General features: G+C 35.7%; 2 protein-coding genes and 1 long non-coding RNA gene across 3 annotated transcripts; 2 read left to right on the top strand and 1 right to left on the bottom strand.

Annotated features, from left to right (window-relative positions):
- The first annotated feature begins 12,113 nt into the window (after nt 1-12,113).
- On the top strand, nt 12,114-13,096 carry LOC149532937 (protein NBR1 homolog). The gene is made up of 2 exons (XM_089806497.1): nt 12,114-12,283; nt 12,391-13,096. The coding sequence occupies exons 1-2, from the start codon at nt 12,227-12,229 to the stop codon at nt 12,928-12,930; spliced, it is 597 nt and encodes a 198-aa protein (XP_089662623.1). The 5' UTR covers nt 12,114-12,226; the 3' UTR covers nt 12,931-13,096.
- Nucleotides 13,097-19,260: 6,164 nt separating this feature from the next.
- On the top strand, nt 19,261-29,671 carry LOC149532936 (uncharacterized). The gene is made up of 3 exons (XR_016358006.1): nt 19,261-19,403; nt 19,650-19,711; nt 29,376-29,671. It is a non-coding gene; the product is annotated as an uncharacterized LOC149532936 (long non-coding RNA).
- A 36,286-nt stretch (nt 29,672-65,957) lies between these two features.
- On the bottom strand, nt 65,958-71,261 carry PIRL1 (plant intracellular ras group-related LRR 1). Its single transcript, XM_089806644.1, has 4 exons — nt 70,766-71,261; nt 68,296-68,676; nt 67,061-67,227; nt 65,958-66,941 (listed from the first exon to the last, which is right to left on the bottom strand). The coding sequence occupies exons 1-4, from the start codon at nt 71,162-71,164 to the stop codon at nt 66,296-66,298; spliced, it is 1,593 nt and encodes a 530-aa protein (XP_089662770.1). The 5' UTR covers nt 71,165-71,261; the 3' UTR covers nt 65,958-66,295.
- Between the last annotated feature and the right edge of the window lie 828 nt (nt 71,262-72,089).

Raw genomic sequence — 72,089 nt, 5'->3', positions numbered from 1 at the left:
AACCTCAATTACTACCTTCATTTCAAAGAAAAAGTTCTAATTCAATCAGATCTAGGAGATATCATCATTTTCCTCGGACATCAATTTTTGAATAGTTTTGACGAAAATGTGTGGAGTTTTTGTCTTGCACAGTTTCGTATGAGAAAATAGGATGTTTTTAAGATAGTGCCATGTTCTTGGATCATGTGTGAACCTAACTATGACTTGGTATTAAGTTTCATTCATATTTTCTATAGTTTTGGTTTACTCTTCCAAGGAGGACCCATAATGTAATTAAATACCTGACTAGTCAACTTATGGCTTAGCTAGCTATATAAGGAGCTTGGATTGTTGTAGAAAATCATTATGTAGAAGATAGATCATGAGAAGATCCTAGAGAAGAAGGCAAGATGCAATCTTGGACTTGAATTCATAATCCTTTGTATATGGCTGTAACCTGGAAGGCCTCATAGTCGGGCATGTTTGGATTCATTTTCTGATTATATCAATACGGTTGTGCAGAATCTGATCTTTGTTTCTATGTTGTTTATTTAATTTTTATGTTTCTTTCATGTGTAACTCTAAGCAGGGGATGTTCGCTGGTTTGAGTTCGATTAATTCCTCTTGAATATGCATGTCCCTATGTCAGGTGGTATCAGAGCAGAGTTCTTTCTTATGGATTGGATTGTGGAGAACCTTATTGGATTGGTTGTAGGGTGGAAAATCTACAATATGACCTATAACTCATAGAAGGTTATGATCTTGAAGGAACTTGATTGTAAAGATGGTTCATGGTAGAGAAAATGTTGATAATTCTATAATGGATATGTTTAGACAGATTTCAACCAGACTTGAAGCTATGGAGACAATGCAAAGAAGAGATGTACATCTTGAATATGTTAGTGATGAAGAAGAGGCAACACCTAATCCTGAACCTATTTTTGAAGCTGAATAAGATGAGGAAAGACTTTTGAGAGTTTTGTCTAAAGCTAATTCCAGACCTTCTGGTTGAAGTTTGTCACTATGATGAAAGACTTGAGACTAATGGATTGGATCTCTAAGATGGAAAAAAAAATTTGAGTAAGAAGGTACTCCTGATAATAAGAAGGTTAAGATTGCACTCACAAAGTTGAAAGGTCATGAATCTCTTTGGTGAGATCATTTCCAAACTGAAAAACAAAAGAGAGGAAAAGAAAAGATCAAGAGATGGATGAAGATGCTTGAAAAGATGAAGAAGAAGTTTCTCCCAGAAGACTACCAAGTTAGTTTGTTGAGAAAATTGCAAAATTTGAGACAAAAGGACATGAGTGTGAAAGAATATACTACATAATTCTACAAGTTGGATATTAGATCTAGACATGTTGATGAAAAAGTTGAGAAAGTGGCTAGATACCTGAATGGTTTGAGAGTATCAATTCAAGATGAGATCAACCATGTTAAGATGGATAGCATGGAAGAGGCATATCAATTTTCTTTGAAAGATAAAGAAGGATTGTAAAAGAGACATGATCAAAGGCAACAAGGAAGAGGTGGTAGATTTTAGAGAAGTAGAGGTAGAACCTATGGAGAAAGAAGCAGATTTGAGGGCACAATGCAAAATAAAGGATGTAAAGATGAACCTACTAAAAGAGGTAATTACTCTAGAGGTAGCTATATTGGTTACTCTAGGAATAATAATAGTGGAAAAAGAGGAGAGATTTTGATTTAAAGGTACTTGTTACAAATGTGGTGAAGAAGGACAAAGGGCATTTAAATGTACTAACTCTCGAAAGAAGATTGGAAGTAATAGAAAAAATACTTTAGCTTGTGAAGAAGCTGTTGAAATACCTAATGAACCTAAAAATGGTGAGAACCTAATGCTAAGAAGGATTTTTGGAATGAAGAAGCTGATGAGGAACCTATTTTGAGAAGAAGTTTGTTCAAAACCATATGTAAGATCACTAGAAAATGTTGCAAGGTAATCATTGATAGTGGAAGTTCATATAATTTGGCATCTGAAGAGCTAGTTAACAAATTGTAGTTATAGAGATTGAGACATCCTAAGCCTTATCATGTTGCTTGGATCTAGAAGGAGCATAATTTACTTGTAAGTGAACAATGCCTTGTCAAATTCAAAATTAGGAATTATCACGATGAAGTCTTGTGTACTATTATGTCTATGGATCATTGTCATATTCTTTTGGGTAGACCTTGGTAGTATGATAGAAAAGCTTTGCATGATGGTAGATTGAATCAGTACACCATATGGGTGGAAGGAAAGAAACAAATATTGTTGCCTTTGGTGGAAAAGCTTGATGAAAGTCACTATACTACAGTTAGAGTATGTTTGGTAGAAGGTAAGAAGTTTGCAAAGGAAATGAAAGAACAAAATGTTTGTTATGCTTTGATTCCTAGAAAGATTGAGAAACAAGATGAATTGGAACATGTAACTGAGATTGAACCTGTTTTGATTGAATTTTGTGACATCATTTCTGATAATGTACTTGATGGTTTGCCTCCTATGAGAAGTATAAGTCATTGTATGGATTTGATACCTAGAGTTAGTTTGCTTAATAAAGCAACACATAGGTTGACACCTAATGAAAAGATTGAGCTAAATAGACAAGTGCAAGAATTGTTGGAGAGAGGTCTGATTAGAGAAAGGTTAAGCCCTTGTGCAGTACCTGTTATGTTAGCAACTAAAAAGAATAAAGAATGGAGAATGTGCATTGATTCCAGAGCTATAAAAAAGATAACAGTGAAGTACAAATTTCCATTGCCTAGGATGGGTGACATAATGGATAGTTTGAGTGGAGCAAATTATTTTACAAAGATTGATTTAAAAATTGGTTTCATCATATTCGAATTAGAGAAGGAGATGAAACGAAAACTGCTTTTAAGACTAATGAAGAATTGTATGAATGGTTGGTTATGCCTTTTGGTTTGACTAATGCACCTAGTACTTTCATGAGATTAATGAATGAGGTTTTGAAGAAATTTTTGGATAAATATGTGATTGTATATCTTGATGACATTTTGATATTCAGTAAGAGTAAGGAATAACATCTTGAGCATATCAGACAAGTATTGTAGAAATTGAAGGAAGAAAAGTTGTTGATTAATTTGAAGAAATGTTCATTCATGAAGGAAGAAATTGAATACCTTGGTTTTGTACTTTCAAAAAATGGACTAAAGATGGACTCTAAAAAGGTGAGAGTTATTCTTGATTGGCCTACACTAGAGAATATTGGAGAGGTAAGATCATTTCATGGATTGGCAAGTTTTATAGGAAATTTATCAGAAATTTTAGTTTTATTTGTAATGCTATGACTGAAACTATGAGAGGAGATAAAAATGATTTCAAATGGACACATGGAGCACAAAGAAGTTTTGAAACATTGAAACAAAAGATTGTAGAATTTCCTACACTTGCTTTGCTTGATTTTAGTAAAGTTTTTCAAGTTGAATGTGATGCTCGTGGAAGTGCCATTGGAGCTATTTTGACTCAAGAAGGAAGACCTATAGCTTTCTTTAGTGAGAAGTTGAATAATGCTAAGAGGAAATATTCAATTTATGATAAGGAATTCTATGCTATTGTTCAAGCTTTGAAGAAATGGAGACATTATTTGATTCCTAAAGATTTTGTGTTGTATACTGACCATAAAGTCTTGCAGTATTTAGGAAGTCAGCATAAGTTGAATCAGAGACATATAAAGTGGGTTGAGTTTTAGCAGAGTTTTCCTCTTCATTGAAGCATAAAAGTGGAAAGTTGAATAAAGTTGTTGATTGAGATGAGAGTTGAGGTACTTGGTTTTGATGATTTGAAGAATTTATATGAGACTGATCTTGATTTTTCACAACCTTGGAAAGCTTGTAAAGAACAAACAATGGGTGATAAGTGGGCTAATTATTTCATTCAAGAAGACATGTTGTTTAAAGGAATTCAGCTATGCATACCTAGAGGATCTATGAGGGAAAACATAATGAGAAGAAACATAGTGGTGGACTTGTTGGATATTTGGGATTAATAAGACAGTGAAACTAATTTCAAAGAGATACTTTTGGCCACATATTTAGAAGGATGTGTAGAGAATGGTAAGAAGTTGCAGAATTTGTCAAATAATGAAATGAACTAGTCACAATTTGGGATTGTATTCACCTTTGCCTGTACCTGATAAGCCTTGGAAAGATATTAGTATGGGCTTTGTTCTTGGATTACCTAGAACTCAGAGAACATCTAATGCTTTACATGTTGTTGAATTATTCTTCAAGGAAGTGGTAAGATTGCATGGTTTGCCTAAATATATTGTTTCAGACAGAGATACTAAGTTTATTGGTTATTTTTTTAACACTTTGGAAGAAGCTAAATATAGAGTTGAAGTTTAGTTCTACATTTCACCCTTAGACAGATGGACAAATTGAAGTTGTGAATAGAAGTTTGGGTAACTTATTGAGATGTTTGGTTGGGGATAAGCCTTCTAATTGAGATTTGGTTTGGTACAAGCAGAGTTTGCATATAATAATTTTGTGAATAGAAGTACTAAGAAAACACCATTTGAGATTTTTACCAGATTTGATACTAAGGGAACTACATAATTGAGAGACTTGAGCATGGAAACAAATAGGAGTTTTGAGGCTAAAGAATTTGCTGATTTTATGAAGAAACTACATCAAGAAGTCAAAGCTAACTTGAATAACAGTAATATGATATATAAGGAAAGAATGGATTAGAAAAGCAGACATAAATCTTTTGAAGTTGGTGATGAAGTAATGGTTTACTTGAAGAAGAAAAAATTTGTAGTTGGAACTTACAACAACTAAAAATGAAGAAGTTTGGGCCTTGTGAAATTTTGAAGAAGTTTGGAAGTGGTAATGCTTTTGAGATTGAATTACTAGAGGATATGGATATTTCACCTATATTTAACATTGCAGACATATATGAGTACCATGAATCAGATCATGAAGTAGTTGATAAACCAGATTATCCTAAGAAGCAAGTCAATTGAATTGAAAGAGTTTTGGATACTAGGATAAGAAAAAGCACCAAAGGAAAAAATTATTTGGAATACCTAGTTCAGTGGAAAGACAAGCTAATTGAAGATAGTTCTTGGATTACAAGTTGAGTTAGGTCTTTATGATTTAGGTTAGAATATGAGTAGTGCCTGATGTGGACATTAGTTCTTTATTAACCCCAGGTGGCTGATGTAGGAGCATCTTGGGTCTTGGAGCAATCTTGCATCAACCAAAAACATTTCTCTATTTGTAAAGTAGCATTGTTGCTAGAATTGTATTTTTCTGTATTTTGCCTGCTTGTTGCGGGTTTTGTAACTAATTTTGTGTAATGAATCAGAGGGTACAAATTTTAGGGATTGGAGAGGGCCTAGGGTACTATCAATGATCCAAGATTCAAGTCCTAATTCATCATGGTTTGAGAGATATAGTTGTTTTTCTAACACATCGATTTTTTGCTAGTTTCGTGATAGGTTTCTGTGCATGACTTTCAAGATGGATGCACAGTTCTCCTTGTGGAATAAGCCTTTGTGCACTTAAAGGGTTGTATGGGACCTAAAGTAATACCTTCCATTCAAAGCACAAGCTCTAATTCAATCAGAGCTAGGAGATATTATCATTTTCCTCATACATCGATTTTCAGATAGTTTTCATAGAAATGTGTGGAGTTTTCATCTTGTGCAGTTTTTTATGAGGAAATGGGATCTTTTTGAGATAATGCCATGTTCTTGGATCATGTGTGGTAAATATGACTTGGTATTAAGTTTCATTCATATTTGCTATAGTTTTGGTTTACTCTTCCAAGGAGGACCTATAATGTAATTAAATGCCTGACTAGCCAACTTGTGGCTTAGCTGGCTATTAAAGAGCTTGGATTGATGTAGAAAATCATTATGTAGAAGAGAGATCATGAGAAGATCCTAGAGAAGAAGGCAATATGAAATCTTGGACTTGAATTCTTAATTCTTTGTATATGGCCGTAAATCGGAAGGCCTCATAGTCGGGCATGTTTGGATTCATTTTCTAATTATATCAATATAGTTGTGCATAATCTTGTCTCTATTTCTCTATTGTTTATTTAATTTGTATGTTGCTTCTGTGTGTAACTCTAAGCAGGGGATGTTCACTGGTTTGAGTTGGATTAATTCCTCTTGAATATGCCTTTCCCTATGTCAGAGAGGGAGAGGGAGAGGGGGGGGGGCGGGGGCGGGGGGAGAGAGAGAGAGAGAGAGAGAGAGAGAGAATTGTATATTAACTAAAAAATTGAACAATTGAACTTACAAATGCTTAGTAAGTTTTGAGTAAAATTGAGAATAAAACTTTGAATTTAATGGGGTTGATATTTTTTGCCCTGGTGATACATGCACAACTACAATTCATTAACATTTAGTATAGCCCATTGAGCTAACAATACAAAATTATAAAAATTCTTATTATGATATTGTTGATACCAATCCAATTTTGCATTTTTTAGATTTATTGATAGTACAATGATATTTATATAGTTACGAAAGGTTGCAAATTCATTTTCACTTTGCAATTGACTATACAGTGATTTTTACTCCATTAAATGTTGTTTCTCTCGTTTAGATGTGTTTGATCTTGTGAGATTAATCAGTTCCTTTGGTTAAAACTATTGTTGGTATTATTAATATGGATTCTAATATTAAGGTGTCACTTTGTAGGTGTACTTCTTTGTCAACCACTCTTATGCTTCTAGCCAAAGGAGAACATTGCCAAAAATTATCAGGTAAGAAAAGGAAACATAGAAAGTTTCAAAATAGTAATAGACTAATAAAATTCAAAGTTGTGGTATATTGATCTTTTCAAGACTTGATGCAAGTTCACCACTCTTTAAATTTTCCATTTTACTTGCATAATTATGGTGTTGTCAGTGCTATGAGAAGCAATGCATTTTAAGGTATGCATGCTCAATAGGTGCTAGGTGTCAATCACCAGCTACAATGTAAAACTGTACCAACATATCATTTACCCAACCCTTCACAATTTTGCCCCCATTTTCACAAGCAACTAATTTATACATCTAAGGAGAATGCAACAAGTTAGTAAACTTAATAACCCACTCCCAAATGATAAATGCATCTAGAAATTTCAATGTAGTTTCATGTTTCTTTGTTAAACCAAAAAGACATTATGGTTGTTGAAACACTAGCTCCAAATATGCAGACCAATATGAAATTGAAAGATTCATACTATCCATTTATACTTTTGGGATCAAAGTTTTTTAATTTATTATTACGAACGATACATCCTTACCACTTTTTAGCGCATTCTAAGTTAAAATTTTACTATTGAAAACATGGATTGCATCTGCTTATATTTCAATGAAACACAGTTGTTTGGATGAAATAATCCAAGTGGATATCTTTATTGAAATCTTGCATCCTTACATGTTTTTCATTGTTTAGTTTTGATCATATGACCTTCAAAGATGTTACAATTTTAATGATTCACATGGGGTGCCAACTAGAAAGACGTGTTGTTCCATGACAAATTTGTGAAATATATATTTCCAACAATAACCATGTCATAATCAACTACTACTACGCTTCTTGAAATCTAAAATTGAAACTTTGTCTCATGAATTGTAGCTACTACCCAATTATTTTTCCGCACACCATGTGATTGTCTACGGCAATTTAATGACTTATTTATTGATTGCAATTGAAAGCAATCAATGTTTTCAAAATAAAAGTTGTTATATTATATCTCATTGCTTACCCATCACTTTGAAGCTTATAATATGAATTCAAAAATTAATATATGTTTCATTGTTTTGTGGATAATAATTATTGATCAATATGTTTTGAGTATGGATTACAAGACATTAATTTTTTTTTTTTTTTTGTAGTTAATAGCAATTGTGTTCCCCAATAATGATTTCATAAAATCTGCTTTATGTATTCTTTGGCATATATGGTGTTGGTGTAATTTAGAGCAAATGACTATTAGGGCATTTTTTAGTGTGCACCAGTGTGCTTTCCATTGTGGAAATGTTTGTAGCTAGGCTTGCCATTGTTCAAATATTTAGCAACATGTTCGCTTCACTTAACCATATTTCAACATATTTTCAAACCTTTTCTTATGCATATATTTATATAATGTGTACATGTGGAGTTGTAAAATTAAAGGAAAGCTTCTAAAATAAAGAACCAATGATTTACCTAGGAGTCAAAATTTTGTTAAATGTTACAAACAAAAAATTGCTTACAAATCTTACATATTTGAAATTTTAGTTTTAAACAACTTATCGAAATTGATAACAATTTTAAAAGTTAATGCCTTCATTTTATTTGTCAATTTTGAAGTTCTATTATTAGGAATTGTTTATCTATTAAATTAATAATTTGTCTATTCAATAGAATTGCAATATAAAATTGACAACAAAAGCTTTTAAAATCAAATAGCATCCTAACCATATGCAGTTATAGACAAATTAAAAATATTTATATAGCACAACACAAATGGCAAGAGTTCAAGAACTATTTCGGTGGGAACTAGACACTATGCGTCATTGTTTTGACAAACATTCTTACTTATTTTTTCACAAATTAAAAAGCGAAAAATAATTGTCACATGTCTGCCCTATGTTTGAGAGGAAAATGGCCACAACTAGCAACAACACTAAATGCCAAAAGAATGTGACCTTTTCTCAACAACAATTTGAGTTTCATTCACCCATAATTAATCAACACTTCTTATCAACTCAATTGTCTTCCAAGACCTTTTGAGTATTGTACACTGTTGATTCAAAATGAAGTTTTTGCAACTTCAGTAAGGGTATGCCTCCAACGTAATTATCCTGCCAAATATTTTACGATATAAAAAAAATGTTATGAACAATCTTTCTACATCAACAATAAGTAACATATATAATAAAACTATCGACATAATCCCTACACCCTTCAAAGAAGCAAGTGCTAGATACAAATAAATAGTTAAGATTTATTTTATCATTTTGTCCACTTCTCCTCATACTTGAATTGTGAATTTCAAAAACAATTTTGGGGCTCATTTGGTTGCCAAAATTGGATAGGAATAGGCATTTTACAATTTTGAATTCTTTTTCTAATTTAGTGTTTGGGTGTGCAAAATCGAAATTGAAATTGGAAAAATTTATAATTTGGTATCCCCATTTACTGCCTAAAACCAAAATTTGATCCTCCATCTAAATAGGTGGAATTGATCAAATTCCCTTTCTAATTCCAATTTGAAAAAAATGAGCAAATTACATAATCAATTGAAAAAAAAACATTGAGGTCCGCTTAAAATAATTTGATCATGTTTTCCTCTGCTTGCCCGCCGATACAACAAGTATGCAATTCTTGGTGAAGGTTTTACAAATGGGCTTGCAAGGAGAGTGGGTTCAACCATGGAGGGAACTCTGTAGTTAAGTGTGCTCAAGTTGGAGTAGTACTGGGATGGGTGACCTCGCGGGAAGTCTCGATGCTTCACCTTTGTGAGCATCACCTAGATCCAATGAGTGCTAAGTGTTCCATTTATTCTCATGAGACATGGATTCATGTGTGAATCACTACTCATGATATATGGGTCAATAAGTTTGACTAAAAATCTACATGTTAATTCTAATAGCAATATCACAATTTGACTTGTGGAAAATATCTCCTACTTAGGCATTTCTTACTCTAGTTTTGTTGAAGATTTTATTCATTCGTTTCTTACTCTTGTCACTGTGAGTGTGGTTAGGGGTGTTCTGTTAAATAACTTCATAAACATTGCAATATTTATGAACTACAATAATTGCACAATTTTCAAATTTTATGAGCCATTTGAAGATGTAACATAGGTTGAGGAGAATGCAATGCACAACATGAACACTATAATTGTCCAACCAACTATAAAATGGTTATCAAAACTGTAATGCCCAGAAGACACATAAAAAATGGTTATCAAATAGAACTAGCATTCTAAACAGTTTCACATAATGACTCAAGGAAATTTTGATATTTCATACAAAAAGTTCAAATCGTCTTCCAAAGGGATCTTAATTAGTTTTTGCTTCATCGACCCAACATATAGCATCCAACCAAAAAAGTACAATGCACAAGCAAAAACGTTTGAGGTATTGTGAAATGCAAACACAAATGTATGCAACATGGACATTACACATTAATTGTGAAGTTTGTAGTCATATCAGACAACATTATCTAAAGTGTGACAAGATATTTGAAAGAAATGTCATCTTAAGGAATGTGATGATTTCTAGATCTACACAAAGCGAATTTGTTCAGAAGATTTTAAAAACTGTCAAACCATGCAGTTAGCAAACAATAAACTAAAATGATATTGTGTGCCATTCAAATGCATGAGACGTATTATCTTCCACCAAATAAAAGTAAAATCATATCAATAAAATCACAAATATGGTGCTCCATCACAAATGTGGATGAAGAAAAATGGAAGTATTCCTGCTAAATAGAAAAAATCACAATGATACACCTATTCCTATAATAACAAAAATAAAACAATTGCATTTTAACAAGATTTGTATTCCATTGTCTTCCTATTCCTTAAGATCTCGTGAGAGAATTTTATTTGCTCTCTCTATTTAACTATGGACCTATATATCTATATTTGAGCTTCTATTTGAATGCTACCAGGGGAAGAGATTGTGTGAAAACACCAATCCACAACCATTTCCCACTCACAACATTCATGTTATGTGTATGAATTTGGGAAACTAACAATGGTGTGCATGGATAACTTTAAGAAACTTCTCCCAAGGAAAATATGTAAAATGGTGATGAATTCAATATTAAACATGCAAGAAAAATTTCTAATTGAGGGCAATTTTTTTGTTCGAAGCAAGGGAGAAAATTATTTTCTATTGGCAAAATTTTCCTTTTTATATCAAAATTTAATAATAATTGTGGTGAACTATTTTTTTTGGTATGCAAATAAATATAGCCAATTTTTTTGGTTTGTCATAAACATTTTTCTAATCGAAGAGGCGAATTAGTTTTTTCATATAATGCAACATATTAATATAGTTGGCTAATATGTTGGTTGCTACAGAGAGATTATTTAATTTTTTGGTGAGAGTCATAGGTGGTCCATGGCCTACATGACAAGTGTACACTGTAGAGTGTACTTGTAGTCTACGAATCCATTAAGATTCAATTAATAATGTGTCATTTTTTATTGCCAACTTTGTCGTCATCACTTTTTATGTTATCATTTTTATGGTGAAAGGAACTAATTTGGACCGTCGATGTAAGATAGATCAATGGCTTTGGCTCTATTTCGAGCCTAATTTTAAATGTTATAACATAAAAGTCTAATTCTTCCCAAAATCAAGACACTGTCCCAAAGCCCAAAACATAAAATAGTTGGCTAAATGAGGGTAGTCGGAGACACGCATTGGTAAAATGGTAGGCGATGCTCAACCCCAGGAAAAATATTATTTTATTCTAAGGGAAAAATAACATTGTCCAATAAGAAAACATTAGGGAAAGGCTGGCAATTTTTTTAAAAATAACTGTGTCCTAAATTTGTAGATTACATTAGCGATTGGACCGAGATTTGGGACCAATTATGTATAAACTAATGAGTGATTAACTTGGGATTTGGATCCAAATTATTTAATATCTCGGTGATGTGGTTGACCTCATATTTAGGTTTTATTTGCCAAAATATGATTTTCCAAAGAGACAGAATTGCCAATTGACAAAGATTCACCACTAAAAAAATCACTGACGATGTCATTAGAAAATGAATTTATTATAAAACACAACATAGTCGCCTCGTTGGAAGAAATCTATTCTCATTATTTTTGTTGGTATTCCAATTCTAGAAATGTGCAACTAAACTTGGTGAACTAAATAGTTCCAAACCAAATTTTGAACACTGCAATCTGAATTTCAAATTCCCGAATATCAAATTCCAATTCCTAAATCTAATTCCGACAACCAAATGAACCCTCAAGATAAATATATTCTCGTACATAATAATTATCTATTTATACTATTAAAATTACCTTAAAATAAAATAAAATATTGTCATCAATCATTTTTATTATTTTTTAAATTGCGATTTAAAATAACAACTAAATTCGACGTAAAGGCAGTCTCCTTTGAGCCGGTGGACAAAATAAATGCCACACACCTCCATTCGGCACGAATAATAATGACGTGGGATGTCTGCGCGCAATAAATAGCTCTATAAATACTAGCGTGCGCTTAAAGCAATTTGGTAGTTTGCTTACAGGAATTTCGTTATGTCTGCTCGTTCGACTTCATTTTCTCCCTGCTTTCGAATGCAACTCGTATTGAAGGTAATCAAGCGCGTTGTAAACGTTAAAGTGTATTTTTAGCAAAATCTAATTTTTTTTGTGGAGTTTTCCATGTTTCTGAGTAAGGGTTTTGTATTTTTGATTTGCAGGTAAAGTACAATGATACGCTTAGGCGTTTACCAATACAGCTGAAGGAAGATGGTAGCCCAGAAATATCTCTGGAGGCATTGAAGTCCAAGATTTGCCAACTCTTCAAATTCAATCCTAATACTCAGATACTGATTACATATACAGACGAGGATGCTGACGTGGTTACCATGGCAGATGACGTGGACTTCCTGGACGCAGTTCGTCAGGGGCTAAATCCTCTTCGTCTGGATGTCTCCGTAGCTGCTAACCAAAGGCCGAATCTCAGCATTCCTTCTGCCCCGGGGGAAGAGAGGAACGGAGGATTGGATGCCACGCTGGATGCTCTGAGGAGGCTGTCAGATCCCACGTGGCATTTGAGGAGATTAGCAGAGATCCCTGCTGTAATGTCTGTGTTGTCATGCCCAGAGGTGTCTGGCTTGGTGGAGGGTTTGCTCAGTGTCGGGACATCTCAGCTGGGCCCGCTATTTGAGAACCTCTCTGCTTCAAACCCTAATAACAGCAGAACCTCGGGGAATAACATCAATGCACCATCTAACTGATCAGGAATTGATTGTCTTTCTGTAAATATTTAGGTTCTTATGAAACAATAGAGGATCCTTGCTTGAAGTTTGGAGATGTTTCCATGGTGATAATTTCATAATATGTAAGTTGGTTTCAGTTGTGAACTTGACAAATTATGTTCATATTTACTAGAGGTTGTTCTTACCTGTGGCTTCTAAATCCTGTTTCCTTCTCTACATCATTTGTTTCCTGAAGTAGATATGATTTATATTATTCATATACGAAGGTATTTCTGATTTTTCTCAGAAATATGCATGATGGCTTTACGGGTCCTAAAACTTGCAATCTCAAATATATAATGTTATATTTTTTAACTCGTTTCTTGAGAAAGAGTTCAATGTTGATAGTTGAGATATTGCGACAACTTCGTACGAAGAGGACAAAGTTGTTTTTCTGTGTTCTTCACATCAATGGTTTTGGTTTCTTTCAACGCCAAAAATAGCAAGAAGCGATATTTAGTCAGTCTAGTGTAGGTTAGACAGAGATGGGCAAGGAGAGAAATGACAGGAGCAAGTTGATTCTCTTGTTTCTTCACATCGATAATTCTAATTACTTTTACCCCCGACATTAGCAAGGAGGTATATTGCATTGGTTTAGTAACATTAGACAGAGATTTTTTTTGGGTATAATGACATAAGCAAGGGTGATTGCCTTCTGTCTATGATTGACTTAACCTTCGAGTAAAAATGGAAGAGATGTAGTGGATAGAATTAAAAGTACCTGGTTTAGATATTAACAATGAGCCATTGTACTTATGTTTGCTTACGAATACGGTCACTCATGGAACTCCGCGGCCAACATCCTATTTGTGCTATCCTATATGTTCTACGAGATCAGAATCCACGAACATTTGTAACAGAGACTCTTGGATGCTTTTTTTGAAATTACAATTGATTAACATTTGTGTCGGGCAAGTTTGCTTGCACTTATGAGATTGCAATCAGTGAAATTTGTGATAACAAATTTGAATTGCATTTTCTTGGTGCATAATCCTTGAGCATCTGAGGCAAGGAAGCTGGATTGTATTTTCTGAGAGCTTATTTTCATTTTTTTACTGCATGCATTGGCTTGGCTTTTATATTTGGGGAAAACTTGTTTTTTCATGCTTCCTTTTAGTTGGGGGTAGGGGAGGCCCCTGCGCTTTGTATTAACTTCAAAATAAAGTATAAACAGTTGTTAAATTTCAAAAATGTATCAAACTTTCGGAGATTTAAACAGTTGTTAAATTTCAAAAATGTATCAAACCTTTGGAGATTCTAATTATTGGGCCTGCTTGAAAATTAGACCGTCTAGAATTGAACTTGGCAAGAACCTATAACTGAATTTAGTAAAACAAGAATAACTGACAGGTAGGGAATACAAAGCCACCCGTCCACATGAATTACTTTGCAAACAATTAAAATCTGAGCTTTGTTGTATTTTCAGCAAGAAAGGCGAACTAGCAGACAAGTATACACTAGGATACAAGAAGACACCAGGTATGCTTGCAATATACATGAAGTAGACACGTGAATGCATGAAGACATGAAATATGCATAAAGTAGACGCATGAATGAATGAAGACATGAAGCATACACGATGTAGACACATGAATGCACGTAGACACGAAGCATACACAATGTAGACACATAATACATGCATCCTTAATTAGAGCTTACATTCTAGAATTTGCAACGAGTCAGAGTTACGAAAATGATGTACAAAAATCAATTCCTTCTTATGCTTTTGATTATCAGTCCTGCAACCACAAAGTTATCAAAGTACATACATGTATATATGTGTTTCAAAAAATTGAGTTACGATAAATTTCTCCAAGCCAATCCCATACCAAGCCCAAGAGCGAAACATTGGCCCACCTTGGCCTTGGTGACTTGGCCCTTGTGGCCTTGGTGACGGGTGTTAATTATCCACACGAGGTGGCCTGCTTAGCAGGACACTTGTTTTGTTTTGCTCTTATTATTATTCTAGTTGAGGAGAATGCTTAGGATGTAAACAAATTTCTTAAGCTCCAAACTCAACGGTTTTCGTCGAAGTTTTTAGATCCAAGCCCTTAAGCCTTTCTTGGGACTTGTTTGCAAGGTGCTTGGGGTCGTTGTTTTTTACCCTATCTTCGAAAGAACTGATTGGCTGGATTTACAATAGCCTCTCCCAAAATACACCGTTGTTCTCTCTTCTAAGACTAAATACCAATTGTAATGTGCCCTGATAGGATTAGTTGTTCATTTTTAACACTCATATCCAACCTTATTACTAATTCAGCTCAAGACAGAAGGAATTGATGTTATTCAATTTGCCTAGAGACGATTATAAATGGATTCCCCCAAAGTTTATAGATTCAAGCCCTTAAGCCTTTCTTATGTTGTTACTGTTGACAATTGTGTCACCATTTATCCCATCGCAGATAACCGATCAGAGACATCTTCCATGGGATAAGTTATGTGGGTTTTAGGCACTCAATGGTGCAGTTTCTAGAGTTTTGGCAGAAAGTAGGGTGTGGTTTTGGGCAAAATTAGGTGCACGAAATTGAACAGTTTAGTTTCGTGCATCGTAGGAGCTATATCGAATGAACACATTTCTGCTCATTCGAGAGTTCATGAGTCGGAATTGTGTGCAAATTGCCCTATCATTATTTGATAGTTCATGGGTCAGAATTGTGTGCAAATTGCCCTATTGTTATAGGGTATAGCAATTAGCGGCGAATGACAATCACAGAAAATGGATACAGCGACAAGCGATGAGCTGCTATAACGATAAGTAGTTTTAGGCATTGAATGAGGAGTCTTCGTAGCATCACAGGTCAATGTGATCAATGGAAATTTCATAGTTGTGAAGGTGCAAAAGCTGGCTTTCACAACCTTGCACGTAGTCAAGGTTTACCTAGAGTTAAGTTGGTGATGATGCAAAATGCTTTGTTTGCAACATCACATGGATTCACCTGCAGTTAGGATTTCTGGTTGCGAAGTCGTGAAAAGGAACCATGTAGTCAAAAGAGAGGCTATCACATCTTCGGTGGGAGTTAAGACTAACTTGAGATCAGGGTTGCGAAGTTGCAAGATGCTTTATTTGCATCTTCGTCGGGTTAATATTGTGGTTAAGGATTTAGGCTACGAGGTTGTGATGACATGAAACAATTCAGTTAGCTGCTAGTGCAACATCGCATGGATTCACCTGTAGTTAGGATTTTTGGTTGCGAAGTTGCGAAGAGGGGTAGTAGTCATCCAAGGTTGCAGTTGCAATGTTGCACGGTTAAGAAAGATGTCTGTGTCTGGTGGTTTTGATTGGGCAACAAGGGCAAAACGGATGGCTTCGCATTGTCGCACAGTTAAAGGGTTGTTAAGACCAAACCATGACGAAGGTGCAAAGTGGTCAATTCTATGATGATCGCATGGTATTAACAGTTAGAGAGCTAAAGTTTTTTTGAGCTGCGAAGTAGCAATAAAGCATAAAATGGGGAGGTCGTGGTTTCGCAAGACCAAGCAGTTAATGAAGTGGATAGGTTGCAAAGTCGTGAACAAGAGCAGGCGTTGGTCAATATAGCAGTTGGAAATTGTGTGAGGTGGCAGAGTGCTTAAAATATATAGGGCCACGTGGCGAGTTTGACGGTCAATTCCAATTGACTTGATGACATAGCTGACTTGGCATGGTTGTGAACACGAAACTAGCAGCTTGTTGATGGCAATCAGATCCTTTTGATCGTTTGCAACCACTCATTTGGTGTTCTCCATGCCTTGTAAGTTTAGATTTCATCATTCCACCGCCATGGTTATCCATCAACTAGCCAGAGCAGTTATGGCCACCATTTTTGTCTCTTCAGGGCCCGATATGTATGCAGATCTGATTTTCTACATGGAGATGTGCATTTGATAAGATCTTCCTTCTAATTCTCAGTTATTGCTCTTTTGTAGCTTGAACTCAGTGGTTGAGTTTAGAGTTTCAATGTAAGCATAAGAGTTATGCCTAAACTCTATAAAAGGCAATTGTAAATATGTTTTAGGGGTTCTACTCTGTTTTGTTATGTCTACTTGTAGTAGCCTCATGTTCTATAACTATATTCCTTGCCTTCCATTAATGAAATAGCCCTCTTCTTTACCTCTTCTTGCCATTCATTATTTGTGCATGTACCTTGCCTTGTTTTGAATGTTTCTTTCTAGTTTTTAAAATTTGTATGTTGTGTTCAAACTGTTGATGATTGCTGTATTGTGAAGATGTCTTTCCGTTCAGCACTTTATCAGTTCTAAACTTGCATGTGGATTCTTTGAAGGTAGAATAGAGTCAAGATCTACACATACGAGTGTCTCATTGATGTGTTGTGCCTATAAGGGCAGAGTTGTAACCATTTCAATTAGGTGCATCACCCCCTCTAGATTAGATTAGGTAGTTTGATTTCTTGCATCTCCTTCTCCCTTTTCCTCTCAAGCAGTAGTTAGGTGCATCTTGATTGTAAGGAAGCCAGCCTTCTCTGGAGACTCAATCTCACAGTTCAAGTCCCACAGCTTGGAGATTGCTTCCATGTTACTCAAGGTCGCTTGAGGGTCATACCTCAAGCAAGGGTGCAGATATTTGTGTCAACAGTTACCTCCAAGGCGCACAGAGTTGCTGATCTCTGCACTATCTTCGGACCTAGATCCATTGTTTGAAATTTATACAAGCCTCTCCTTGGTTACATCACAACCTTCCCTTCTTAGCCAAATAGCAAGGTTGAGCATATCACACACACATATAGTTCTGATTTAGTTATCAATACCATTTGTAATATCCCTTAATTGGGTTTAGTCCAAATTAACACAGATTAGGGATCTTACTATCCGTGATCATTGCATTCATGCCGACCTTATTATTATTTTAGTTTGAGAAGGATGCTTATTAAGAATGCCTGACTATTTGCAGAATACTTACTGTTCTTATTTCCAATGCTTCAATTCTTCTGCTGTGGTGTTGCTTAACTGTGTAAAATTTACATATATTGCAGATTGCAGAATATATATGAATACACACACACACACACACACACAGAGTTCTGTTTTTCACTTCCTTTTCTTCCTAATTCTATGTTTTACTTCAACTGTAATCAGTGTAAAAACATCTATTCTTTTTTTCTGCTTGATTACTATTCAACATATATTATATATATTCAATTCTCTTCTCTGATACCCAGCTTCACGATTATTAATACCAAAATTTCAGGAAGCTCCCCTCTTATCTTATATTATCTATGCAATATTTCTCATTGTAGTGGTCTGTGTGTCAAATGCGATTCGCCAATTAAAAACAAATCGGACAGCAGATATCATAATGTCCCCAGTCGAGGCAATGGAATATAAATAACCTAATGGGATTCCACACAAACAAGGCTTCTCTATTGTAAATTCAGACACTTCTGCAAATCGTATTCAATGAAATTGAATTGCTAAGTGAATAATCAATAAATAAAGAATTATGCCCACTAAGACTGTAATGGGGAACTCTATTACGCAATCAGAAATATAAGAGTGTATTTGACCTTGTAGGTAGAGTTTTGAAACTCCAATACTTCCGCCAATAATTATATTTTGGTGAATTTGCTCTCAAAAGCTTTGACAGAGATATGCTACTCTTCTGACATGTGTCTTCAGCACCTATTTTTCTCAATGTTGCTCGATTCAAGAAGAGATCTCAGGCAATATATTTTTCAACCTTATTAGTCACTATAATAGAGTGACACCATATGTCGTCAAATATGACCAGTATGAGGAGGAAGAGTAAATTTGATGACTTCAGATCAATAGGCTGGAGTCTTCCGGTGGACATTGTTGTATGAGTTTTGAATGATAATAATTTTGGATGGTTAATGAATTGCCTCAAAGTTGTCATATGTATTCTGATAGAAATCCTTTATTATGAGATTATTCAAATTGGAGTTATTAGCTCTTCAAAAGCATGCATCTTCCATATTCTCTTGACTTCAAATAGTTTCAATTTAACATGAAACCATAAATGGCTTGATTAACAACAGGTTGTGATTAAGGTGCTAAGGCCTGCTGATAATATTTTGTGTTCTTGCAGTGGGATAGATTGAATAATTATTAGTTTCCACCAATTTATAGTTTGAAACTCTCGGCTGATCAGTTATAATATTGTTATTGTATATTCCAAATTCTATCCCCTGTGCGTGTGTATATATATTTCTTTCCGGAACATCTCAATTTCAATCTATTGTTGTTGAATGAAGTATATATATTCTTTTGACCATCCAACCGGATTCTATTCTTTCCTCTATTTTATCAGATTATTAACTCTAATAATTGCATTTGTTCTTGGTACAGATCAGTGGATTCTTAATCATGTGATTGGTCATCATGAGCATTATCAGATGACTCGTTGATGTGCCATGGTTGATCGGCAATAATGAATAATTTCTAGTGATTAACTTCGAGATACAAATCTGATTCATAGTGATCTCCACACCCTCAAGGTTATTGACTCCATGCTAACCAGAATTGGCTGATTTGATAATTCATCATGCTCTTTGGCGAAGATATGGCTGCATTTTTATGTTTATCACTTCTGTAGCTATATTTGGTTCATAGTTGCTATTTGAACATTACTCCTTACTTGATTATAATAGTTGCCATTCTTTGGATATCGCATGTTACGTTTTGCCTACTCGTATACAATGTACATCCTCGGTTCCTGAGTCAAGGTGATGCCCTTGGTGCAGGTATATGCCTCAATTTGGGTCGCTACTGTTTGGATTGCTGCTTGAACCCTGTTGTATGCCTTGTAAGTCTGTAATTGATAATCAAGTTGAATATTTTAGAAACTCCATCACTTCCTCCTGTGTGGTTTTTGTGTTTTCTTATTGGACTGTTAAAACATGTTGATTTGGTGTATTATTACCTCGGACTGTGGAATAATTCCACAATCCTTGTGAAATATTTTGTTTCGTACACATATGCTCTGTTACTGTTCATTCATCAGTCGTGTAACTTTTCTCATGTAATGATTGATCCAATATAGATGATTGAACTGGCATATTATATTCTTTTCTTTCACTATTCATAAAAAAAACTTCTAATTTCTATGCATCACAGTTGCTGAGAATCATTATTTCTATAATGCCTTCTTTCACAGGATGGCATGATCACAATCATGCTCTAATACCAATTGTAATGTCCCCAATTGGGTACTCCATATTTTATGTTTTTTTCTTTTATCTTTTTTCATTCATCAGTCGTGTAACTTTTCTCATGTAATGATTGATCCAATATAGATGATTGAACTGGCATATTATATTCTTTTCTTTCACTATTCATAAAAAAAACTTCTAATTTCTATGCATCACAGTTGCTGAGAATCATTATTTCTATAATGCCTTCTTTCACAGGATGGCATGATCACAATCATGCTCTAATACCAATTGTAATGTCCCCAATTGGGTACTCCATATTTTATGTTTTTTTCTTTTATCTTTTAGTAAAATGTAAATATGCATGCTCCAATGAACCCTCCCTTTGTGATCCCTCCCTTTGTGATTTATTATAATATATATCTTTCCTTTTCTAGAGTTGCGCCTTTGGAAGAAGGAATGATAGTGTTTTATTAATAATAGATTTATATTGATTTTTTTGTTAATAATTAATCATTCTATTTATCTATATTCCATACCATGATTACTATTGTATATTAGAATACTATTATCTATATGTAATATAATTTGTAAAATATTATATGTACATAGGAAATAACAATTTTATTATTATGTATGATAATTTTATGTATTTAAATAATAATATCATTTATGCCCGTGAATGGGCTCTCTAAGGTTAATTTTGCCACTCGCCCTATGGCCCCAGTCATTTGGGAAAAACCACAAAGCGGATGGTGGAAGTGCAATTGCAATGGAGAATCCAAAGGCAATCCAGGATAATTAGGTGCAGGTTTCATCATCAAAAATGATAATGGAGACATTGTAGCTCTAGGGGGGAAAAGGCTTCAAAATGGGATAAATAATGTTGCAAAAGGAGAAGCAACTTTGTTGGCAATTAGAGCTTCTGAAAAACTAGGGGTCACCAAACTTCATGTGGAAGGGGTCTTGTTAATTATCATCAATGCTATCATTAAAGATACTTTGGAAGCTTGGAACCTTCAAAACCACATTACAAACATCATTAAGGAACTGGCCACTCTGGAAGGCTTTAAAATCTCCCGCATAAAATGGGCAGGTAATGTGGAAGCTGATCAAATGTCAAATTGGGCAGTAAACCCTAACATGTCTGAAGTAGCTATAGAAGATTTCCAAAATGTACATTCGGAGGATGAGAATGAACTAATTCCTTGAACATTAATCAAATGAGGAACACATTTCAAAATGTATTTATGAATAGGCTGGCAAGCTCTTTGTAGATTGCGCTGCAGGCAAGAAAGCATAGGTGATGGGACCTGCATTAATGGTACCGTAACTTGCCACCGCAATTGTAGCCTTTTTCATCTGATCAAACAAGGCTTGTTAGTTCTATCCAAGGGTGTTCTGCAGTGAGCAACAATGGAATCAACTTTTACCCTGGAATGCACTATACAACAAAATCCATTCCATGGATTTGGCTGGTAAAGCCAGGAAGGATAACATGTTCGAGTTTCAGCAACCCCAACTAACGGTGGTCGTTGAGCTATTGTTAGGGCGGTGTTCTTTTAATTCCAGAATCGACACCGAACAAACACGGATGTGTACTCAATGATTGTGGCTTGGGCCTTGCAACTTGGAGAATCCAAAGACATTGTGCATTTTGTGATGCATCAACTGGTTCCACAAGAAGCCCTACTAGGCCTTGAAGAAATTTTATCCATTTCAGTTCCAGGCTGGGGAATCAACTTTGATGAAACAGGAACAGGTATAGAAAAAATTCCAGGTACAAAACTTCCTCCTTTTGTGTGGTGCTTTGTAGAAAGTCAAAGACACAAGCGTTTTAAGTAATGATCAACATTCCTGATAATGACATTGACAAATGAAAGCAAGTGTGCGTTGGTTGCAAGCTGATGAGGAGAATCTTACAGGAAGTCTAAGAGTACGGTTGACAACTCCCCAAGGGCTTCAAGATTCAAACTTGAACCCAAATGCAATGATAGAAGAGTGAATTGAGGGTATGGTGCCTCAAGCCCTAAGATGAAGCCCTTGGCTTCTGGTCAGCCCTTAAGTGGGTGATAGGTTTAGTTATGGTGGTGATGGTTGTTTTACTGTTCTGTTGTTTTGTCACACTTTATGTAAACCTTTGTTTTTGTCCTAGTAGGTAAACCTGTACATGCTTACAGCTTAATGGCTTGTGCTTTTCCTGGCAAGAGACAACCAATTACATGGTTTTCTTTTTGGAAGTAACAGAGTAGGCCAATTTGTATTGTGGATGACAGTTTTCGGTTCTTGTTCGACAGAGTCACTATGTAATGATAGTTTGGGTAGAACAGGGTTTGGTTTGAATAAATCTTTATGATTATTCTGATAATGGGCGAATGTACTGCATGTCCGGTGAGTTAATCTTCTCAGGCGGTTTTGAAGCTGTTTTCTGAAAGGACACCCAATGGATCAGTTTTTGGCATGCAAGAATGAATGCAGAATCGCTGGACAATGAGCGAGAGAAAACTAATGTCGAAGTTTTGTGAAAGATTTTGTTTGCAGATGGTTTTCCCAGCTTAGGAGTGGCAACAAGTTCGTACTTGTTAGGATTGTCTTTTATGACAAAAGGTATTAAATGTAATGCTGGATGTGTTTGAGATTTTTGGTGGATCTAGTGTTGAATCTAATGTAAATTTAGAGACAGATCCTCATGAAGTTAATCTGAGGTGGATCCAATGTAAACAACTGACTTATTATTTTTAATAAAATAAAAAAACTATTACTGAGAAAGAAAAAAAAATAATATCATTTATTTGAATTTTTGTATTGTATCATTATTATTAATTCTTAATTTATAATATATTATTATTTTAAAATATTTTAATAATATTTTATGATAGAGTGTTAAAGATCTTAGTGTGTGTATTTTAATTCACGTTGTAACTTGTGTTAAGTAATAAGGATTGCCTCTGCAAATGTAATAACATTGCCATCGTATTGATGTGTTCCAAATGCAGATTTGAAGACTTATAAATATGAGAGGAGACATGTCTCATTGTCTCTTTGGTTAATCATCATTAGACAATAATAATATATTAACAATAATTTAAATATCCACATATATATATATATATATATATATATATATATATATATATATATATATAAATGATGATTTACCATCAACAAGTATCTGATGATCAAATCAATCTGACCAAAGCTGCAAACTTAACATAAAGCACATGGAATTTTCTTTTATTTTTATTCAATTATTGTTTGCATTTCAAATTGGGGACATCAAAACAAGGGACATGACATTATGATGGCATATATTCCCAAATTGCTTCATCTTCACTATTTTTCTCCATCTTTCATTTAGAGATCTTCTCTTTGCCACAATTTTGTAATTGTAGAAGTGATGTAGGTATTTCGTGTACTTCAAGCTTGAACTTGGATTTTTGAAGGAAATTCGAGTTTGATAATCTTCTCCCCCTGCTTGTACCCTTGATCATTGTCTTTGCACAACTTGTGTGGGAATTTCACCTTGTTCTTAGGTTTCCATCTTTACATTGATCTTGATCTCAAACTATCTTCTTGGTTGCACTTTTGATGAATGGTTGTGCCTTGTTGATATTTGAAGTCTCCAAATGCACTCGCTTGAAATCTTGAGTTTGAATCTGCCCTCATTCCCTTTCATCTCTTTTTACCTTGCAAAACAAAAGAGATGACTGCATTAAGATACAAAATTCCTTATAAACTTTGCATTTATGCCCTCAAATTATAAATTGAAATGGTTGGAATAACTTTAAAAATTCCTATTTTTGTCCAATTTAAACATATTTCATGTAACAACCTCTTTTTCTGGGTCTTAATTAACAATTAACATATTCAAGAGTTACAGTTATCACTTCATTTTCATAGGAAGATAGTTAAATCAATTTCGTTCACATGAATGAGATTAATAATTAAACAAAATTTCATAACTAAGAATTGAAAACACCATCAATGAATATACTATGGAAAATTAAAATCTACATTCCATGGATTTTGAATCCGAAATTAATCTAGGGATGCATCTGCAAACACCCAGGTTAGTCCACAAATACCACTATATCAATATCAAAAGACGATTACCATCTAATACCACTATATCAAAATCAAATGACGATTACCATTAAATACCATTATATCAATTAGGGCATCACATACCACTAGATCATTTAGGGCATCACATACCACTGTATCAATTAGGGCATCAAATACCATTGGATCATTTAGGGCATCAAATACCACCGTATCATTTAGGGCGTCAGATACCACTGTATCAGTTAGGGCATCAATTTACATTGGATCATTTAGGACATCAGATACCACTGTATCATTTGGGGCGTCAACACTACTGTATCATTCCTTTTCTTCTGATTGCTTAATTGTGGCAACAACATAAGATTAGAAGATATGCTTTTAATCATTATTCTTATAAATAAATCCATCAGATAAATCTATCTCTTGCAAATAAATGTATTCCACGTTCAGTTAGAAGATCAACCGATCTAACTGGTTGCCAATTATATTGACGATAAGAGTTGTTTTTAAAGAAATAATTGTAACGATGTTATAACTCAATTAATCCTACCTTCTACTTGAATATATATCATAAAAATAAAAATACGTGTTTTCGACAAATGTTTGAATGCATAGCTTATTTTTATCTGATACACGTCTAACATCTTGTGGAGAGGGGCAACATTGTCAGGTGCTTAACCACCCAGCCTCGGACCATAACTTATCCCCACACAATTTCTAACGAAAAAGGCCCTTCCTACGCGGAATAGACATGAAACACTTCATCATCCACTGAGCATCCTAGTTTCTAATCACACCACTTGACTTGGTAGCAGAAGAATACAATAAACATGATCAAGCATGAGCTATTAAGTAAGATTATATAATCTATTTAATCATATCTGATTTCCACTTCCATGTTCTTGCAGGTTTCATCTCACCTCGTCACCTTTACATGGCTATACAGTCGGTGAGTCCCTAGTGTGTGGAACTTCTGAGCAATCTGCTCTGTGCATAAATTCTAAAAGGATTCATTGATTAGTAAATCTTATAACAAACTGTGACTTGGAAGAATATGTTCTTGAGACCAATTGAAAATATTATTAAATTCTGATTTCCTATCAGAATATTTCATTCAGGTTTTATTGCATTTAGAAAGCTCTCTCTTAAGAGGTTCTATTCGACTTTATCTATAATGATTCTGGCTGTTATGAAAGTTAAAATAAATCAATAGCAAATGACAAAGAACATTCAACAAAGCTTATAACGTATTGTGAGTGAAATCTGAAAAGGGAAGAAGTCTTTGAGCTTAGCTGGCCACTATGGAAATTGATTTAAAACATTGGAATAACACAATCTGGAATGATTAACACATGACCTGATATAAATTTGGAACTCTCTGCAGTTTGCAAGTCGATTTGTAATCAGCTCCTCTCCAGTTGCTTTTAGACATCACCACAATGTATAAAAACTTATATCCTCAGCAAAAAGACCATATACGATAGAGAGTATAGAATGGCACTGCTATGATCAAGGTTGTTAATGATTTTGTAGGTATCTGCTAGGTCTATTGCAGAGAATCAACTGGGAAAATGAACTGAATAAACAAGAAAATAAAAGGAAGAAGTGGAAATGAGTGCTCTCTTGCCACTTTGTCTCGTCCGACTCAAGTTATAAAAAAAAGTCTAAGGAGACTCTTTGGTTTTCGTAACTTAAAAAATATTAGCCAATATAAAAGGCCAAGTGTTCAATCGGTTTCAAATAAGGAAAAGAATAAAAGATGGGAAAAGAGTTGGAAGGTTATAATTCGAAAATTATTATGATTTATATTTATATACGTGCATGTAAATATATTGGTGAGGTGGCATCATTTTATTATAAGAAAATAATATGATAGTGTCACTTCATTTTTATATCTATTTGTACGTACATAGGTATAAATTAAAATAATATCGAGCAAGATCAATTAAACCTTTAAGGTACGTATTATATTTTAATTAATTTATTTTATGTTTTAAATTGTTTATTTAATAGTTCATGTGGTTCGATCGATTGTATCCTGATGTTCAAGTTGCTAGGTCCTCAATCCATTTGCCCAGTGATGGTGATGCTTTTGTGCCTAATTCTTTTTTTACAATGCTTCCACCCCTTCGACGTGCTTCCTACAAGGAAATTCTCCATAGTTAAATCATATTATCATAACAAGTTATAAATAATCATAATGGCTAACTGCCTTTTCAATTCCATGAATTTGTGATAAACAATCAACTAGCATGTTATCTTCATATGAAATTATAACGACTAACCATCTTACCATTTTGCAGGATTATAACAAATTTAACTGTCAACTGACTTCACGTGAACCTCAACGGCTATATTTTAAATTAGGTCAAAAATTGGGATGTAACATTTCAACATTAAAACTTTAAAGGAAAGCAAATTTAAGGGGGAAATTGTATATCAAGATTGAATTGGAGGTTTATAAGCTAGTGGAAATCTGATGGGCACTGGACAATGGTATAAGTGCAGGTTCCACCTCCTCCTTGGACAGTCTCCAAGCTTGTCTTCTTAACTTTTTCATGCCCTTTCTTATGAAACAAACTTGACTTTACTTTCTATTTTGTTATTTCTAGATTGAAACACACTTTGCATTATGGTTTAATTTTGAAATCGAGACTTTAGTAAATTCCCCTTGATTTAAGATCTGATTTATGCATTTTTCCGTGGAGGAGGTTGACTTAGATCAGGTCTACATGCTGTAAAGGTTTGATTACAACTTGAAATGTTCCTATCCTTAAGCAAGCATGAACATGCTGCTCAATTTTCACCAAAACCAATGGGCAGAGACTTGGGTAGGCTTGGAAGCAAGTGTCCAAGGCAAGCGTGGATTATGCACTTCCTTTGGACAGCCTTGTCCAAGGTAAGTGTGAGTTTCACACTAACTTAGGACAGGCTTTAAGCCTCCATTGGGCATTTTTTGTGCTCTTCTCCTCTATAGCTATTTTGTTTCACTTTGCCTCCTTTATTTCCACACTTGCACTTTCATCCTTGGATCAAAGTCTGATGGTTTTGATTGAATTCAATCCTAATATCTGGGGTAGAATCATGAATTTCTCACCTTGAAAACCTGGTTTTGATAGAAAATACTTTCTTTATAAGCCTGAATCAGAGTTGCATGTTTTAGAATACCTCCACTTACATTTGAAATCACCATGTAATCGAAGTGAAGTGCTTCTTTTGAGGGCAGAAAATCATGGTTGCTCGGACATAAGTGACCAAGGGAAGTGCAGATTCCACCATTCCCTTGGAAAGCTCTGTTAAAGGCAAGTGTGGAATCCGCACTTCTCTTGGACCTCCAAAGTCTGCGAAAATTTTCTGTTGCATTGCCTGTCTCAAAACTCCCTTCCTCTTTAGTTTGAAACTCCCTTCTTTATTATATTCCGATCTAAGTGACCTCAATCACACCTGAGGCAATTTTAAGCACTCTTATCTCAGACTTGATTGTTAAATTCTTATTTTGAGGTTTCATTTTGTCATACCTCTCATTCTTATGTTGATGCCACGTTTGGTGGCTATCTCTAATCCTTTTATATCCTAGTCTCACCTTCACTAAGTCTTTCTTCCATGAAACTTCTCTTGGATTCAGCTTCACATCTTGCCTTGTGGACTTCGCTCTCATCTTCTCTCCCAGCTTGACTCTGAAGTGGGCAAAAGTTGCTCAAACTCATCTCAGACCTGGAGACTTTCAAAAATCTTTCTAAACCAAAGCAAACTAAAACACCTACTACCAAATGAAAAAGATAGCCCCATGTTTGGGGGGGTGATGGTGTGAAGACTTCACAACGGATTGCTTCTTGTTACAACTAATCAGTAATTATTCTATGCATATTACCACATACATGCATGCATACATGTTTTTCTTTTTGTGGAGTTCTGTTTTGGATAAACAGCTGCTAGTGAGAGGGCAAATCCTACTTGTTGCTTCACATGTTAGTTGGCCCAATCAAGCATGTAATTAGCAGAACCAATATCCCAAACATCTTTTTGGACAAGGACTATAGCTATTGCTGTTGCTGATGTGTGTATATTACCTTATAAATGAAAAGTAACCTTGTTTTGTGTGAACTACATCCACTATGGAACATAGTTCTTTAACTACTCCCAATTCGGAGACCTTGGTAACAATTCATTTAGAGGGTTGCAAGTAGTTTATCGTAAGAGGTTTACAAGATTTGTGAGCCAAAGGTTATCTTTGTAATTGTCAACCTTAGATCAAAATGTGCACACTGTCAATGTTGTGTTCCTAGTTAAAATCCTGTCAACTACATCTGATAGAAATTAATCTACACTAGCATTTCACTACTAAAATATGTCTAAAAGAGTGGATATGATATGAAATTTGAATCAATGTTAGGCAAGACGAGTAAAAAATAATCGCATTTCTGCCTTTAGTTAGAAAATCTATGTGTTGGGGCTGTTGGGTCTTTGTATCAATCTTCTTTCTTCCTGCTGCATGATTCTTTAATTATATTGTGGTACTCTCAGGCCAAGCAATTCCTGAGGGATTGAATCCATTGTTTGGCAACTTGGCAAAGACCCGGTGCGATGCTGGGTACTGAGTTTTTTTTTGCCTGTGTTTTTGCCACATAAACTTTCCAAATCTCTCTCCTGATATTTTTGGTGAATACTTGCTGAAAACTGAGTGTCTGATGGCTTGGCTCACCATACAAAAAATACAGAAACTGCTGTAAGGACATGGTACCGTGTTGAACATTCCAAAGGTATTTTCTCTTTGCTTAGTAAGCTCTCGTCTGCCTTTTAAAATTATGAAAATGGTGTGTTGTTTGGAAGGTTGTAATTTGGGCTTGGTTGCGGGAGACCCACTCCTTAAGCCCACCTGCTGGCTCCAGACCTCCACCAAACTCATTTGATTTATTTTGTAGCTGTATTTTGCATTAAAACTGATGTGCTTTCTAACTTGTGAAATTTTTGCTATGTCAGAAAGTTTTGGCTTGCCATGTACTCTCCCAAGTCCAAGTTTTCAAACTATAATGCAAACTATTGATTTCTTGTGTATGCCATCAAGGAAGTTTCGATTTTGTACTCTGCTTCAGTGAATATAAAGTACATCTTAATGTGGCAAAGCTTTGTTACTTATTTTTCTTACCTGATTTTAATTTTTATCTTGCAAGCATGCACTTCTCAGCATATAGGATTGTATTTCTGACCTGTCCTAGAAGGGATAATTATTAATGTTGCTCTATGCTTACACAGGTTCAAGTTAAACCTAATTTCACATTTTTTTGCTTCTCTTACATCATGATGATGGATCACAGATTATTATCTGAAAGGCTGATGCTAAAAATACAAACAATCTAAATTATCATTTGTGGCAATAGGAACTGTCTTCAATGTTGCAGAGATGTACAGTGGCTTTATTTATGTAAAATATGAAGAGTGTGCAATATACATGCCCTACCTCAGGCCTCTCCATTTGCTTATCGATTGGATTCTGTTGGACCATCCTTTGAAAAGAACATGCATATATATTGAACATCATTGTAAGCTAATAGTGATAGGTAGAAATGGTTTTAGATCATCCAGCGAGATACACTTGCCATGTAAACTTTCTAGCCTATAAAGCTCTGTTATTGCCACCTTGGGTCTCACTTAATTTAAGTAAAGAGCCAATTAGTGAACAATTTGCTTGATATTTTGACATTTGCACATCACTTTTTACCTTGGGTATGTATTGGGTGGAGTTTGTTGGAACTATCAGTGAACTTTAGTGTACAAATTGCCCAGTTTGTTGTCAATTCATTATCAATAATCTTCTGTTCGGTGTCCATCCGCCACAACTAGTTGTCATGTTATTTAGAGCAATTATTATAGGATCTTTTTAAGTCTTTTATAGCTATAAATATCTGGTATGTCAAGGAAAAAAGTTCATTATTCTGGTTTATTTTCTATTTCAATTTTTATTTTGATATTAGAGCTATCACTCAAATTCTGCCAATCAGTATATCGCTGCTTCAGTTTATTTTTGATGCAAGTTAATGGTCCTTGACTGTAGAGATGATAATTTTATGAGAGATGAGGGTCTTGTATTATTTTGAAGATGTCAGCTCTTTGATGATAGGGAGGGATGTAGTGGGAATAGGTAGATGTTCAATATTCTGGCGTGCAAGTGGATTAGGGAAAATATATGTTTCATTGGGGCTTATGAGACACACACTTCAAGGGAGAACAGAATTTAAAGTTCAACATCACACTCTTGAAGTCGACGAGACACTTATAAATGATGTCTAATGATAATGATGAAATTACAACTAGACAATTGTACTTAAGAAGTTCAACATCATACTTTTGAAGTTGATGGGATGTTTTATATATAAATGATGTCCAATGATAATGATGAATTACAACTAGACGACTGTACCTAAAATTCTGGGGTGGTGAAAAAGAATTTATTAATTAGAACTGTTAGTTTAGTGATGTAGCAGTAGAGGTTTTGTTTGATATATAATCCAATATAAACAGTTGTATCAGTGAACTATGAATGAGTGTAAAATGTGATATTTAGTTTGTTGCCAATTCATTGTCCATCAGTCATAACTGCTCATAACTGCTTTTTATTTTATTTAGTATAATTATATGATCTAGTTGAAATCTTTTATAATTATAAATTTGTAATTTGCCAATGAATGAGTTCTGAAAATGAGTTCGATTCTTTCGTTTGTCATTTCAATTCTTATTTAAGATTACAAGGATTTGGGACGAAGAATGCACGTGTTGTCTAGAAATTTTGGGAATTCTCGGGACTGATCACTGCGATCAATGTCTCCTGTGCGCATGCACCTATGCAGCCAATTAATTTCCACCTTACATGACAATTTATTTACATAAATTAATTAAATTCAAAATTATAAAATTATAGTTTATGAATTTTCAATCTAACAAATAAATGTCGTCGAACTTGTTGGGCCTATTAGTCAATTGGCAGGGTGCAGATTGGAGATAGGCGATGACAAATGTTTTGCATCACATACTGAGTTGTCATTGATTGACAATTGATCGCTAAAGAGGAGAGGGCAACGGCTACCCAGGGAGTTATTTCGACATCCCTGGATGCCATGCCTCCCACTCCCATGCCATGCCCATCACATCCAAAGCTGTGCCACCATCCGTCCGTGTGCCCTCTTGTCCGCATTTGTCAGTGTTTGTTGGACAATGGAGAATAGTGTTTCAAGGCAGCCGTATTTCAACATGCCCACATTGATTTTACTATCATAAAAATGATATTCAGTATGAGTGTTTAGGCATTTGTGAGTGTTTAGGTTGTGTGGTAAAATTTTGCTATAGTATGAAATTTCAAAATTTTCTATTATTTAAAATTTATATTATTATTAAAATTATCTACCATTTAACTAAATATGTATTTTAAATATTTAATTTGATATGCATTATTATATTTACTTAAAAAATTAATTTGATATATATAGAACTAAATAATAATATATAATGTATAATTATATAATTATTTATAAAATAAAAATTTTAAAAACAGAATATATAGGAAGATTGAAAATTTATTATTATGATTACTTAACATAAAAAATAATAATAGCAGGAAATATTAATAATGTTCATGTTATTAAAAGTTTCTATTACTGATTTAAATATGTATTTTTAAAAGTTATTATATCAAAATTTAAATAATATATATGTATCTGAAATTTTTAATAAGTAATGTTTTATCATAAATTATTAATACAAATTAAATGTAAAATTTGATTTAAAAAAATACATTATTTGGTTAAACTATAATTAGAATTAGAATAAATTATATGGCTCAAGAGATGATTTATGTTTGTAAAATTAGAATAAATTATAAGAGAAATCGTGCAAAAATATTTTAAAAGTAGTTTATTTATACTAGTATAGATATCTTAAATAAATCTATTAAAATTAATTTACATCTAAAAATAATTTAATTTACATTCTTTTTTTTGCACTTTCTTAATTTTTTTAAATATTTTGTCTCCTTTTGCACGCAGTTAAGTTTTTTTTTTTTTTAAATGATTATTTATATCTCTTAATTTATAAGTTTTTCAAATATTTTATGAATCATTTGTTAAACTTTTTTTTAAAAAAATTGTATTTATAATAAATATTAAGATTTTGACTTATAAATGGTTGTCAAATTTAACCTAGAAAGTAATGTTAACATTAACACACTCACCTTCCCACTCCACCCATTCTGCCATTGTATTAATTAATAAATTTGGAAGACTCATAATTATTCTTTTTAGTAAATTTAATATTGAATTTGTAATAATAATTTATATTATAATTAATAGATGTATTGACACAATATGCCATTAAATTCTTACCATTTATAATATTAGAATTATTAATATTATCTAACTTTGAATAATATATAATCGAGTGACAATTTTTTTAATAAATAAATTAGAATAAATTATAAGAGAAATCGTGCAAAAATATTTTAAAAGTAGTTTATTTATACTAGTATAGATATCTTAAATAAATCTATTAAAATTAATTTACATCTAAAAATAATTTAATTTACATTCTTTTTTTTGCAAATTAATTTACATCTAAAAATAATTTAATTTACATTCTTTTTTTTGCACTTTCTTAATTTTTTTAAATATTTTGTCTCCTTTTGCACGCAGTTAAGTTTTTTTTTTCTTTTTAAATGATTATTTATATCTCTTAATTTATAAGTTTTTCAAATATTTTATGAATCATTTGTTAAACTTTTTTTAAAAAAAATTGTATTTATAATAAATATTAAGATTTTGACTTATAAATGGTTGTCAAATTTAACTTAGAAAGTAATGTTAACATTAACACACTCACCTTCCCACTCCACCCATTCTGCCATTGTATTAATTAATAAATTTGGAAGACTCATAATTATTCTTTTTAGTAAATTTAATATTGAATTTGTAATAATAATTTATATTATAATTAATAGATGTATTGACACAATATGCCATTAAATTCTTACCATTTATAATATTAGAATTATTAATATTATTTAACTTTGAATAATATATAATCGAGTGACAATTTTTTTAATAAATAAATAATTTTAAAATCATCTACATTTAATAAATATGAAAATATATAATTAAAAAATAATTATGTTCACTAATTTTTTTTATATGCATATTGAAATCAGATGATTATATATTATAATATAATAATTATTGAAATAAAATATTTAAAATAAATTATATAAGAAAAACATCTAAGATTAGATTTATTATGAAGAAAAAATTGATAATCATTATATATATATAAAAGAAGTTAACTAATATCTATACAATAATACATTCTCCCTAAATTATTTGATTGATTCATTATACTCGCTTAACTTTATCTAAATTAATACATTACCAACTTATAAATAAATTAAAGTAATTGCAAGTGAAAAGACCAATGACGAAGGCAAAATACTGACAAAATTGGTTGCATGTAAAATATTATTTTAAAATTTTGTAAGTAAATTCATTACTTTTTTTTTTCATTTACTATATTTTATATAATAGAAAATCTCAAAACAAAAATTCTAACACAATGTCATTAGTTTTTTTTTAATTAAAATTTTTAACTGAATAATTTGAGAAGATACACATGATTAAACCTTTGGATGAACACTATTACTAATAATTTATACTAATATTAAAAGAAATTATAATAACCTGAAATTATTAGAATTAAATTATAACAATTCAATATAATTATTAAATTTTTGTGGATTTGTATTATCTATATAATTATTAAACTATAGAAATCTGTGTTAAATTTTATATATATATATATATATATATATATATATATATATATATATATATATATATATATATATATATATGAACTTAAAAGATAATACAAACTAAACACTCACAAATGCCTAAACACTTATAGTGAATATCATTTTTATGATAGTGAAATCAATGTGGGCACGTTGAAATACGGCTGCCTTGAAACACTATTCTCCATTGTCCAACAAATACTAACAAACATGGACAAGAGGGCACACAGATGGATGGCAACACAACTTTTGATGTGATGGGCATGGCATGGGAGTGGGAGGCATGGCATCCAGGGATGTCGAAATAACTCCCTAGGTAGCCGTTGCCAGTAAACAGGTGGATTGAATAGTTAGGTGAATAGAGAGCATGATGAGTCACCATAGCTCTGACATGCCAATAAGACAACAAGGCAAAGTGATGTGATAGGCCTCTACATTTGAACAATTGCAAATTTGAAGTACAAAAGTTACATATAGGCTTGCAGGCAGACTGACAAGCCTACCAGTCTAGAGCCCTCCTCGTAGGTAGTCATGAGTGTTATGCGACTAGCTTATGTATGTTATTCAAATTTTGATTACATTGTTTGTGAGTGAGATTTTTTAGTGGTGTTTTGGCGCCCATACTTTGGGAAGTGTAGATGGCTTTTTACACTTCATTTTTGGGGTTGATGTTCATGTGGTACGCAAGAAAGGATTGAATCGGAGTAGCATTACAGAGCATAGAGCACAGAGCCAAAGATTAGATAGGTGACAAAAGACAATGAAGAACATGTAAGAGAGACAATTAACGCAAGGTGTTCACGGGGCAAACCAAAGTAGAAAAAGGAGATCAAGGGATCTTCAAGGCATAACAGATCTACAATGATGTTGTGCCACTTTTTTAGATTGGCCATTTTAGTTTGCTTTCTTACTATTGCAACTCTTTTGTAAGCTCTTAATCGAGCATGCTTAATTAGCAAGCATTTCCAAATTCTCTAACAAGGTACCTCCTATGAATATTGTAAATCCCCTTACAAGATAGCTTTGACAAGCTTTTGTAATCCTCATGGGTTATTTGCATTCATAATTGGACGATTTTTTTAAAAAAAGTTGTAGCCTTTGATTGGGCAACCTTTTATTTGCAATAAAGGGCTAGGTGGGTATATTACTCCCACCATGGTTTTCATCCACCCATCGAGGGCTTTCACGTATAAAAATCCATGTTTCATTGATGTATGCTTTCTTATGTAAGTTTACTTAGTTTTATTGTGTTGCCTTTATTATTGTTTTACTACTTAAGCAATTGGTAATTAAAGTATTTGAAAAGGTAACTCAGGTAACTAGTATGAAAATTTGTATCGATTCACCCCCATCTCAATACTTGTTTGGGACAACAATTGGTATCAAAGCCTAGCCCCTAATAGCAACGAGCTTGATACCTTGAGGGAAGATTTAATGGAAGCTTTTAGACTTAAGAAGCAACTTGATGAAGCTCTCAACACCATTGAGAGTTTGAAGGACAAGCTAAGGGTTTTCTTGAATAAGAAAAAGAAACTGGTGCAAAAGCTCAATGATAGTCAAGAACTTATTGAATAGCTTGAAAATCAAAGTGGATCAGAAGAATCTGAAGAAGCCATAACAGATCCCGTGATTGATAATGAGAAGGTAACAAAAACCATTGCATTGTTGAAGAAAGAACAAGAAGATACAAGAAGAGAATGAACTTAACAATAGAAAAAAAAGGTTTTACCATTCAAGAAAAACATGAAGTTGAAGAAGCACCAAGAAGAACACTAGAGGCTAAGCTAGTTGTTGAGGAAGTAGTAAGGAATAAAGATGAAAAAATGACACAAATGGAGGAAGATCATTGCAACATAAGACAAGAAAATAATGCTTTACATGAACATGACCATGACCACAAGGAGCAAATAGCACAATTGACTAAGGAAAATAAGCAATTGGGTGAATAGGTTCACAAGTTGACTGAAGAGTTGAAGAGTGCAAACGAGAGGAATGAAAAACTAAAGAAGTTCAATGACATGTTAGAAAAGATAGATGAGCAATTGAAAGCTCAAAGAAAGACTATGAGTACCACTAGTCTGGGATATGATGGTGACAAGACTGAAAAGGGTGAGTTGTTTGGAACAAAAGACTTGGACTTTAAGAAGCAAGGAAGGACATCACCTAAAGGTATGAAACCCAAGAAACCCATTTGTTTTTTATTAAGTAAAATTAGTTTTAATGGGTGCCTGAAACCTAACAGTTTACAAAAGAAACAGACATTAAGTCCTAAACTGAAAAAAAACAAGAAAGAAACAACATGCCATAAAAGGCTAGGAGAACCTGACAAAAAGGAACTTCCTCTAAAAGAGCAGGTGAGCAACAGGTTTTGAAAGGACTCGAAACCTTATTCTTTACAAACTATCAAGATTTTCATTTTGGTCTCATCTTTTGAGATTGTAAAGATATCAAATGAAGGTTTCAAGGACTTAACTTTTTTTCCTTTTACTGATGTCCATCCATCCTCCACCTTCCTAGCAACCTTCTGCCAATTTGGACAATCAACACCACAACCAACCCCAAACACCCTCGCAATAGGAGATAAAACATCTAAAACAACACTAGCAAAAATGTTTTGGATAGTAGCAGAAGAAGGGACAACAACACCATGTTGAATCAGATCTGCCAAAGGGACAACATTCAAACCAACAGTTCCAACAACAGAAGAGGGGACAACAGAAACAATCTGCGTCACTACCTTAGGGACAACATTTGAATCATCAGAGACAGTAACATAATCTTCCATCAAAGAAAGATCAATCTGAGAAGAGCTATCCTTCCCATCCACAACTGAGGATACTTTCTGAACCATGTAGTGATCATCCAAAACCCTCAACCACCAAGAAGGTGATTTCTTCGATCTAACCTTTTCAGAGGAGCATCTTGCAATGAGATGGCCAATTTTATGACATTTCCTCATCTGAAGGGAATTCCCTCATAATTAAGAAGCTAAATCCAATAACCAAAAGGAGAGGCCAACTTAATCATCCCAGGGAGCCCCTTTGAGACATCAATATCCACAAGAATGCGAGCACACGTCGTCTTATACACATTCGAAGACTTTAAATCAACCAAAAAAAAGTCCCTAAGGGCCTCCCCCACAGCCTCTAGGACTGAATCCAGCCACAAGTGAAGGGGAAGATTCGACAACTGAACCCATAGATGAATCTTATTAAAGGATTCAGAAGTCAGGTCAAAATCCTTATACCAAGGTTTGGCCATCAAGGGGAACCTCTCCTCCCAAGAGAAACCCGAGCAAAGGATAAACTTTCTATCTTCAACATTTTAAATTTCACAATAAAGCCACTTGTTATTGTTGTAGTAAAGTAGGACATACTCCAAATGTATGCTATCACAAACAAGTATCACTTGGTATCTAATGTACCTTTGATGCACATTGTCACAATTGGCACTAGTATGGTCATACAACATGAGTGCAGGTCTTGGGTAGCTATAGGGAGGTCAATGATTTCATATGTGGATGTGACTGCTTTTGAGGCAGGTATCTATGGTCTTGCCTCTACTAGGAGAGGGGGACCCTTTCTTTTTGTGTTGCTTGTCTCTGTAAGTATCCCCATCGTGGTTAATCTTGACTTTGATATTATGGATGAGATCTTCAATACTGTGGAAAATTTCTCTTGTATTGCTGTTATTTTTTGTTTTAGGGGTTTCTAGCCCTCTCTTCCAGATTTACATGCTTGGATTTCCAAACATTGGGAACCAATCATAACTGATCTAGTTTAGATTTACCCTGTAACAAGGGGTTTTTTAATTGTGAAATTTGAAAATTCTGGAGATAGGAAAACTATTTTGTGTAATAGTTATTTCTCTTGGGAGGAGTGGTTTCCCCTGATGGCCAAACCCTAGTATCAGGGGTTTGATCCTCTTATTGAATCCTTTAATAAAATACCTTTATGGGCAAGATTCTTGAATCTTCCTCTTCATCTTTGGTTGGATTTAGTCTTGGAGTCTGTAGGGGAGGCCATTAGGGATTCTTCTGATGTGTTTGAGATGATGTATGCTTGTATTCTTGTGGAGGTTGATGTTTCTAAGGGTCTCCCTAAACATATTACTTTGGCTTCTCCAAATGGTTTTTGGACCTAAAATCTTGATTATGAGGGTATTCCTTTCAAATGCAGGAAATGTCACAAGATTGGTCATCTCGCTACATGGTGTTCCTTTGATAAGGTTAGATTGAAGAAATCACCTTCTTGGTGATTGGGGGTTTTAGACCATCATTACATGGTTTAAAAAGTTTCTAAGGGGTGTGGTGGATTGCTCACCTAAGATTGATCATTCTTTGGTAGTTGCTACTGCTATTGTCTTTGATGCTACATATGTTGTCTCTAAGGCAGTTTTGGTTCAGAATGTTAAGGTTGTCCCTTATTTTGATGTTGTCTCTATTCAGAACATTGATGCTGGAGTTGGTTCAACTATCTTATCTCCTGTTACTGTGGGTATTGATGCCCATGTTTCTTCAAGGGGGTTTTGGGGGTTAGTTGTGGTGCTACCCCTTTCCTTTCTATGGATACTAATGTGGTTTTCCCTGGTTCTTTTAGTTTATCTCTGGATTGGCAGATGGCTACTGAAAAGGTGGATGATGGATGGACATCACTCAATGGAAAAGAATGTCAAATCCTCCAAACCTTCGTTTGATATGTCTTTACGTTCTTTAAAAAAAGGGCCAAAATATAAATCTTGATGGTCATTTGTTGTGTTTTTATGGGTTGGTTTTTAGCCCTCTTGTTGGGAACTATGGCGAGTTCCTCTAGTTTGTTGGGTGGTGTTCCATAGTTGTGTTAAGATCCTTTGTTGCTATATCTTTCTTTTCTCTTTGTACAAGGTTTTGGGTCCTTTTAAAACCTGTTTTTACTTAATCAAAACACAAGTGTAGGTCTCATTTCAATGAGAAAAGAATTATTAGTTACCATTGCTATTGTAACAACTATGGACACAAATGTTATTATCGGAATAGGCTCCTGCTCGCTACTCCGTCCATCGCCTGGTCCATGAATGGTTGTTGGGGTCGTGTCTTCTCAAACTATTTTCGGTGGTTGATTAGGGGTTAGGTTTCTTGTTTCGGCTACTGGTAGTAGTGTTGCTTCCTTTGCAGATGTGGCTGCTTTCAAAGCCAAGGTCCATGGATTGGGGGTTCCGGCTATGGATTGACCGATTTTCTCCTCGGTTGTGACTCCTATCACAGTTTGCAATCCAATCTGGTTGGAGTTGGAGGATGATGTTGCAAAAGAAATTGCTCATAAGATCAAGGACTTCACTGAGATGGCAACTATTTTCAGATTTTGAGGCTTTTGGCCTTCCCTTCAAACTCTTCATGCTTGGATTTCTAAGCACTGAGACCTATTGATTTCTAATTTTGTCCAAATTTACCTTGTGGCTAGGGGTTTTTTCATAGTAAAATTTGATGCTACTGAAGATAGGAGGGCTATTTTGTGTAGTTACTTTAGTTGGGAGGATCATTACCCTTTGTTGGCCAAACCTTGGCATGAGGGTTTCGACCCTGCATCTAAATCTTTTTTTCATATGCCTCTTTGGGTTAGGCTCCTGAATCTTCCCCTTCACCTGTGGTTGGATTCAGTTCTTGAAGCTATGGGAGATGCCATTGGAGACTTCCAAATGGTGGATCCTAAATCTTTGGATATTCTTCATGCTACTTATGCTTGCATTCTTATGGTGGTTGATATTTCAAAAGTTCTCCTTGAGAAGATCAAACTTGAGGTCCTTAATGGTTCCTGGATTCAGACTCTAGACTATGAAGGAATTTGTTTCCGCTGTAGGGTCTGCTCTAGAACTGGACATGTTGTAGCGCACTACCTAGTAGAGTTGAGGAAATCAAAGAAAATATCTTCTTGGTGGTCTGGGGCTTTGGTTCAACATTACTCTGTCCTTAAAGACTCTGCTCCTTTGGTTTCTCCTGTGACTATGGTTGTTGTAGGTGCCTGTAGCTCCTCCCCATCTGACCAGGCTTCTAGTCGGTTGTTGGATGTGGATGTCATGGTTGCCCCTCCCTCTAAGGGTTGGGATCTTGTGGGAAATTTTTTTTAAATATGGTTTTGTATGTTTCTCCAGTTGGGTCTAATGTTGATGCTTTGGTTTGGGAGGAGGAGGCTTCTTTGGTGGAGGAAGGTTGGACAACAGTTTAAAGAAAAAAATATAAATTTTCCCAACAGTCCTCTAATCGACTTCTTAGATCTCACTCTTTTGGGACTAAAGGGTCCTAAATGGTTTTATCGAGTTGTAATTTGGTGGCAAAAGTGTACTGTGTTATCTTTGAGGCCAACCTGGTCACATTATTTTAGTTGGCAATTTGTTTCACCTCTGGTCTATTGTATCTTTTGTTTGGGCTCCATTGAAAATATTTTGATGTGTAAAAGGTTTTAGTAACCCTTAAAAACTTGCTTTCCTTAATAAAAAATAACTATGGATGCAAGACTGAAAACTATAGATCTAAACCACAATCAAACCAGTGATCCCCTAAGTTACCAAGTCCCATTGGGAGGGACAAGTTCACTACACAAGTATGCTCAACTTGTGGAAACCATGGACATCTCACAACATATTGTAAATCAAAGTCAGGTTAGAGAAACAACACTGGACCCTAGAGAACCACTGGAATGACATGTTTCAAGTGTAACAAGATTAGACATCTTGCTAGAGATTGTAGGGCAAGAAACAAGTTCAATGATCATTACACTAATAGGAAAGGGAAGTTGTGATATTGCTATTAAGATTCAACTCTGTAGTTTTCAATTCAAACTCCTTAACAAGAAAGGGAAGAGCAAGACAATAAACACTAAAGAAGTCAAGTAGAACTTCAACAAAGTTTGGAGCAAGAAAAGTGGTGAAGCAGAGACAACTAAACCGATAGAGGTTGTGAGCTCACAAGTAAGTGGTGAGACCTTTGAGTCAAACTAAGCCACCAAAGCTTAAGGGGTTATATGTGTAACACAAATCTTACACCAATCCTCAAGTCTAAACCGACAAGTCACTTATTGTGATGTCAAAGGTGACTAAGTGTTGGTTACACTTGCTAGTAAAGTGTACTTGAAGTGAGACAAGAGAATGGTAAGAATATGCTTGTTGCCTAATAGGTCATAAGCATTATATGGGTAAGTCTAGTGGTAGATAAGTATTTTTTTTACCATTGCAACCCTAACATTACCCTAACATTACAATTTTCTTGTTATAAATAGGCTAATGAAGAGCTATTTACCACTTTGTAAATTCAAAATCTCTTGAGTTTTCAAATTTGCATAACACTAGCTTTCTATGTGCGAACTTTCTACCAATATTGTGTGGTAATTCGAGCAAGTAATGAAAGGCAATTGAAGTAATGTGTTTTTTAGTGTATAGAAACAAGTGGGTCACCAGTTACCAGTTACATTTAAGATCAAAATGGCTCATGAAATCAATAAAATCAATAAAGTTATGTTGATCGATGTAAAGGTCACCGAACATCTAGAGTATGAGGTTCTCCCATTGAAGGCAAATGAGAAAGATATGGTAGGAGCATTTTCATCACTCCTAGTTGATGTTCTTCTCATAGAAAATATAAGTGCATTTCTAAAAGTCAAGATTCAAGAACTTGGTGACAAGTGTATTTGTGGTCTATATGGTAAATTATGTAAAGATGGGGTCTTGGAGAGTGAGCATAGGCACTTGAAGAAGACAACCTTTCATCACACCATAGATATTCCATATTTCCTCCACATCGATTGGGTTAGGTTCATGGTGAGCAGAGTGCATGATCAATACATGTGGTTGGACGAGCCCTATAGAATCACAAAGGATGTGATTTGAAGGGTTACTAGCTTCAGTTCCATCGGGACAAAGCTAATTACTAGGACTGTCTCAACTAAAAAGGTTGCAGACTTTACTAGAGATCATCACAACGAAGGAGCCTATATAATGGATGACATCCCGAGCTTTGAGACAAAATTCACAATAATGGTGATTATGTATTAGATCTATTACTTGAGTTGAGACAATAGTGTACCATGTGGTGCAGTGTATGGTGTACACACTTGATCTAAGTGGATGACTTGATGTGAATTTGATAGAAAAATTAGGTAAGATCAAGAAAAACTACAACAATTATGAAATGTGGAGCTATTCTTGTATTTATTTTCTTTTACTTTAGAAAGGAAGTCCCAAGGTATCTACCCTTCACCTAGTCAACGGAGTGACCCATTACAACCCAAATCACCAAGCTATACAAGAAATTGGAGGGTAAAGGAAATTCTACTCTGTATGGGTATTTCATGAGTTTTTAGTAGGAAATGCATCAAAGGGAGAGGATTCCATTTAACCTGGTAGAGGAGCACAAGAATGAATTGTGTTTCCTTACAAACACAGACAAGTGCATGATTCCAGCGGTTCAACCAAGAACTTGTTGGTTGACACCATTCCAATATGAAATTATATAAAAAGTGGCTAGGCCATTCATTGAAAGGTTATTGGTCATGCCAGTGAACCCTTAACTACTTAGGTTTGGAACCTATATGGATGTAAAAGACAGACCCCTCAAACAATAGGAGACGACTTCATTAAAGAGGAAGTCAAGAAAATTAAACAAAAATCAGGGCACCAAAGCCACTCAATCATAACAGGTTGAAAAAGAGCTCACCAGTGGAGCTCTGTCAAGTCCTCAACTGCAAGTAGATGTTAAGGTGGAACTTGGACCAACTAAAGAGTCTTCACCTGAATTAGAAGAGTCTAGAAAGGATAGTGGCAAGATGGTGGTGGCTAGTGCGATCAAGTCCCCAAATTTCAAAATCTTGAAGAGGAAGAAGAACAATAAGGAAAATAAAGAGGAGAAGAAACCATCACCAGTGCTTGAAGAAAAGAAGTCTTCATAAATAGAAGTGATGTCAAGGTCACAAAGGTGGTGAAGAAAGGTAAGAAGCAATCACCTCTGTAGTGATGATATTATAGCCAATATAATGCATAATGGAAAATACAATATAGATTTTCAAAATCATTGATGTAAATAAGAACATAGTTATAAGTATTGTACTAGCCAACTTGAGAACATTCAGTAGGAGACCATGAGACGTTAGAGAAAAAGTATCCAAAGAACTCGAAAACATTGTGTATAGAAAGTGGTAGGCAGGGATCATTAAATTCAAAGAAATACTTGATGATTCCCTTGCAAAGGCAAGGCCAAAGTACTCCCAAACGAAAAGGAAGCCATTTGTAGAAGCCTACAAACAAGACTTTGGTATGTAAAAAATGTAGCCACGGTAACTCTAGTTCAATAAAAGGAAGCATATGCAAATGCAGTGAAGCACTAGAATGTAGTAGCTAGATAGCTAGAGAAGTTCAACATGAAGAGAAAGGAAGAAGTTTCAAAGTAAGAACTTCCTATGCATACTAACCCTGAGGGAAAAGGCATAATGAATGAGCCCACACAAAAGAAGAACTAGAGAGGAGGACTAAGGGACCTACTATAGATGAAGATGAAGAGGGACACGTAGAAGAGCTACGAAAAGTACCTATGAATTTCAACTTTTTCACCTCGACAAGGAGAGAAGCCCAACATAGTCTTGTCGTGGAGCAATCTACACATAGGTGAAAAAGAAGTCATCAAAATTATTTCAAAAGGATGCTTCACCAATAAGAGTAGATTTGTTAGTAAGGGAGTTCATACCAATCCCATAGACTCAACAAGAAAAATAGAGCACTGTTGAGAAAACCAAAGAGGTGAAGGAACAAGCTACGAATAACGTTGAGTAGGTGGTAGATTTCATAAGGTAAATATAAAAATAATGAAAAAATATATAAATTTGAAAACACAAATTTACTCATAATTTTTAAGAACGAACAATATTCATTCATTTGTCTAAGATTGCATATTAATTTGAAAATGCATATCATGTATATCATCTTTAGAAAAATGTGAAATTCATTTCTTTCAATGTTAAGTTTTCAAAGTTTCTAGTAATTTTCGAAGATTAAACCATTATAAGGATAAAACATGATTCAAAATAAATTGACTATATTTTCTATTTTTTAGTATTTAGAGCCCCAAAAAAGTATAGTGCAATTCTGAATTATGAGAGTGCACTCATGGTAAAAGAAGAAGTTGGTAAAGGAGTGATCTTGGGTAGAAGGATAATGAGCTAAAGGAAAAAATAACCCACTCAGTCATACTGATATTTTGATCTACAATGAAAAAATGAGAAATTTTGTAAACATGATAAAAATCGGTCCAATTTATGTATTATAGACATGAAAATCAAAACCAATTCATATCATGGATGTAAAAAGAGATCAAGAAAATTAACCTATTGGCACAAACCTCTTAGATACATATGGATAAATCTTTGAAGACATTTGTGTTTAATACTAAGCTATAAAAGATTTGTGTATATGTGATTTGTGAAGTAAATAAATTTAGCATATTTTTACAATGATGATCTTCAGTTGGAAAAGTTTTTTGGATTTTTTTTTTGTAAAGTGCATTTTCCTAATATTGTTTCAACTTTTCAATTGATTTTGTTTTATTCATTCATTAGATATTCTTGTTACTGAGATCTTCTAGTTCATGGATATGTCAATTTTTCTTTTATAGATGCAATTGTATCTATGATAGCATCAAGAGATACATCTTTGTAAATTATCATGAAAAACCTGATAGGAACAAATATTGATATATTTGCATCTAATTCTTGTGAGAAGTTTTGATTTCTTCTTTGGAGCTATATCAAAATTACTGCCTCCACTTGACCCAATAATATGAAGACATAATTTTTCCTCTTATTTTTTAGGTGTTGAAGACAACAAACGCCAACAATTTAACTAATGATTAATGTGTCTCATAAAGTTTAAGTTAATTGTTCTTCTGGCATTAGATTATAATTATTCATAAGTTTCTTACTACTCTTCAATATATTATCCACTATATCTTCCTAATGGTGTAACCATTGCACCTTATAGAGGTGCAATTGTTGGTTGAATGCTAAAGATTTTAACAATCTTTAACGTGTATATTGCCACCCAATAGTGGTACACAGAAATAACATTTTTTTAGTGTAACGATAAATGCTTATTTAAATGAACATCTTATTTCATTAAACAACCTCTTAAACAGTATAATATTATTTGTAAAAGAATAAATTATTTATTTCACATATTAACAATTATATTTATATTGATATTTTTCTGGATTCGATTGTGTAAAAAATTTTACCATCAACGTTTCGAATCACACTACGTGATCCATCATTAGGATGAAAGAGAGCAAGAGATACCAAACAAAGTGGATTGTAGATGTTGACTGACCATAAGATATAGGGACCAAGGGGGAGGGGAGATTGCACGCACACCAAAGAAGCCAAGAAGGAAGATGGTTGGACAAAAAACACAAGGGACAGATTCACTATCAACATAGAAAGAAGTAGCAAGAGAAGTGAAAAGGAGAACAAAAAATCAGTCAGTCAAATGTAGGAAATGTATAACAATGTACATCCACACTAAAAAACAAAAATAAAAAACAATGATAATAAAAGTAAAAATAAATTAAAAATAATAAAATAAAATGTATTTTTATTAATACAAATAACGATGTGAATAAACACCAACTATATATATATATATATATATATATATATATATATATATATATATATATATATATATATATATATATATATATATATATATATATATATATATATATATATATATATATATATATATATATATATATATGCGCGCACACACAAAGAAATGTATGCATCTAAATGAAGGTAAAATTATACAATGTGTGTGTGTGTGTGTAGAAGAGTGTGAGGAAGTATATGAGAGAATGAACCTCCACCAACAAAAAACAAAAAACAAAACCAAAAAAATGAGGAAGTATGCTTATTAATACAAATACCAAAAATCTATATAAATGTGAACAAACAAATATATATAAATACCTATTATGTGTCAAATAAAATGCACATATATATATATATATATATACACACACACCCATGTGTGTGTGTCCAAATATAATTGTATATATATGTTAGTATATATACATCCGTGTGTGTGTGTGTGTGTGTGTGTGTGTGTATGTGTGAGTGTAAATATATGTGACAACAAGAGTCGTAGGGACCAAGGGACAAAGAGAAGGAGAAAAAATAAGGCTACAAAAAACTAAGAAATTAAAAATAGCCCAAGACCAAGAGAACACAAGAAAACACTAGTAAACCAAAGCCTAGAGCAGGAAGGCAAGATATCTAAAGTTAAGAGGGAGACAACAAATGGATAGAAGGAAACCCCACTGGTGGATGGAAGCGACCAAGAAGGACAGGAGAAAGGAGGGCAGGGGGAGGGGGAAGAGAGAGGAGGTTACCCCTCGTGATGTTGGTCTCTGTACCTTGAGGCTAACATTGGTTGCCACGAAGGGTTAAGGATCCAACCATCGTCACGGTTAAGGTTGATGGGGTGGTTAATGATCTCAACAACTTCTTCAAGCTTCCTTTTGAAATAGTTGTCCTCATTGGCTAGGATTTGCATGTTTTCCAAGCAGATGTGATGTTTCATAGAGAAAGAATGCTCTGTTAAGGCTGATTTGCAAACCCTATCATGCCTAATGTCTACAGCATGTTCTTTGATCTGAGTGTGGAACGAGTGACCTGTTTCACCAATATAAGGTGTCCCACATGAGCAAACAACTTTGTAGACCCCCAAGTTGGAGTACCCATCTCTAGAGTCTTTTGAATGTGGGACATAGTTTCTAAGCTTGGATAGGGGTTTGAAAGCTACTCACATACCTTTTTTAGCCAAGATCTTAGAGATTTTTTGTGAAATGCCTTCCACAAAGGGGAGAGAGGCATACAAACTGAGAGGGGTTGGGGAGGGTTTGGGATCACATGAGGAAAGATGGAGGGACTTGGCTTGGTTGAAATCTCGGGATATGTGTCTATGAGAGTAACCATTAAGTCTAAAGACTTGTCGAAGGTGGTTAAGTTCAAGGCTTAAGTGGTCATCATCACAAATTATATAGGTTCTCAGAGCAAGAATCTTAAGAATGCCTAATTTTTGGCTAGGATGGTGGTGGGAGGAAGAGTGGATGTATGAGTCTGTATGCGTAGCCTTTCTAAACACCTGACAACCAAGGGTATCGTTAGGTTTCCTGATGAGAAGGACATCAAGGAAAGGCAATTGATTATCAAACTCCAACTCTTTGGTAAAAGAAATACATGGCGCTATGTTGTTGATGTGTTGATGGAAATCCTCTAATTTTTCCATCCCATGAGGCCAACATATGTTGGTATCATCAACATATCGCTTCCACCATCTCGGCTTAAGAGGGAAAGAACAGAGGGCCACCTCTCCAAAATGATCCATATAAAGGTTGGCAATGACAAGGGAGAGTGGGGAACCCATGGCCACACCATCAACTTACTCGTAGATGACCCCTTGGAAGGAGAAGAAAGTGGACCTAAGGCACACCTCAACCAAACTAGCGATCTCCACATTGGTCTTAAGCTTCACAATTTCAATAGAATCAAGGATCGGGACCTTAGTGAAGAGTGTGACAACATCAAAACTCACCAAGACATCATTACTATCTAGATGAACATCCTTGATGAATTGGACAAAGTGGGTCGAGTCCCTAACAAAGGAATCAGATTTTCCCACTAGGGGCAAGATAAGCTTGGCTAGATGGGAAGCTAAAGGGTATGTAGGGGAGCCAATGGTGTCAACAATAGGTCTCAAAGGAATACCCTTCTTGTGAATTTTTGGGACACCATATATGCGAGGAGTGACTTCTCTAGAATGGACTAATCTTTTCTTGATGTTATCATCAAAGGTAGAGGCCAAGACTCTAGATTTGACAGTTCTTAGGATTCTGGCACAAGGGTTATGAGACAAGGTTCTGTAGCTACGAGAATTAGCAAGGTGGTCATGCATCTTGGCAACATAGTCTTGCTTGTTCATAATGACAATGGCATTGCCTTTGTCAGTTTTGGTGATGACTAGGTCATTGTGATGCAACATACTCTTGAATGAAAGGAACTCAACTTTGGGAATGTTGCATTTGGGAGGTTTGGCCCATCTCAAGGCGATAGCGCAATCCTTCTTGATTTCTTCAGCGACATCGATAGGGAGAGTATGTATAGCATTCTCAATCTCAACCAAGAAGTCAACCTATGGAATGGAATGAGGTGCCATCGCAAAATTAAGACCCCGTTTAAAAAAATTAAAAGAATGGTGGTCAAGGGTGGTATCAGATAAATTGATGACCAATTTGTTGTCCCACTAGTGCATAAGATTAGAAAAATGGGAAGATGTGTTGCAAGGGGAACAAGACATGGAACCTGAGGTGCAGGAAGGTGACGACTGAGTGGAAATGGGATCCGCCTCCATGATCTTGATCAATGATTGAGGGAAAGGAGGGCTCACGAAGGGTGAAGGACAAAGTTTGGAAGGGGGTGGGTAGCCATCATTAGTGTGGTTAGATGCTACTCCAGAAATGACTATATCACTATCGGGTTGACAAGACATGAGGCGTTCAACATCACCTTGAGATAGGCGATGGGAAGAGAGTTGGGGGGCTCAAGGCACACCATCCACCAAAGGGACTACAAAATAGCTATTAATGCAAGACGTAGAAAACACTCCAATAGAAGAAGACATACCTGAGATTAAGTGAGAAGAGACATTAGTGCTGGAACCAGAGGTTGTGGAAGAAGAGTCCTTGACGTCCAAATTTGAGCATTGTGAAATTTTAGCCCGCTGAGGTGAGTCTTGGTGGCCAATCTGTTGTGCATTGCTGCAAATTTGAGCAACCATAGGTTTTCCAGAAGGAGAATAGGGATGCAACGTCTATGAGAAATAAATCACAACTTAAAATTTTTTGCTCGGTACTCACTATTGTCGAGTGCCAAATTTACTCAGTACCTTGATAAATTGAGTGGCAGGAGAGTGCCGAGTGAGCTCGACAAATGAACAACAACTCAGCAGCAATGGATGTCGAGTGAGCTCGATAGTGTGGATGTTGAGTGAACTCAGTAGCCACATGAGGGTGGAGCTCAGTAGGAGAAGGTACTGAGTGAACTCGGTAGCCACTGTAGAGTGGAGCTTGGTAGAAGACATTGTCGAGTGAATTCGGCTTGAATTGTAGATGAATTCTACCAAAGACAATACTGAGTGACAGAACTATGACGTGAACTCCTTTTCCACCATTAAAACCAGAGAGCCAAAGTATGAAGCTTCTAAATAAACTTTTCAAATGCAATGAATAGAAGAAGAACAATGTATTCTAGTAAGCCTCCTTGTTTTTCTATTCAACTTTGATTAAACTATTACAAAATCTGGGAGCATTCGGCTTCAACCAGAAAATCCTAAAATAACCCTAAAAATTTAAACAACTTCAATACTTCAAAAAAAACTTGAAACTTGCAGCTCTAATGGCCGCATACAATAATGCCTGGAGCAATCACTACTTCAACAGGACGAACTCAACAAACAATAAACTTACAAAATGATCAAAGAAGAAATATGTGCAACTGCAGGCACAAAATGAACTTTCTTATGTCTCTGCACTCTAACGACTGGATCTGCTGATCACTTCTCTTCTCTCTACAGCTTCTCTTTGATCTTCTGAACTTCTCCTGCTTCTTCCTCTAACTGGTTGAATGAATGTGAGACATTCCTTTTGTCTTCTACCACAAAAAATTTCCCCCTCATTTGCAAATTTGAAAACTCACCTACCAGGCAATAAATTCTTTTGATCGTTCTGCAAGCTGTCATGGAGGTAGGTGGGCGTTTGGCACTAGGGGAAAACGACCTCTTGCATTAAATATTTCAACACTCCCCCTTTGTCTTGAGCCAAACAAACAAGGATCACTGTTGATCCACATCAACTACACCAAGACACTCTCTTAGGTGTACAAAACTTCTAATGCCTAATGGCTTAGTAAAAATGTCTGCTAGCTGCTACTCAGACTTGCAAAATTCCATCTTGATATCCCCATTCTTCACCAAATCTCTGATGAAGTGATATATGATTTCTATGTGTTTGCTTCTCCCATGAAAGACTGGATTCTTCGACAATGCAATTGATGAGATGTTGTCACAAAAAATTGTGGTTCCATCCTCTTGCCTTTCATTCAAGTCTGTCAAGATCCTTCTTAGCCAAATAGCTTGACATGCTGCTGCATTTGTTGCTATGTATTCAGCCTCTGCTGTAGATTGAGAAACAATAGGTTACTTCTTGGATGCCCATGAAATTGCACCTGATGCCATATGAAATACATATTCGGAAGTACTCTTCCTATCATCTATACTTCCATCCCAATCACTATCTCTATAACCTACCAACTTGAATTCATTTGCTGTAGTATACAAAATTCTAAATCCCTTGGTACCTTTCACATACCTTAGGATCACCTTTCCCACTTGCCAATGGGAATCCTTTGGTGTTTCCATAAATCTAGAAATCAAACTTACTGCATGCATTAGGTCTGGCCAAGTTGCAGTCAAATACATTAAACTTCCAACCATACTCTTGTATAGTGTTGGTTCCACTCTCTTGCTAGAGTCTTCCTTGCTCAACTTCAGACCTATTGCTGTTGGTGTGGGGGCTGCCTTATTGTTCTACATTTTGAATCTCTCCAAGATCTGCCCTGCATATATACTTTTCTTGAGAGATGAAGATGCCATCAAGCATTTGTTTTACTTCTATGCCTAGAAAGTATTTCAAAAGACCTAGGTCTGTCATTTCAAATTCATTTTTCATGGCCTCTTTGAAGTCACCAATTAGAGCCTTATCATTACCAGTAAAAATCAAGTCATCAACATACAAGACAACAATCAACACATTTCTATTTGTTACCTTGATGTAGAGAGTTGGCTCACCATTGCTTTTGCTAAAGCCATTGCTCATCAAATATGAGTCAATCCTATTGTACCATGCTCGTGGAGCTTGCTTGAGCCCATAAAGAGCTCTCTTTAATCTATATACTTTTTGTTCTTCACCTGCAACTTCATAACCAGGTCATTGCTCCACATATACTTCTTCCTTCAATACACCATTTAGGAAGGCGGACTTCACATCCATTTGGTATACCTTCCATTTGTGCTAAGCTGCAATTGCTATGGTAACACGTACGGTTTCCATTCTTGTAACCGGGGCATATGTCTCATCATAATCTCTGTCATACTATTTTTTGTAGCCCTTGACTACCAACCTTGCCTTATGCCTATCAATCTTGCCTTCAACATTGCATTTGGTCTTGTAGACCCATTTAACTCCAATCACTTTCTTTTTGGGAGGCAAATTAGTTAGCTCCCATGTCTCATTCCTTTCTATAACATCTATCTCCTCATCCATGGCCTTACACCATTTCTTCTCCTTAACAGCTTCTTCAAAATATATAGGATCACTATGAGAAAATAATGCAAAATTAACACTCTCACCATAATCTTCATACCTTTCATCTTGGTATATCTCCTTAAGACTCTTGGTCTTTCTTGGTAATAGGGAGGAGTGTGGGATCAGAATCTTCGCTACTGCTGCTTGGCACTGACACTCAGTCATGCCTAGAGGAGCTCGATAATGACTGAGGTTGTTTTCCTTTTCTTCTAGTTGCTCTTTCTTCTTCTTTTTCATTAGCATCTTCTTCACTCATAATTGGCACTTTACTTGATGTGCTCGGTGACTCATCAATTGAACCATACTAAGACTAATTTTTTAAAAATTCCACATCTCTTGAAAGAGTCATATTGTTGTTCAATGGGTCATACAATCTATATGCCTTTGATTCTAAGTTGTACCCTGTGAAGATGCACTTCACACCTTTTTCATCCAATTTTTGTCTTTTCTCTTTAGGCACATGTGCATATGCAACACATCCAAACACCCTTAGGTGTTCAACTGTCCATCTTCCTCATGACCATGCTTCCATTGGAATTCTATCACAGACTGCCTTTGTAAGACACCTATTAATTAGGTAAACTTTTGTTGCCACAGCCTCTCCCCAAAATTTAGTTGGGAGACCTTTCTCTTTCATCATGCTCCTTGCCATTTCAACAATGGTCCTGTTCTTTGTTTCAGCCACTCCATTATGCTATGGTGTATAGCTGGCTATGAGCTCTTTCTTTATACCATGTTTCTTGCAAAAATTTACAAAAGAATTGAAGGTATACTCCCCTCCTCTATCTGATCTCAGGACTTTAATATAGTGTCCACATTCTCTTTCAGCCCAGGCTTTAAATTCTACAAATTTTTCAAATGCTTCAGATTTATTCTTTAAGAGATACACTCATGTCCTACGATTGAAATCATCAATGAATGTCATGAAATAAGTACTCCCCCCAATGAAAGTAAGTTGCATAGGACCGACTAGGTCAGTATGCACTAACTCTAATGGATATCTAGCCCTCCTAGAATTTCCAGAATTAAAGGGAAGCCTAAGTTGCTTACTCAAAATACAAGCCTCACACTTGTCACATGAATTTCCTATGCGTGGCAAACCTTCTACCATTCTTTTATTTGACAATAAATTTAAACCAGCATAGCCTAGATGACCATACCTGAGGTGCCATAGCCGTGAGGGGTCTTCAATCACACTCCTTAGAGCTGAATGTGTGGGAGGTGCAACACCAACTTGAGATGACAAACATGTCTCTATTCTCAAGGGAAACATTATGTTCTTTGTCATTTGAACTGCTGCAAGTAAGTTCTTGTTCCCATCCTTTTATTGAATAACACACATGTCCTTCTCCATTAGCACTTTGTATCCATTTTGAATGAGCTAACCAATGCTCATCAAATTGTGCTTCATACCAGGGGAAAAATATACATTTTGTATTTCCTTCTTCTCACCTTTCTTGGTGCGGACCATAATAGATCTTTTGCCCACAACTGGTAGGGTTCCATTGTTACCCATTTTAATCTCTGATTTGAAACTCTTGTCAATGAATGAAAACAAGGTTTCATTACAACTCATGTGATTGCTACATCCACTATCGAAGTACCAAACCTCAGGGCTTCCTTCTTCACCAACATTACACATGATGAAGGTAGTGGCATTGTTTCCACTTCCCATGTTCACATCAGCCACATTTGCTTGTCTTGACTGATCATTTTGCTTCTTCCAGCATTCACTTGCATAATGCCCATATTTATGATAGTAGTAGCATTCTAAATTACTCCTATTTGAGTTGTAGTTTTTCTTACCTCCTCTTGAAGTATTTTGTAAGCTACTTGCTCCATCTGCTCTTCTTGAGCTTTCTGTTGCAACATTTCTTTGTCCTCCATTTCCTCGGCCTCTGCCTTTGGAGTTTCTGCCTGAGCCATTTCTTCCTCTCCCCCTTCCTCTTGGATTTGATTGAGTCTTAAATGCTTGCTCTTAGGAAGAAGAAGATGTAGATTTGTTGATTGTATGCTCATGGGCTTGAAGAGTACCCATCAACTCATGCATTTTCAAAATAGTGAGGTCTTTTTCCTCTTCTATGGTCATGACCAAATTGTCATATTTATGAGGTAAACTCCTCAATATCTTTTCCACTATCATCTGCTCTTGATAATCTTGTCCATTTGACTTCAATTGGTTAATCACATTGGAGGTCCTTGAACTGAAATCTACAATTGATTCATTTTCCTTCATTTGAAAGTTCTCAAACTCCCTCCTTATATTTTGTAGCTTTATAGTACGGACTTTATCAGTCCCTTTGAAGTTCATCTCAAGGATATCCCAGCTTCCTTTGCATAATTTGCTGCTACAATCTTGGGGAATACTGTCTCTGTCATGGCTGCCTCAATCAAACTTAATGCCTTAGTATCCTTCCTCCTTGACTCTTTTAGGTGAGTCTTTTGATTATTGGTAAGAGCAGCATACTAAAATGGGTCTATCACATCATTGAACCCATTGACTACAAACTCCCACAAATCATTTCCAACCATAATGGTCTTCATTTTCTTTGCCCATGTATCATAATTTTGTCCATTGAAGGGTGGTGGCTACTCCCATATCTTTCATGCATCTCCTGCCATGATGAATATCCCAAAAAATTTTTCCCTAACTCACTGTGGATGTGGGGCCTCAAAGCTTTGATACCATGTGAGAAATAAATCACAACTTAAAATTTTTCGCTCGACACTCACTATTGTCGAGTGCCAAATTTACTCGGTACCTTAATAAACCGAGTGGCAAGAGAGTGCCAAGTGAGCTCGAAAAATGAACAAAAACTCAGCACCAATAGATGTCGAGTGAGCTCGGTAGTGTGGATGTTGAGTGAACTCGGTAGCCACAGGAGGGTGGAGCTCGGTAGGAGAAGGCACCGAGTGAACTCGGCTTGAACTGTAGATGACTTCTACCAAAGACAATACCGAGTGACAGAACTATAACGTGAACTCCTTTTTCACCATTAAAAATAGAGAGCTAAAGTATGAAGCTTCTAAATAAACTTTTCAAATGCAATGAATAGAAGAAGAACAATGTATTCTAGTATGCCTCCTTGTTTTTTCTATTCAACTTTGATTAAACTATTACAAAATCTGGAAGCATTCGGCTTCAACTAGAAAACCTTAAAATAACCCTAAAACTTTAAACAACTTCAAAAAAAATTAAACTTGCAGCTCTAATGGCTACATACAATAATGCTTGGAGCAATCACTGCTTCAACAAGACAAACTCAACAAACAATAAACTTACAAAATGATTACAAAAGAAATACGTGCAATTGCAGGCACGAAATGAAATTTCTTCTGTCTTTGCACTCTGACGACTGGATCTGCTGATCACTTCTCTTCTCTCTGATCTTCTGAACTTCTTCTACTTCTTCCTCTAACTAACAAAAAATTTCTCCCTCATTTGCAAATTTGAAAATTCACCTACCAAGCAATAAATTCTTTTGATTATTCTGCAAGCTGTCATGGAGGTAGGTGGGCATTTGGCACTAGGGGCAAACAACCTCTTGCATTAAATATTCCAACAACGTCTTGAGCAACTAGGGAGATGAGCACGTCTGCATCAAGTTGGAGCCATCAGATGCACGGGCCAAACCACCAATGGCTGAAGATTGATATTTTAAGGTTTGTGATGTGGAGGTTTTACAGAGAGGAGAATTGGAACACCGGTTCAACGGGGAACCAAAAATGGTAGTGGGATGGGATAAAGAACAATGATGGCATAGTTGAGAATGGCGGATAATGGCATCAGATCTTGAGAAATGGTTGGATGTCGCTCGATAGTGTAGATACTTGTAAGCAAGTGCATCAAACTTCTTCTTTTTTGTTTGTTGATACATTCTATTTGATGCCCAAGAGCTCTGGCATATGAAGATGTGTCAAGCCGTGTCCAAAGGTTTGGCCATAGGGAAGAAGCTAGCTCTAGGTGCAAGAGCAATCTAGTGTTCAAATGATTGATAGATCTCCTAGTGGACTGAATAATAAATTTGAGGAGAGATAGACAAGCCCAGAAGAAAATCTACTTGGTGTATGCATCCCAAAGGTGGTGTTTGATTTTTACAAAGGAGGGGATCAAGCAGGAGTCCTGACATCTTTTGAGAAAAGCCAAATTTGCAACTTTTTTCATTAGTTTAATCCTTAACATCTCTAGTTGTTTGCATTTGAAACAGAGTTCCCTCCCATGAAGAGTGTCAATTAAAGAGATCTCTCCCATGATCTCTTTAATTATATTTTTGATTTTAGGCAAGAGCCTACAACTGTAGATTGTGAGCCTTTGAACCTCTTATATGGGAGGTCTTTGGTTCAATTCTATCTGAGCTTAATAAATAATAATAATTAATCACAAGACATAACAATAATTAATCTCTGCTTCAGGAGTCTTTTTTTTGGAGTGAAAGAGAGGTTTTTGTAGGGAGGGTTTTTGGGATTTTGGGTAGGTCTATGGTGGTAGAAGCTATGGACGTGGGTGCATGGGAGGAAGATTGCCATGGTCACCTCCGAAAATGGCGTGGGTGATGCAGGAGCATCTTGCATGGGAAAATTATTGGAAAAAAAAAATTTGAAAAAAAAAAAAAAAATTTGTGGAGGAGAGAGAAAGTGACAAAAATTAGAGGAGAAATAATAAAAAAATAAGAAAGGGGAAAAAGGAGAAAAGAAAGGAAAAGGGGATTTCTATTTTCGAGGTGCATAGGTGGCATAATAGAAAAAATAAATGGTTGTCATTCCATTTATCGAGGTGTGTGGGTAGAATTCTAGAAAGTTATGAATATTGTAGAAGGTTGTGGAAGTTGTAGAAGGTTGTGGAGGAATTCTAGAAGGTTGTGGATAAGTCATGCATGGGGTGGTAAGTGCCTATTTAAGCAATGCATATGAGCATTTCTAATCAAGCTCAAGGAGTAGCTTCAGAAGTGAAAGCTTGAGAAGTAGAAGCTTGAGAAGTGGAAGCTTGGAAGGCTTCAAGGTGTGAAAGAGGAGGAGATGAAGAGTGAGTTTTCCTGAGTTTGTGGACAGAGCGACGAATGTGAGGTAGTTTACAGCAGGATTATGGTGGAGTTGTGAGTGTAGACAGAGCGCCTGAATGTGAGGCAGTTTACACTTGGATCTTGGATAAGGTTGGAGAAGAGCTAGTGATTGCGGTTTAGAAACAAAGAGGTTGCTTGGTGGCTTGCGAGCACAAGTTGAGATCTCAGAGGTTTCTACCAGAGTGTGGATCTGGACTAGCTTGGGCTTGGATTGGATCTTGAGAGATCTTGGAGAAATGTTATTGTAATTGCTATTGGATTTTCAAGTTTAATAAAATTGCTTGGGAAGTATTTTGTTATCTCTTTGTCTTCATATTGTTGCATTCTTGGTTGTGAGTTGGTAGGGTGGTGTTGTCATTCCATTTATCGAGGTGTGTGGGTAGAATTCTAGAAAGTTATGAATATTGTAGAAGGTTGTGGAAGTTGTAGAAGGTTGTGGAGGAATTATAGAAGGTTGTGGATAAGTCATGCATGGGGTGGTAAGTGCCTATTTAAGCAATGCATATGAGCATTTCTAATCAAGCTCAAGGAGTAGCTTGAGAAGTGGAAGGTTGAGGAGGAGTAGCTTGAGAAGGAGAAGCTTGAGAAGTAGAAGCTCGAGAAGTAGAAGCTTTGGAAGGAAAAGCTTGAATGTGTGAAAGCTAGAAGGTGTGAAAGAGAAGGAGAAAGTGAAGAGTGAGTTTTCCTGAGTCTGTGAACAGAGCGCCGAATGTGAGGCAGTTTACAGTAGGATTATGGTGGACTTGTGAGTGTGTAGATAGAGCGTCGAATATGAGGCAGTTTACACTTGGATCTTGGATTAAGTTTGTGAGAAGAGCTAGTGGTTGCGGTTTAGAAACAAGGAGATTGCTTGGTGGCTTGCAAGCACAAGTTGAGATCTCAGAGGTTTCTACCAGAGTGTGGATCTGGATTAGATCTTGAGAAATCTTGGAGAAATGTTATTGTAATTGCTATTGGATTTCAAGTTTAATAAAATTGCTTGGGAAGTATTTTGTCATCTCTTTGTTTCCTTATCGTTGCATTCTCGATTGTGAGTTGGTAAGGGTGGTGTGGCCCTTTGTCAGTAGTATTAGAGTCGTACCTTCATTAGTGGGAGCCTCCAAAAAATAATCGAGATGGCAAGAAAGCAAACCTTTTCCTAGGGAACAAATCATGACAGTAGTGGGAAGACACTAAGATTTTAAGGGCACAAGGAAGGAAGATGCAGAGGTGTGTAGTAAAAAATGGATACCAAAATGACAAGAAATCTAAGAGGAAATGATTGCTTTAGAGCCAAGGATGAATGAGAAGTGATCGGTGAATTTGAAAGTGGACTCAGAAGCATGGAAGGAGAAAATCAGGAACCTAAGGGAGACAACCTTCATATTGAAATCGGGTAGAGGATGGCCAACTTACACACGGATCTGTAGATGGGTAGATGGACTTTGAGGTGAGCATTTTTTTATTAAGTCTTTGACAAATGGGTCTTTCCTTGTCAGAGCTAGAGAAAAATGAGAAAAGACGTGGATAATGTATAGTGGGTCATTTATAATGGAGGGATATGCTTTTTTATAAGGGAGTGGGTGCCAAATTTTAACCCTAAACAAGCCTCAATGGAGGTCCCAATCTAGGTCAAATTATACAACTTACTGCATGAATATTAGCATGAGGAGGCTTTAGAACAAATAAGGAATCATTTGGGAAAGTTCATCTATAAGGATGAAGTGATAGACCAGGAGGACTTCAACCTATATGCGAGAATCTATATTGCATGGAAGCCTCACCCGTCCCTTCTGCATGCATATCGAAGTAGAGGAGATAGAGAGTAAATGTGAAATTTGTAAGGAATGGAGAGACATAAAGGAAGAATGTACTTATAAATGAAAAGGAAAGGAGAAAGAGGAAAACTTAGGGGAAACCCTTTTAGCCAGAGACATTGGAGAGGCCAAGGTTCAGGAAAGTAGGGTGAGATCAATAGCAAAAGTCATGGAGGGATTAGGTGAAGAAATGCATCCAAAGACAACGATCTAGAAAGAGAAGATGCATGTGTAGATGAGGGGGCGATGGTGGAAGTTGTAATTTCCATAGTGGAGGTGGCAGGAAATAAAGATAATTTCATGGCTTACCCTTCTTTAGAAGAAGTCAAAGTTTCTAGAAAGGATAAGACAAAAGAGGTCGGACAAGTGGAGTAGGATTTTGGAGGAGTTAAGGTATCAAAGGTTGCAGAAGCCTTGGATGGTCAAGGACCACACAGTTAGATTTTAGGTCCCCAATTAGAAAAGACAACAATGTGTCAATAGAATACACCTTTAGGAGATGGCAAGAAAGCAAACCTTTTCCTAGGGAAATAATCATGACACCAATGGGAAGACACTAGGCTTTTTAAGGGCATGAGGAAGGAGGATGCAAAGGCATGTAGTAAAAAATAGATACCAAAATGACAAGAAATCCAAGAGGAAATGATTGCTTTAAAGCCAAGGACGAATGAAAAGTGATAGGTGAATCTGAGAGTGGAATCAAAAGCATGGAAGGAGAACATCAAGAACCTAAGAGAGACAACCTTCATATTGAAATGGGGTAGAGGATGGGCAACTTACCCACGGATCCATAGATGGATAGACAAACTCTGAGGTGAGCATTTTGTTATCAAGTCTTTGACAAATGGGTTTTTCCTTGTCAAAGCTAGAGAAAAATGAGAAAGGGCATGGATAATGTATAATGGGTCATTTATAATGGGAGGGATAAGGGAATGAGTACCAAATTTTAACCCTAAACTAGCCTCAATGGAGGAGGTCCCAATCTAGGTCAGATTATACAACTTATCGCATGAATACTAGCATGAGGAGATTTTAGAACAAATAGGGAATCATTTGGGAAAGTTCATCTATAAGGATGAATTGATAGATTAGGAGAACTTCAACCTATATGCGAGAATCTATATTGCATGGAAGTCTCACCCGCCCCTTCCACATGCATATCAAAGTGGAGGAGATAGAGATTAAATGTAAAATTTGTAAGTAATGGAGACACAGAAATGAAGAATGTACTTCTAAAGGAAAAGGGAAGGAGAAAGAGGAAAACTTAGGGGAAAACTCTTTTAGCCAGAGTCATAGGGGATGCCAAGGTTCAGGAAGGTAGGGTGAGATCAATAGAAAAAGTCATGGAGGGATTAGGTGAGGAAATGTCATCCAAAGACAAGGGTTTGGAAAGAGAAGATGCATGTGTAGAAGAGGGGACACCAGTGGAAGTTGTAATTTCCATGGTGGAGATTATAGGAAATAAAGATAATTTCATGGCTTGTCCTTCTTTAGAAGAAGTCGGAGTTTCTAGAAAGGATAAGATAAAAGAGGTTGGACTGGTAGAATAGGAGTTTGGAGGAGTTAAGGTGTCAAAGGTTGCAGAAGCCTTGGATGGTCAAGGACCACACAATCAAATTTTAGGTCCCCAGCTAGAAAAGACAACAATGTGTCAAAAGAATACACCTTTAGGAGACTACTATAATGCAGAGGGGAGGGACAAAATTGAAGTGGCAATTTGGCAATTGACAATTTTGCCCATGGAGAATCTTTTGGGCCCCATTAGAGGATAATATTGTAAGAGAGGCAGTATTTAAAGACATTAAGGTCTCTCTAGCCCAGGGAGAGGTGTATGAAAGTCTGAAAGATAAAAGGGAGGTTGGGAATGACCTAATGGAGGACCAAGAGTAATTAGATTTTGAGTCCTCAGACGAGGAGGTTGATCTTTACCCAATATCCTTAAAGAAAGAATCAGTAAATGGAGGCAAAAGTACCAACAATGGGAAACAAAAGAGAGGGCACAAATCAGTTCAGGAATTGCTAGAAGAAGTTGACAATATGAAGGGTAGATCTAGGAGAGACCTTTCCCTCCTTGGGAGCAATGAGACTCCTTATGTGGAATGCAAGGGCTATAATGCCCTTGACAAATGTCATTTGATCAAGCGTTGTTTTGATCAAACAAAACCAAATGTTGTTTGTTTGTGAGAAACTAAGGCAAACAAAGAAACAATGACAAGGTTGTTAGGAGTAGGGATTAGATGGCTAGGTTGTTTTGTGGATTCAAATGGAGCCTTGAGGGGTTTGGGAATATTGTGGAATCCTATAACATTCAAAGAAGAACTCGTGGACCAAGGGCAAAATTGGATTGATGAAGATACAATTCCTTTTGCAGGATGTGAGTTTACAATTGATCAATGTATATGGCTCAACAACAACATAAGAGAAGAAGGCTATGTGGCAGAAACTCACAAAAACAATTGAGCTGATTCGACAAGACCATGTTGTTATAGTTGGGGACTTTAATGCAACATCAGAGGTAGTTGATAAGCATGGAGCTATTGGCAAAATAGGGAGAATCTAGATTGATTTCCAGGACTTTATGGTTGAAAATGGACTTTGAGAGATTGAACCAAAGAGTGGGAAATTTACTTGGATAAATAGGCATGTAGGCTTCTCTGACATGGCTTAAAAGTTGGATTGTTTCTTTGTGGGAGGCGAGTGGGATAGGCTTTAGGTGGTTTTTGATGCAGGTATCCTTCCTTTTTCGACTTCATATCACTTTCCGATCTCCATCATATTGACAAAGGACAACACCCCCTAGAAATCACTTAAATTTTGACAAGATGTGGTTTAGGGAAGAAGGTTTTTTGACATTGGTGAAGGATTGGTGGACAAACACCCCAAAAGAAGAAGATAATAAAAGCTTTATCTTTTCTAAGAAACTTTAGTATTTAAAAAGGTGTAAACAGTCTGGAACAAAACCCATTTCAAGAACATTTTCAAGGAAAAGGAAATTTAAGAAGGGCAATTAGCAGCACTAAACAGTAAAATCATAGAGGAAGGGATGGATGATATTGATTTTGAGACAGAAAAAGGATCTCAAATTGAAATATGGAGAAATCCTTGCTAGGGAGGAAGTTTTTTGGAAACAAAAGTCTAGGGAAGCATGGTTGAGAGAGGGAGACATGAACACAAAGTTCTTCCACCGCTCTATGAAAACAAGATCAGTTAATAAGATTTTTTGCCTACAACTTCCAGATGGCAAAGAGGTTTCAGAGGTTGATGAGATTAATGCCCTAGTTATGGAAGTTTTTTCTAACCTTTGGAGTGCAAATGATGTTGGTGGAGATAGGAGTGATCAGATATTGGATGTGATACAACCAACTTTGTCTAAGGAGGATAATTGATTGCTCATGGAGCCTATTAGTATGAAAGAGTTGAAGGCACAGTTTTTGGCTTGCCAAGTGACGAATCCTCGAGTCCAAATGGGTTGTAGGCATTCTTTTACCATAAACTCTGGATGTCTTGAACAATGAATTGCTTGGGGTGGTGGAGGAATCTAGGGTTGGAGGATTTATGTTATGTTTTTTCAACAACACTTTGGTTTCTCTAATCCCTAAGTGAGAGAAGGAAGATAGGTTGACGGATTTCAAGCCAATTTCTTTGTGTAATACTATTTACGAGATAATCTCAAAATATGTTGCAAATTGGCTGAAACAAGTGCTAGATAAGCTCATCTCCCCATAACAAAGTGGTTTTACGCCTGGTAGATACATAGTGGATGAAATCATAATTGCACACGAAGTTACTCTCACTATCTCTATGAGTAAACACAATGCTATGTTGTTAAAACTAAATATTAGAAAGTTGTATGACATAGATAGGGGCTTTCCGTATGAAGTCTTGAGAAAGTTCAGTTTCAACAAGAGATGGATAGCCTGGTTAAAAAGTATGATGGTAGACTATAAGGCATCAGTGCTAGTGAATGACAACCTATAGGGGTTCTTCCCTATCACTAGGGGATCCCATTTCACCTTTTTTTTTATCATTTTGGCTGAAGTGTTGGGAAGATTACACCGGGCTTGGATCCTTCTACTCATTCTCAATTCGATGATGACATGTTTATGGTTGGTGAAGCATCCTTGAGAGAAGCTAAGGTCATCAAAAGTGTGTTCGACACTTATATGTCTCAAGTCAAAACATAAATTGGGCAAAGTTTGAGATATGCTTTTTCAAAGTGGTAGAGAACCCACAAAAGGACATTGAGGGAGTGTTTGGAGTTCGGAAAGGGACTCTTTCGAAAAAGATTTTGGGTGTTTATCTTTTTGTTGGGGTAAGGAGAGAATGCCTATGGAACTAGCTGGTTGATAGATGCTTTAAGGTCATGTAGGGGTGGAAGGCATGATGATTAACTTTAGCAGGCAGGATTATTCTTCTCAAATCGTTAGCGTTAACACCACCAATTTACTCTGTGTTTTACAACCAACTCCCAAAGAAGGTTATTAGACTAATTGAGTAGATAACGAGAATATTTCTTTGGAATGACAATAGTGAACAAGATAAGATCCCATTTCTACCATGGGACAAGGTTTGCAAACCAAAATCAGATGGTGGAGCAGGTATAAGGAATTGAAGAAAGATGAATGATGCTTTGGGGGCAAAACTAGTACGGGAAATGTACACCAAACCAACACAAAGATGGGCCCAAATTCTTAATAAAAAGTACTTAGGAGGAGTAGGCCGCAAAGGAATCAGGAAAGTTATTAACCCTCTAAGGGGTTAAGCTCTGTACAACTTCATTGTCAGTTGTAGATCGATTATTATAGATCATGTGTCTTGGCTTCTTGGGATGGTAGAAAAGCAGATTTCTAGGGAGATTCGTGGGATGTAAGGAGTCGATGGAGTCCTTGGTGAATGATGATAGGGTGGTTGAGATAGCCAAAGAGAGATGGGGAAGCAAGGTAACGGATTATGTAGAATTGGAAGAAAGAGGAGATGGAGATCCGGTGAGATGGAAATATTTTACCATGTCGAGGATCGAGGTTGATAGGACCAATGCTTTAAAAGGGTTTCTTGATCAACGAGATATTTCTGTTGCAGATTTTCAAGACATGGTTATTTGTTGATATTCACTGGGGAGTACTTAGTCAAACAAGGATATAATTTGCTAGAAAAGGAGGAGGCTAAAGAAAAGTGGGTGTTGCAAATTTGTTGGCACCACGCTTGCCTTCCAAAGGCAAGTGCATTCATGTGGGACTAGTAAGGGTAGTATCTTGACAATGGAGAGACTTCAGAGGATTGGCTTTGCAAGCCCCTTCAAATGTTTCTTATGCCATGAGGCAAAGTAGGACGCGATCATCTACTCCTCAATCGCACGTTCTCAAGGAAATGCTAGGAATTTATTCTAAGTAAATTGGAGTGGGTTGGCCCATTTCCAAATAGATTAAAAGATTGTCTAGCTTTGTCTAGCTTCATGGCCAAGTAGTAGTCACAAATTGACCTTTACAGGTGGTCATCCCTTCAACTGTAGTTGCAAATATGGAAGGAGAGGAATCAAAGGATTTTTCAAGAAAAGAAAGATGACTGGGACAGATTCTTATTAAGATTAGAGAGAGAAATCTCAGAATTGGTTTCTCATGTAGCCTCACTTGTCAACGTAGCAAAAATCTCCTTTACTATTTTTGACTCAAGGATTTAGTCTCATTGGCCTCAAATTAGGTTTTGACACATTCATGGGCTTCCAAGGGCTAATCCTTTTCCCTCAAGGGGGAAATTCTAGGGAGCAAGAGCAAAAGATGGAAGAAGGTTGGATTAGAGTTCATTTTGATGGGGCTTCTAAAGGCAACCCAGGTTGGTGTGGGTTGTGCAATGTTGGATGGAAACAATAATGTCTTAGTTCTAGGTGCAAATTCTTTAGTGGAGGAGATGAATAATGTGGCAGAATGTCAAGCGACAATCTTTGCTCTCAAAGTTGCAAATAAACATGGAGGAAAGAAGATTCATATATTAGGGGACTCAAATAGTGATCATGATATAATCAATGGCAAAAATGGAGGCTTGGACTCTGGACAAATATATTATAAGGATCTGAAGATGGCTAGTTGTCTTTAAGAGATTTTGTGTCTCACACTAGAAGGGTAGGGAATGAGTTGGCAAATAAAATGGCCAACGTTGCTGTTAGTCTTGGGGAGCAATAAGAGATGATTGAGGACTTTACAAATATTATTCTATCTGAAATTTAGAACCCCCAAGTTAATCAAACGAATGAAAGGGCACTGCAATGATGGAGAAGTGAGGTGGTATGTTGGCAACCATTGTTCTTCTATTTGGCACGTGTTGAGGCTACAGAGATTTTGAGCGAAAAACAAATGAAGCAGGTGCTAATTAGTCTGACGTAGGGGACTGACAAACTTTCCAAAGAAAAGAAAAAGTTCAATTGCATTTTCTTCCAGATCTCACTATCTTTCCACAATGAGTTGGTTCAAGGATTAAAGAGCAAATTGAAGCAAACTTCTACTTGTTGACCCCTAAGAAGAAACAAACTCCGGGGTTTAGCAGTGAAATCATGCCACGCCTCTTGGGTGAGGTTTTTCACATTTAGGAAGTGATGAATTTGTGTCTTATTAAGCAGTTGTGAGGCAAGAAATTTAAGGGTAACGATTCCCACACGAAGAAACCTGGACATCCCATCCCTTTTGTGTGCGGGCTTTCATTTTGCCCCCGAGCAAGGAGGAAGTTGCAAAGATAATTGAAATGTGTCTAGAACCCGATTGGCGTCAAGGATATCAGAGTTGGCTTGACATTGTGGAAGTGGTACTTGGCTTTTGGACCGTAGAGGATGGGTGGCACCATGGGGAAAGACCCAAGATAGAAGTGCAACCATTCCTTGTTTTCAGTACTTCGATCCCAATTGGGAAGTGGAGGGGGGCAAGATTGTCACAGCCTGGATGAATCTGCTCCTGTATTTAGCTAAATAGGAGGACCAAAAGCATATGGAAGAGGAGAGGAAGCAAAAATTAGAAAATTGCCAAGCAAGGTCAAGGAAAGGGACACAAGGGAAATGGCAAGAGGTGTGCCACCTCTGGTGTTGGGACGAAAGATGAGGAAGAGTCCTACGGTGAGAAGTAATGATCACTGAGGGAGCAAATGATGGCGCACTGGAGGAATGGGTTAGCCATCTTTTGGTTCACAATCAACAGCTCATTCTCAATGGTAGGCATACATCTTGCAGGTCTCCTTGGTTTTCTAATCATGGCTGCATTGTAAGGGGGAATTCGAAAAATCAAGACCGGAAGGTCTCTTCTTTGGTAATGTAATCCTTTTTAAAATATCAATTAAATCTATCACTCATTGTCATGTATTCAAATATGATCCATCTTGGTTAATATTTAATTTTTTAATTTTACATATAAATAAATTTTAAATTTATGTGTAAATAATTTGTTTAAAATATGTAAGTACAGATATGTGAGAAACCTGAATACTTGCATTAAAAATTTCTCTTACAACAGTTGGACCCCGTACAACTTCAGTTCCTCTCCCTAGCGCACAAGTAAAGTCAAAAGGTATAAATTTTAATACATGTCAAATAGAACCTGAATTAAAAAAACTTCTTCCTTTCTACTGCCACCACTCAAAATTGTAAAGAAAAATATATACAACTATAATAAAGAATTTAAAAGACGATCATATGTTGCAGGCCAAATTCAGAATACCATACCATTTTGTATCTCCAACCTCTAACAAAATTTAAAATGAATTAAAATATCAGTTTACAAACATCGCAAATGCGTTACTCCATTAAAATGTGGGCTTGAAAATGCTCTTATTAACATCAGTAACACCAGTTCTTGTTTTTGCTAGTAGGCATGGATGTAGATTTAAGCCATATGCAGACCTATTCTGACATTGTGGTTTGGAAAAAAAATAATCATACACAAGATAATACCCAGAACGATTGCGTTCAGTTCATTAAGGTGTGGTTTACATGATGCTTAAGCCAAGCAACATTGTGGTACATTCCATGTATTCTCCATTTATATATTGAAACTAAAAACATCAACAAATGATGCAGATATTTAGTACTGCTGATCCAAGTAATCTTCAGTATGAGGTTTGTTTGGAGCTCCTACAAACACTGAAACCTTTTCCTTAACCCCAGAAATCCAACCTCCAAAAACAGAACCTCCCCAATGTAACCAATCATTCTGTGAGTTACTAATCTCTGCTGTACTTTTTTGTTCCTCGCTGAGCAACAAGTCCAACAATCTTTTTGCCATGTATTCCTTTACAGCCTCCACACCTTGTTCAATAATCTCATTTGGTGGAATGACGAGAGGATTTTGCTCCAGGTTAAGCTTCTTCAAGTTCTGCAAACTTCCAAATGAATATGGCAATTCTTTGATTTGATTGTTGCTAAGATCCAACTCAGTAAGGTTGGTTAATTCACCAATGGAATCTGGAATGCTTACTAAATCACTGAAATTACCACTAGCATTCAGAACTTGAAGATTTGTCAGGTTACCAATGGCAGCTGGTAGAGACCGTAGCTCATTGAAATGAACATCTAAATGTCTCAGGGATTTCAGCTGACAGATGGATGAAGGCAGCGATCTTAACTTGTTTAGATGAACCAAAAGCTTTTCGAGATTGACAAGCTGATAACCAATGTCCGTTGGCAAAAAAATCAATTGATTGTAACTTGCATCAAGCTCAATCAACTCACTGCCATTGTAGCTTTTGTCAGCACCAATACCAAATATGCATTTAAAATACACAATGTCGTAAAAATACCAATTAACTAATCAAAAAACTCCAGCAACTGAAGCCAGAGGCCGGATTACCTGCACATTGAGATGCTGTCTGGTAATTGTTTTAATTTATTTCCTGAAATATTCAAATATTTGAGCCTTTTCAGAAGTCCTATGGAGTCTGGCAATGAGAGCAACATATTACCACTCAAATCCAAAGACTCTAGGTTTACAAGACCTGCAATTGAATCAGAAATAGCCTGTATATTTCATAGACAAATGAATTAGAGTCACAACTAAATCATTTTAAGTACTATGCATGCATTTAATCTTATCCAAACCCAAATATACAGCTTCTTAAAAAATATTAATTAATTATGAGTCCAACTAATCTACAACTCAATTTTTTTTTGATAAACCTCTTCACTATCCCTGCTTCCAAAGGGGGCATCCATCATAACACATTGATGCACAAGTTGACAAATGACGGCAGCTTAGGCAATTAGTTTGTGAAAAAAGATATAGCAATTGCAATGAATCAAGTGACTCTGCATGCACTCCATCCACCAAGCTTGCACATCAGTTTTAAAATAAAAAATGTACTCATAATGTATAAAATGAAACACTACCCAATCTTTTAAAGACTGTTTGCAGATAATTCAAGAGTGCTATTACATGATAAAACCAGATAACTTGCAGAAACTGCAGGAAAGTAATTGCAAAGAAACCAAAAATGAATGAAATGCTAAAGAACACTGCAGCATGACTATGCTGATTATAGAGAATATGCACAGCACACTTACTTTAAATATCCTAAAGACAGCTCCAACCTCATTAACAGTATGCTGAGAGAATCTGTTTTTAATCTATTTTTAATACTGGAAGGCTTCATTCGATCCAGATCAAATCTCATGTGAACCTAACACTTACATATCATATGATTTTGATTTTTCTGTATGCTTTTGACCTTAAGTTGAAAACTCCATTAGATATATTTAAAAGATCTAGTTATTGAAACATCCACTCTATATTGCCATCATGTCTAATGATACACGGAAGGATGATAATGATGGTATCTTCAGTTTCACATGTGAGATCATGGAATAAAGATAACAACAAGCAGTAAGATACAATTAAGGGCTTATAACACTCTCATGCAGATGTGGGTATTGAAGAATTGTTGAGATGTCTCACTAGAGTCAAAATGTTGCTGCTTTAGATTGAACATGCAACATAACTGGTATCCCACAAAAACAAATTAAAGCATTTTCCTTGCTGAAAAGTTGAGCAAACATACTGCAAGTTTTCAATAGAAAATGGCAGCTTACCTCAAGTTTATTGTTGGCGAGTTTTAATGAAATAAGTGTGGTGATCTTGCAGAAAGCCTCAGGAAAAAGCTTCAGTGCCTGACCACACAAGTCAATTTCTTCAATGTGTTTATCTGCAGCTTCATGCAATACTTTCACAACCTCCTCATTAACCTCATCATCATTATTAGTAACAGTACCACCCATCTTTTTAGACGTTTCAACTGGCTGTGATGTTTCTGACCCACTTTCAGCCAATCTGTATATATTCACAAGCCGCTCCTCTGCCTGTGATAATAATTCTTCATAAGCTACATGCATCTCATAGAGAGTTACTACAGCTTTGTAAGCCTGTTTCTCCTTCTCAGCAGCATCCCGATCCTCTTTCTCTTTCTGCGACAGCTGCGACAGCAGTAAACAATATAAATAAACCCTTAAAACTATAATACCAACCATAATCTAGAAAATTCTGAACCCTGATCTAACAACTATTGAGCTAAAAGGTCTCAAAATAACTCATAAAGGACAGAATACTGCCAACTTATAATTATTTATTTAAGGAAACCCTGAAAATCCTAAATATTATCTGTAAGCACAGATGCCTAATTATTGTCAACTAGACTCCTACACTTTACAAATACTTAATCCTTCTCAAACATACAATGAACTCTGCAGCTTCTGGTGATCACAAAAAAAAAGGGCAAGAATACCAATGTCCACAAGTGATCAACAACATTAGTATTTTAAAACAACAAACAGTCTTAACTGCTGAGGCAGAAAGAACTAAGTTCTAAGAACTATTTAACTATTATGACTACATGTTATGTGTATCATGCAGTGAAACCACAAACATGCAATCTAAATACAAACAGAAATAATCACATGAGCTAAAATATATCTTGAATAACACTTGAACCTGTTAACTAATTAGTCATAACTGCTGAGCGAGACGCCTCCATAATACCTTTAAAAAACATTAAAACTGCATCTTGCAAGTGTGCATGCACACTGTTAACCAGAGACACCTAAACATCATTGTCAAGACTGAAGAGTATCAAAATAAATTAATAATGTCTACTACCTGCAAAATGCTTGAACCTCATCCTGAAAAACGTGAATTCAGCAACTTCCAGTTATTCAAAATAAATAAATCCTCAAAACCTATAATAACTAGTTGAGCCAAATTCCTTCCTTGAATGCATCAAAAAGCAGTATATTTTGTAGCTTGCATTTGGCCGCACTCTTAAACACCTGAGTAGTATCCATACCCAAATATGCCTCAACTCCATTCTAGCAACTATTATGTTGAGTGGTTGTAGATATCTAGACAAGGTATTACACTTCATCCTGAAACAATGAATTAAACAGCTTCCAATTATATAAAACACAGTCCATTTAAATCCTATATAATCCATACTCAGAAAATAGTAAGCCGTCTTCTAAAAGATTTACAAGCTACATAAAAGCCAATAGCTATAAACAAACTTAAACGACATTCGTAAAAGAAAGCATTTAAAAAATTATAATTCATAATGGAAATGCTTAACTCCCTAACGCGTGCAGTTAACTATCAAAAGACTTGTATTATTCTGCAGCTTGAAATCATCCATTAAAAGCAACTATAAACCCTGTATTATTCTGAATTCCTAGCGTAAATAACAAACAGTAATGAACAAAATACTTGCATTTATCCATACAAAGAATTGAGCTCTCTACATTCTGCAAGCTTCCAGATACTTCTACAACCAGACACAAAGATTTAAACCTCCTAAAACAGTTGAATACTGTAGCGTCCAGTTACCCTTGCGAAGGGACTCTTAAAATCTTGAATCAACCAAATGCAATGAAATCCCGTTCTACTGACACTACCGATAAATGCGTGCAATCACCTATACAAAGCAAAGCCTAAATCTGATCTTAAACATTATTTCACGCAGCCTCCAGTTATCTGTAGATTCTCAACATGCCATGAAAGCTTATTTTCAAAATGTATTCATCTCATGTCATTCTAAAGTCAACTGAGCTAAAACCTTCCACTAATATAAACAAACAGTTAGGTAAAATTACAAGAAAAAATGGAACTCTGCAGCTCCCGTTCCATAAAATCCATATCATTCATAACCGGTAACTCCTAAATCTTGTTCCAGTTACTTCTGAGCTAAAAGCTTGCAATTATTCATACAAGAAAGACTAAAGGCATAGTGAATCCAACTTTTGGGGTGCCGGAACGCATACGAGGGGAAAACGTTATTAAGCAAATATAACAAAAGACCAGAGATTCATACGAGCAAATCTCAAATAGCCTCGAAATTTAAATAACCTTTGAAAGACAATATCAATCTTTTCATGTTTACTCAATATAATGCTACATAGAAACCCTTGAAACCCTATTACTTCAAAAAATTGTCCAAAAATGCAGTGAACTGAAAGCCAAAGAACAAAATCTACAAAGCCTATTACTTCTCGATAATATCAAATGACCTCAACCAACCTGGATCGAAGCCCATTCCCGAGGGTCACGTCCCTGGGGAGCTGCCCCCATGTCAATGTCATCAAAGCGGCTGGCAAAGGAACGCTCGATTTCTTCAATGCGGCGGCGAGCATAATCGACGGCCTCGTGGTCGGGTCTTTCTCCCAGCGCCTGCAAAACAGATCTTGTCTGAATGACATCTGAAACAGCGGCTGTCATTTCCGCCACCAGCTCAGGGTTTCTGAGCTTGGGCATATCCTTAAGCAGATCCTCTCCATGGCTTGAATTTGCTAATTCCAGATCCACCTCACTGTCATTATTTAACGAAGAGGGTTTCGAAGCGAACATCAACGGACGCCTAAGGGGTTTCAGTGACAACACATATGAAAGAAAGGGATGCGCCTTAGAATCAACCTCCATGATTACTGCGCTTCGTATACAGACTTGATATCTATCCTAGACTTTAACGAATCGAGCCCTGCAACTAGATAAGGCTGAAATGCTTACGAAAATGGACGGGACCATTCTAAGAATAGCCAGGTTAAATAAAAAAAATTCATTGCATTTTGATCGGAGAGTCCGAGATGGGACGCGAAACGTAAAATATTTCAATAAAATAAATATCATGTCTCATCGTCCACTGTTTTTTTATGTCATTTAACGGTTAACCCCAAAATACTGCCGGCTTTTTAAATTAAAGCCGGCAACGTCGACCCAGGTTTGTCGAGGTGAATTTGCAGTTGAGGAATACTAGCACTTATATCTGTAGATGGGTTTTATCAAAGAACAAAAATTGAACAGATGTAAAATTAAAGGAAGGGAAATTTGATAGTATAGAATTAATGTTTTATATAGAATTGATGTATATATATACTATTAATATTTTTGGAGGTTCAAAAATTGTACAACTTTAATCTTTTATTTAATGTCTAACATCATAATTAAGAATTGATTTGAGTTGTAGAATTTATTTATTTATTTTTAGACTGTAAATACAAAAATAATTGGAGTCGTATTCATGGCCAAGCAACAAAAACCTTTTTGTAAAAGGTAAATGAGTTTAATTGATAAGAGGAAGTATATATGAGTCATTTTTATAAAAATTTAATTAGCGAAATTTTAAAAGCATTGAAAAAGTTACTTGACATACTTGAAAATATCTTGAGCATTTTTTGTGTTTGAACACCTTGTTTGAATTCAACAAATGTCAAACTCTAGAAAAAGAGTAATGGGTTACTTAAGAAGCCAAAAAAAGAAACAAATAAGTGGAAAAGGAAGAGCTTTAAAATCTCAAACATTACCATTTTCTATAGAAGTAGCTTCATAGATATAACTTGTATGTGAG

The sequence above is a fragment of the Cupressus sempervirens genome, chromosome 10, assembly GCF_028749045.1.
Source record: "Cupressus sempervirens isolate cs-2001-9-10 chromosome 10, ASM2874904v1, whole genome shotgun sequence".
NCBI classification, from domain to species: Eukaryota; Viridiplantae; Streptophyta; class Pinopsida; order Cupressales; family Cupressaceae; genus Cupressus; species Cupressus sempervirens.
The sequence above is the reverse complement of the archived record's forward strand: the minus strand, read 5'-3'. Positions and strand labels throughout refer to the sequence as shown.

Excerpts from the sequence above, each read along its gene's own strand:
- LOC149532937 (XM_089806497.1), top strand. The coding sequence starts at position 12,227 with ATGTCTGCTCGTTCGACTTCATTTTCTCCCTGCTTTCGAATGCAACTC. Across the intron at positions 12,284-12,390 it reads GAATGCAACTCGTATTGAAG|GTAAAGTACAATGATACGCT; the intron begins GTAATCAAGCGC and ends TTTGATTTGCAG.
- PIRL1 (XM_089806644.1), bottom strand. The coding sequence starts at position 71,164 with ATGGAGGTTGATTCTAAGGCGCATCCCTTTCTTTCATATGTGTTGTCA. Across the intron at positions 68,677-70,765 it reads GGGAATGGGCTTCGATCCAG|CTGTCGCAGAAAGAGAAAGA; the intron begins GTTGGTTGAGGT and ends CTGCTGTCGCAG. Across the intron at positions 66,942-67,060 it reads GACAGCATCTCAATGTGCAG|TGAGTTGATTGAGCTTGATG; the intron begins GTAATCCGGCCT and ends CTACAATGGCAG.